The 72,089-nt window shown below is 38.1% G+C and overlaps 1 protein-coding gene and 1 long non-coding RNA gene across 5 annotated transcripts; one reads left to right on the top strand and one right to left on the bottom strand.

Annotated features, from left to right (window-relative positions):
• Nucleotides 1-34,641: 34,641 nt before the first annotated feature.
• LOC105464419 (uncharacterized) lies at nt 34,642-51,500 on the bottom strand. 2 transcript variants are annotated; one of them, XR_976820.2, is made up of 3 exons: nt 51,388-51,500; nt 51,103-51,233; nt 34,642-35,186 (listed from the first exon to the last, which is right to left on the bottom strand). It is a non-coding gene; the product is annotated as an uncharacterized lncRNA (long non-coding RNA). The 2 variants fall into 2 exon arrangements; XR_011618367.1 differs by lacking the exon at nt 34,642-35,186 and adding an exon at nt 42,450-42,715.
• Nucleotides 51,501-53,600: 2,100 nt separating this feature from the next.
• On the top strand, nt 53,601-70,609 carry LOC105464424 (T-box transcription factor 22). 3 transcript variants are annotated; one of them, XM_011712321.2, is made up of 9 exons: nt 53,601-53,765; nt 61,207-61,383; nt 61,989-62,172; nt 62,994-63,095; nt 64,536-64,710; nt 65,656-65,820; nt 66,199-66,263; nt 66,811-66,896; nt 69,349-69,959. In XM_011712321.2, exons 2-9 carry the CDS (start codon nt 61,209-61,211, stop codon nt 69,957-69,959), a joined length of 1,563 nt encoding a protein of 520 aa, XP_011710623.1. In that variant the 5' UTR covers nt 53,601-53,765; nt 61,207-61,208. The 3 variants fall into 3 exon arrangements, with proteins under 3 accessions (XP_011710623.1, XP_011710633.1, XP_070944475.1); XM_011712331.2 differs by having other exon boundaries at nt 53,602-53,765; nt 61,992-62,172; nt 69,349-70,609; XM_071088374.1 differs by lacking the exon at nt 53,601-53,765 and having other exon boundaries at nt 61,248-62,235; nt 69,349-70,609.
• The last annotated feature ends 1,480 nt before the right edge of the window (nt 70,610-72,089 follow it).

The following is a 72,089-nucleotide window of genomic DNA, read 5'->3' as shown; positions in this document are numbered from 1 at the left end:
CTTTAAGCAAATACAACTGGTAGCCAGAGAGTGGTTACAGCAGGCCTTGGGAGAGACCCAGTACAGTGCTGTCTTCAGGTCTGAACAAGTGTAGTCCTAAGGATGGTGGACATGGTGGTGTTTGTGTCACTTTACCTGCAACTTTCAGTGGCTTGAAACAGAGAAGAAGACTCTTTTTGTTTGGGAGAAAGGAAGGGAAGAGTATAAGAGTTTCTGCCTGGTAATCCAGAAAATTCTTTAAAAACTTCTCCAAAATGACCAAGGTAGTACCTCTATGAATCTGCAAGAACCACAGCATTATGGGATTGTGGTCTCCCTTAAACCAGATACAGCTTAGATCACAACACCCAAGTATTTTCAAATATCTGGAATGCCTTCCCAAGAAGAACTGGTACAAACAAGCCCAGATTATAAAGACTACAATGAATACCAAATTCTTCAGTGCCTGGACATAGATGAACATCTAAAAGTATCAAGATAATCTATAAAAACGTGCCCTCACCACATAAAATAAATAAGACATGATGAACTAATTCTGGACAGAGAGAAATATGTGGCCTTTCAGACAGATAATTCAAAATAGCTGTTTTGGGGAAACTAAAAAAATCAAGATAACACACAAAAAATAGAATTCAGAATCCTATCAGATAAATTTAACAAAGAGATTGAAACAATTAAACAGAATCCAACAGAAATTCTAGGGGTTAAAATTGGAACTGACATTCTGAAGAATGAATCAGTCTTTTAATGGCAGAATTGATCAAGCAGAAGTTAAAATAGTGAGCTTGAAGACAATCTATTTGAAAAAAAAAAAAAAACAGAGGAGACAAAAGAAAAAAAGAGAATAAAAAATAAAGAAGTAGGTTGGGTGCGGTGGCTCATGCCTGTAATCCCAGCACTTTGGGAGGCTGTGGAGCATGGATCACCTGAGGTCAGGAGTTGGAGACCGGCCTGGTCAACATGATGAAACCCTGTCTCTACTAAAAATACAAAAATTAGCTGAGCATGGTGGCAGGTGTCTGTAATCCCAGCTACTTGGGAGGCTGAGGCATTAGAATCATTTGAACCTGGGAGTTGAAGGTTGCAGTGTGCCAAGATCACGTCATTGCACCCCAGCCTGGGCAACAAGAGCAAGACTCCATCTCAAAAAAAAAAAAAAAAAAAAAAAAAAAAAAAAAAGCATTCCTACAGGATCTAGAAAATAGTCTCCAAAGGGCAAATCTAAGAATTATTGGCCTTAAAGAGAAGATATAGTAACACAAAGTGGTAGAACATTTATTCAAAGGGATAATAACAGAAAAATTCCCAAACCTAGAGAAAGATATCAATATCCAAGTAGAAGAAGGTGATATAGCTTCAAGCAGATTTAACCTGAAGGCGACTATCTTAAGACATTTAATAATCAAACTCCCAAAGGTCAAGGATAACGAAAGGATCCTAAAAGCAGCAAGGCAAAAAAAATAAGTAACATACAATAAAGCTCCAACACATCTGGCAGCAGATTTTCCAGCAAAAACCTTGCAGGCCAGGAAAGTGAGGCATGATATATTTAAAGTGCTGAAAACAACTTCTACCCTAGAAGAGTCCAGCAAGAACATCCTTCAAACATGAAGGAGAAATAAAGCCTTTCCCAGAAAAACAGAAGCTGATAAATTTTATCAACATTACCTGTGTCCTAGGATAAATACTAAAGGGAGTACTTTTTTCAATCAGAAAGAAAAGGACATCAATGAGCAATAAAAAATCATCTGAGAATATCTACAGCTGGACTTGGGTAAGATGGCTGACTAGATGCTGCCAGGTGGAACAGCTGCCACCGAGGGACCAGGATGACTGGTTCACTCTTAACAGATCTTCAGAGTGAAGAAACTGAGAGTGGATGGAGGAAAGACACAGAAGCTGGGCTGAAGGGAGAGGAAGGTTGGAACAAGTACATTGAACAGCAAGGAGCAACCCACTCTCACCATGGGCCTCTGAAATTTCAGCAGGTGATCTTTTAACCACCACAAACACTTGAATTGGCAAGGACAGCTGCTAAGAGAAGTGGTAGGAGCAGAAAACCAGCTGACAGGTTTGGTGAAGGAGTATCTGTAGTGGAGCAGAGCCAGGCATGCCCAAACCCCTAGGTTCCACTTAATCCCAGAGAAGACTTTAACCCTAGGGGAACTAAAAAACCTGAAGTCTGCAGAGTAGTCTTACCCATCAGATGGGGCTAGTCTGAACTGAGGATCCCTTAATCTTCTGGCTTGTCCTGGGACCCCATCCTGGCTGTTCCTGCTTACTGTGCAGTCTTGGTTGCCCTGGGGCCCACATCGTAACTTCTGCATTGGTAGACTGTGTCTGACTTATGGAGAGCTCCAGCAGGGTAGCCCTATGGCCATGTGTCAGCTTACCCACTCCGTTTACCCACTGCTGCTTCCCTGGGGCCCATTGCTTTGTGGGTATGCATGTGCATGGGAAATTTACCTTCCCTGCCCCACCAGTGTACCTGTGTGCATGCACCCTGCCCACCACTGCTGCTGGCAGGAGAGCACTTTGCCTTTTTCCCCCACCATACTGCCATTGCAGTCAGAGTTTTGGTGGGAACAGAGCCCACCATCCTTGCCCTCACAAGTGTCCTGCCCTTGTGCCAACACTGCTGCTGGAGTGAAACTAGGCACATTGAAAAGTGAACCCTTCCCCACCCTAACCAGCTATCCCCACTTGTATGAACGTGCACAGACAGCAAACTCAGCCTTGTGATTGCCAGTGCCCCACCCCCATGCTAACACCACCACAAGACTGACCACATGCAAAGTTGTCAACAGAGGTCCTCCAGCCCCTCGAACAGTTCTGCCTCTTTCACTGTTGTGAAAGTTTGCAGGGAGGCATGACCCTCATACCCATTAACACCCTGCCTCAGCTAACAAGTATCCAACCTGCTATGCTGCTGCTGCTGCCACTGCTGATGACATGTATAAGTGGGGATAGATCCCACTGCCACTATATGAAATGGCTTAAGTGGTACCACCTACTGGAGTGAAAACACAAACAGTCTGGGAGCACCTCAGCCTCCACCAACATAGTAGGTTTCTAACATCCAGGAGTCAGACAAAAAAGTTGGGGTCTGATAAGAACCTCTGAGAATTAGAGCACACAGTCCAGGAGTTGGAAGCTGAACCTTGACACCCCAAAATTTTGCAGAATTAAAGCCAGTCAATTGAACCCACCTTATACTATAATTTAACACTCAGGGGCATCAAATAGGACAACAGAAAAAAAAAATCTAAATGACAGCAACTTCAGAGACTGAAGGAACATCAGCACACAAAGATGAGAAAATAAACAGCTCAAGTACTCTGACACCACAAAAAGCTAGAGTGCCTTCATTTCTCCAAACAGCTGCACTAGCTCTCCAGCAAGAATTCTGAACTAGGCTCAGATGGTTGAAATGACAGAAATAAAATTCAGTATATGGATAAAAGTAAAGATTATTTAGATGTAAGAGTACATTGAAAGCCAATCCAAGGAGGTTTAAGAAACATAACAAAACAATAGAGGAGATGACAGACAAAATGGCCAGTATAGAAAAGAACATAACTGACATAATAGAGATGAAAAATACACTATAAGAATTTCAGAAATCAATCACAAGTATTAACATAAGAATAATCCAAGTTGAGAAAAGAATTTCAAAGCTTGAAGATTGGCTTTCTGAAATAAGAAAATCAGACCATAACAGAGAAAAGAAGAATAAAAAGGAATAAAAAAAAAACCCTCCTAGAAACATGGTATTATGTAAAGATACCAAATCTATGACTCGTTGGTGTTCCTAAAACAGGGAGAATGAAAGCAATTTTAAAACATATTTCAGGATATCATCCATGAGAAATTCCCCAGCCTAGATAGAGAGGCCAACATTTAATTCAGAAAATGCAGTGAGCCCCAGTAAGATACTTCACAAGAAGATTATCCTCAAGATAAATAATCAGATTCTTCAAGGTAAAATTCAAAGAAAAAAAAATGTTAAAGGCAACTGGAAAGAAAAAGTAGGTAATCTATAAGGAGAAGCCCATCAGACCAACATAAGAACTTTCAGTGGAAACCCTACAAGCCAGAAGAGATTGAGGGCCAATATTCAACATTGTTAATGAAAAGAAATTGGTAAAACAAAGCCTCATAAACTAAGAAAAAAATAAGATCCTTTTCAGACAAGCAAATGCTGAGGGAAATTGTTACCACCAGGTCTGCCTTACAAGATCTTCTGAAGGAAGTACTAAATATGGGGGGGAAAGGTCTGTTACCAGCCACTACAGAAACACACTTAAGTACAGAGACTAGTGTCACTGTAAAGCAACTACACAAACGAGCCTGCATAATAATCAGTTAAGATCACCATGACAAGATCAAATCTACACATTTCAGTATTAACCTTAATGTCAATGGGCTAAATGCCTCATTTTAAAAGCACAGAGAGGCAAGCTGGATAAAAGACCAAGACTCATTGGTCTTCTGTCTTTAAGATACCAATCTCACATACGATGACACCCATAGGCTGAAAATAAAAATACAAAAAATGAGAAAAAATTAATGAGCAAATGGAAAACAGATTAAAAGCAGACTTTGCAATTCTAATTTCAAACAAAATAGACTTTAAGCCAACAAATATCATAGAAGACCAAGAATTTATTACATAATGTAAAAAGTTCAATTAAACAAAAAGACCTAACTATCCTAAATATATATGCACTTTACACAGGAACACCCAAATTTATAAAACAAGTTCTTAGAGATGTTCAAAGAGACTTACAGTTCTGCACAATAACAATGGGAGACTTCAACACCTGACAGTATTAGATGATTGTGGCAAAAAAAAAAAAAAAAAAAAAAAGATTTTCAGAACCTAAATTCAGCATTCAGCACTGGATCAAATAGAACTGACAGACATCTACAGATTATATATTATAATATATATTATAGATTATATATTATGTTTTATATTATATTAATATATATTTATATATACAATTATATATATGAGTGTGTATATATATGCATATATACTTTTTTCTCATTGTCACATAGCACATATTCTAAAATCAACACTTAATCAGACATAAAACACCTCTCAGAAAATGCAAAAGAACTGAAATCAAAGCAACCATTCTCTCGGACCACAGTGCAATAAAAATAGAATTCAAGAATAAGAAAATAGCTGAAAACCACACAATTACATGGAAATTGAATAATCTGATTCTCAATGACCTTTGGGTAAATAATAAAATTAAAGGAGAAATCAATAATTTAATTGAAACTAATGAGAACAAAGATACAACAAACCAGAAACTCTGAGACATAGCTAAGGCAGCGTTATAAGATACATTTTAATTTTTTTCCAAGATGTCAAATTGCAGGCAATGTTAGTGTGCCCTTCCCATTTGGAAAGACAGAATAGTGTGCAGAGATTCACACTGTAAACATGTTTCCAAGAATCAACGCGGGAACTTAAGAAAATTTAAAATATCTACAGACTCTTTGAAAGAGGTGGCAGTCTGCAGCCTGCTTTGTGAGATAAGTAAAAAACAACAACAACAAATGGTGGTGGCCCGGCTGACAGGGCGGAGCAAGATGGCCGAATAGGAGCAGCTCCAGTCTCCAACTCCCAGCGCGAGCGACACAGAAGACCGGTGATTTCTGCATTTTCAACTCAGGTACTGGGTTCATCTCACTGGGGAGTGCCGGATTATCGGTGCTGGTCAGCTGCTGCAGCCCGACCAGCGAGAGCTGAAGCAGGGCGAGGCATTGCCTCACCTGGGAAGCGCAAGGGGGAAGGGAGTCCCTTTTCCTAGCCAGGGGAACTGAGACACACAACACCTGGAAAATCGGGTAACTCCCACCCCAATACTGCGCTTTAAGCAACAGGCACACCAGGAGATCATATCCCACACCTGGCCGGGAGGGTCCCACACCCACGGAGACTCCCTCATTGCTAGCGCAGCAGTCTGTGATCTACCGGCAAGGCAGCAGCGAGGCTGGGGGAGGGGCGCCCGCCATTGCTGAGGCTTAAGTAGGTAAACAAAGCTGCTGGGAAGCTGGAACTGGGTGGAGCTCACAGCAGCTCAAGGAAACCTGCCTGTCTCTGTAGACTCCACCTCTGGGGACCGGGCACAGTAAACTAAACAAACGCAGCAGACACCTCTGCAGACGCAAAGAACTCTGTCTGACAGCTTTGAAGAGAGCAGTGGATCTCCCAGCACGGAGGTTGAGATCTGAGAAGGGACAGACTCCCTGCTCAAGTGGGTCCCTGACCCCTGAGTAGCCTAACTGGGAGACATCCCCCACTAGGGGCAGTCTGACACCCCACACCTCACAGGGAGGAGTACACCCCTGAAAGGAAGCTTCCAAAGCAAGAATCAGACAGGTACACTCGCTGTTCAGAAATATTCTATCTTCTGCAGCCTCTGCTGCTGATACCCAGGCAAACAGGGTCTGGAGTGGACCTCAAGCAATCTCCAACAGACCTACAGCTGAGGGTCCTGACTGTTAGAAGGAAAACTATCAAACAGGAAGGACACCTACACCAAAACCCCATCAGTACATCACCATCATCAAAGACCAGAGGCAGATAAAACCACAAAGATGGGGAAAAAGCAGGGCAGAAAAGCTGGAAATTCAAAAAATAAGAGCGCATCTCCCCCGGCAAAGGAGCGCAGCTCATCGCCAGCAATGGATCAAAGCTGGACGGAGAATGACTTTGACGAGATGAGAGAAGAAGGCTTCAGTCCATCAAATTTCTCAGAGCTAAAGGAGGAATTAAGTACCCAGCGCAAAGAAACTAAAAATCTTGAAAAAAAAGTGGAAGAATTGATGGCTAGAGTAATTAATGCAGAGAAGGTCCTAAACGAAATGAAAGAGATGAAAACCATGACACGAGAAATACGTGACAAATGCACAAGCTTCAGTAACCGACTCGATCAACTGGAAGAAAGAGTATCAGCGATGGAGGATCAAATGAATGAAATGAAGCGAGAAGAGAAACCAAAAGAAAAAAGAAGAAAAAGAAATGAACAAAGCCTGCAAGAAGTATGGGATTATGTAAAAAGACCAAATCTACGTCTGATTGGGGTGCCTGAAAGTGAGGGGGAAAATGGAACCAAGTTGGAAAACACTCTTCAGGATATCATCCAGGAGAACTTCCCCAACCTAGTAGGGCAGGCCAACATTCAAATCCAGGAAATACAGAGAATGCCACAAAGATACTCCTCGAGAAGAGCAACTCCAAGACACATCATTGCCAGATTCACCAAAGTTGAAATGAAGGAAAAAATCTTAAGGGCAGCCAGAGAGAAAGGTCGGGTTACCCACAAAGGGAAGCCCATCAGACTAACAGCAGATCTCTCAGCAGAAACTCTCCAAGCCAGAAGAGAGTGGGGGCCAATATTCAACATTCTTAAAGAAAAGAATTTTAAACCCAGAATTTCATATCCAGCCAAACTAAGTTTCATAAGTGAAGGAGAAATAAAATCCTTTACAGATAAGCAAATGCTTAGAGATTTTGTCACCACTAGGCCTGCCTTACAAGAGACCCTGAAGGAAGCACTCAACATGGAAAGGAACAACCGGTACCAGCCATTGCAAAAACATGCCAAAATGTAAAGACCATCGAGGCTAGGAAGAAACTGCATCAACTAACGAGCAAAATAACCAGTTAATATCATAATGGCAGGATCAAGTTCACACATAACAATCTTAACCTTAAATGTAAATGGACTAAATGCTCCAATCAAAAGACACAGACTGGCAAACTGGATAAAGAGTCAAGACCCATCAGTCTGCTGTATTCAGGAGACCCATCTCACACGCAGAGACATACATAGGCTCAAAATAAAGGGATGGAGGAAGATTTACCAAGCAAATGGAGAACAAAAAAAAGCAGGGGTTGCAATACTAGTCTCTGATAAAACAGACTTTAAACCATCAAAGATCAAAAGAGACAAAGAAGGCCATTACATAATGGTAAAGGGATCAATTCAACAGGAAGAGCTAACTATCCTAAATATATATGCACCCAATACAGGAGCACCCAGATTCATCAAGCAAGTCCTTAGAGACTTACAAAGAGACTTAGACTCCCATACAATAATAATGGGAGACTTCAACACTCCACTGTCAACATTAGACAGATCAACGAGACAGAAAGTTAACAAGGATATCCAGGAATTGAACTCATCTCTGCAGCAAGCAGACCTAATAGACATCTATAGAACTCTCTACCCCAAATCAACAGAATATACATTCTTCTCCGCACCACATCATACTTACTCCAAAATTGACCACGTAATTGGAAGTAAAGCACTCCTCAGCAAATGTACAAGAACAGAAATTATAACAAACTGTCTCTCAGACCACAGTGCAATCAAACTAGAACTCAGGACTAAGAAACTCAATCCAAACCGCTCAACTACATGGAAACTGAACAACCTGCTCCTGAATGACTACTGGGAACATAACGAAATGAAGGCAGAAATAAAGATGTTCTTTGAAACCAATGAGTACAAAGATACAACATACCAGAATCTCTGGGACACATTTAAACCAGTGTGTAGAGGGAAATTTATAGCACTAAATGCCCACAAGAGAAAGCAGGAAAGATCTAAAATTGACACTCTAACATCGCAATTAAAAGAACTAGAGAAGCAAGAGCAAACACATTCGAAAGCTAGCAGAAGGCAAGAAATAACTAAGATCAGAGCAGAACTGAAGGAGATAGAGACACAAAAAACCCTCCAAAAAATCAATGAATCCAGGAGTTGGTTTTTTGAAAAGATCAACAAAATTGACAGACCACTAGCCAGACTAATAAAGAAGAAAAGAGAGAAGAATCAAATCGACGCAATTAAAAATGATAAAGGGGATATCACCACCGACCCCACAGAAATACAAACTACCATCAGAGAATACTATAAACACCTCTATGCAAATAAACTGGAAAATCTAGAAGAAATGGATAATTTCCTGGACACTTACACTCTTCCAAGACTAAACCAGGAAGAAGTTGAATCCCTGAATAGACCAATAGCAGGCTCTGAAATTGAGGCAACAATTAATAGTCTACCAACCAAAAAAAGTCCAGGACCAGATGGATTCACAGCTGAATTCTACCAGAGGTACAAGGAGGAGTTGGTACCATTCCTTCTGAAACTATTCCAATCAATAGAAAAAGAGGGAATCCTCCCTAACTCATTTTATGAGGCCAACATCATCCTGATACCAAAGCCTGGCAGAGACACAACAAAAAAAGAGAATTTTAGACCAATATCCCTGATGAACATCGATGCAAAAATCCTCAATAAAATACTGGCAAACCGGATTCAGCAACACATCAAAAAGCTTATCCACCATGATCAAGTGGGCTTCATCCCTGGGATGCAAGGCTGGTTCAACATTCGCAAATCAATAAACATAATCCAGCATATAAACAGAACCAAAGACAGGAACCACATGATTATCTCAACAGATGCAGAAAAGGCTTTTGACAAAATTCAACAGCCCTTCATGCTAAAAACGCTCAAGAAATTCGGTATTGATGGAACGTACCTCAAAATAATAAGAGCTATTTATGACAAACCCACAGCCAATATCATACTGAATGGGCAAAAACTGGAAAAATTCCCTTTGAAAACTGGCACAAGACAGGGATGCCCTCTCTCACCACTCCTATTCAACATAGTGTTGGAAGTTCTGGCTAGGGCAATCAGGCAAGAGAAAGAAATCAAGGGTATTCAGTTAGGAAAAGAAGAAGTCAAATTGTCCCTGTTTGCAGATGACATGATTGTATATTTAGAAAACCCCATCATCTCAGCCCAAAATCTCCTTAAGCTGATAAGCAACTTCAGCAAAGTCTCAGGATACAAAATTAATGTGCAAAAATCACAAGCATTCTTATACACCAGTAACAGACAAACAGAGAGCCAAATCAGGAATGAACTTCCATTCACAATTGCTTCAAAGAGAATAAAATACCTAGGAATCCAACTGACAAGGGATGTAAAGGACCTCTTCAAGGAGAACTACAAACCACTGCTCAGTGAAATCAAAGAGGACACAAACAAATGGAAGAACATACCATGCTCATGGATAGGAAGAATCAATATCGTGAAAATGGCCATACTGCCCAAAGTAATTTATAGATTCAATGCCATCCCCATCAAGCTACCAATGAGTTTCTTCACAGAATTGGAAAAAACTGCGTTAAAGTTCATATGGAACCAAAAAAGAGCCTGCATCTCCAAGACAATCCTAAGTCAAAAGGACAAAGCTGGAGGCATCATGCTACCTGACTTCAAACTATACTACAAGGCTACAGTAACCAAAACAGCATGGTACTGGTACCAAAACAGAGATATAGACCAATGGAACAGAACAGAGTCCTCAGAAATAATACCACACATCTACAGCCATCTGATCTTTGACAAACCTGAGAGAAACAAGAAATGGGGAAAGGATTCCCTATTTAATAAATGGTGCTGGGAAAATTGGCTAGCCATAAGTAGAAAGCTGAAACTGGATCCTTTCCTTACTCCTTATACGAAAATTAATTCAAGATGGATTAGAGACTTAAATGTTAGACCTAATACCATAAAAATCCTAGAGGAAAACCTAGGTAGTACCATTCAGGACATAGGCATGGGCAAAGACTTCATGTCTAAAACACCAAAAGCAACGGCAGCAAAAGCCAAAATTGACAAATGGGATCTCATTAAACTAAAGAGCTTCTGCGCAGCAAAAGAAACTACCATCAGAGTGAACAGGCAACCTACAGAATGGGAGAAAATTTTTGCAATCTACTCATCTGACAAAGGGCTAATATCCAGAACCTACAAAGAACTCAAACAAATTTACAAGAAAAAAACAAACAACCCCATCAAAAAGTGGGCAAAGGATATGAACAGACAGTTCTCAAAAGAAGACATTCAGACAGCCAACAGACACATGAAAAAATGCTCATCATCACTGGCCATCAGAGAAATGCAAATCAAAACCACAATGAGATACCATCTCACACCAGTTAGAATGGCAATCATTAAAAAGTCAGGAAACAACAGGTGCTGGAGAGGATGTGGAGAAATAGGAACACTTTTACACTGTTGGTGGGATTTTAAACTAGTTCAACCATTATGGAAAACGGTATGGCGATTCCTCAAGGATCTAGAACTAGATGTACCATATGACCCAGCCATCCCATTACTGGGTATATACCCAAAGGATTATAAATTATGCTGCTATAAAGACACATGCACACGTATGTTTATTGCGGCACTATTCACAATAGCAAAGACTTGGAATCAACCCAAATGTCCATCAGTGACAGATTGGATTAAGAAAATGTGGCACATATACACCATGGAATACTATGCAGCCATCAAAAAGGATGAGTTTGAGTCCTTTGTAGGGACTTGGATGCAGCTGGAATCCATCATTCTTAGCAAACTGTCACAAGAACAGAAAACCAAACACCGCATGTTCTCACTCATAGGTGGGAACTGAGCAATGAGATCACTCGGACTCAGGAAGGGGAACATCACACACCGGGGCCTATCATGGGGAGGGGGGAGGGGGGAGGGATTGCACTGGGAGTTATACCTGATGTAAATGACGAGTTGATGGGTGCAGCACAGCAACATGGCACAAGTATACATATGTAACAAACCTGCACGTTATGCACATGTACCCTACAACTTAAAGTATAATAATAATAAATAAATTAAAAAAAAAAAAAAAAAAAAAAAAAAAACAAATGGTGGTAAGTCCTCAGAGTGTGAGATGGGGAGATACTGCCTTCAGAATGCACATCCCCACCAGGGAATCTGAAAATCCAGACCAGAGGAGAAAGCCTTAAACCTTCCCAGAACTGGAACTGATATAGTGAGTGGCGAGAAATATAAAAGTAGAAGCAGAAGTGGGAAGTGCTTTACAGGTATTCCCAGTCTAAAACCGTTAGTAAATATATCTCACAGGGAATCTCAGGAAAGTCACCCAACTAGCTCAGGGAGGGGTCAGAGGGTTATCAGGGGAACTCACCCCCAATATTTCAATGTGGGTTCTTCCTATTTTCCATAAGTGTTGGCCACCTGAGAAATAAAGAGAAAGAGTACAAAGAGAGGAATTTTACAGCTGGGCCACTGGGGGTGACATCACATATCGGGAGGACCATGATGCCCACCTGAGCCTCAAACCAGAAAGTTTTTTATTAAGAGTTTCAAAAGGGGAGGGGGTGTAAAAACAGGGAATAGATCACATGCTTCAAAGGGCAAAATGGAGGACTACTGATAAGGGTCCAACAAAGATCACAAGGCAAAGGGCAAAAGCAGAACTACTGATAAGGGTCTGTTCAGTGGTGCCTTTATTGTCTTGATAAACATCTTAACAGAAAACAGGGTTCGAGAGCAGAGAACTGGTCTGACCACAAATTTACCAGGGCAGAGTTTTTTCCCCACCCTAGTAAGCCTGAGGGTACTGCAGGAGACCAGGGCGTATCTCAGTTCTTATCTCAATCACATAAGACAGACACTCCCAGAGCAGCTGTTTATAGGCCTCCCCCCCAGGAATGCATTCCTTTTCCAGGGTATTAATATTAATATTCCTTGCTAGGAAAAGAATTTAGCAATATCTTCCCTACTTGCATGTCCGTTTATAGGCTCTCTGCAAGAAGAAAAATAAGGCTCTTTTTGCCCGACCCCACAGGCAGTCAGACCTTATGGTTGTCTTCCCTTGTTCCCTAAAAATCACTGTTATTCTGTTCTTTTTCAAGGTGCACTGATTTCATATTATTCAAACACACATGTTTTACAATCAATTTGTACAATTAACACAATTATCTCAGTGGTCCTGAGGTGATGTACATCCTCAGCTTATGAAAATAGCAGGATTAAGAGATTAAAGTAAAGACAGGCATAAGAAATTATAAAAGTCTTATTTTGGAACTGATAAATGTCCATGAAATCTTCACAATTTATGTTCCTCTGCTGCGGCTCCAGCCAGTCCCTCCTTTTAGAGTCCCTGACTTCCTGCAACAGAGGGTGAAAAAAATATTCCAACTAAATTTTGTAATATAATCTCAAGGAAATGAACTCTCTTGTCCTGTATCCAAGGGGCAAGTGAGAAGAGTGCTGCAGGCATGAGTGCAAGAGCTCAGCACCTGGCCTGGTGGGAAGATAGAGAGAGGTGTGGGCTGAAAGGTGTGGTTTCTATCTCTGCAGGGAAAGCTTATGGCCTGGGGAAGGTTTGAGTTCTGTGTGCAGACAGCCTGGGTATAAATCTGCTGCTGGTAGCGGAACACTGCTAGAGCAAGATCAGCCTTTCCAGCTGCACGAGTGCTGAGTGAGGTTTACTGACACTTGCTACTCCCTACTCCTGTGAAAAACTCTTCTGTGAAGCAGAGGAAGTTATACTCCCTTCTGAACCATTACCTCAGTGTCCCCAAAACCACCCTCAACACTCACAGGGGTCATAACTTGCACTGCTCAAAGAAAGTAATAGTTCAGGCCTGTCTGATCCTGCCCTTCTGGGCTGAATTCCTCCACCCAACCTGATAGCTTAAGATGAAGGACATACATTTTGGGGAGCTTTATAGCCCAACTCACGACCTGAGAAAGAAGATTACTTTTCCTGGGCAACTTAAGGCAAGCTCAAATCATACATCTACTACCTCAGCTGATGCTCTCTTGCAAGCACCACCTCCTAGCTGGAGGCCAACAAACACAATCTACTATAGCATCTCCAGAATAACAGTGTCGTCAAGAAGGAGAAAATGGCTGTGTGAATTCAGCTATCACCACTTCCTACAACAACTTGGCTAGCCAGAGGTACTAATTCTGTCCATGTGACAAGTTTACTACAATTATAACAAGCATTCAAGAAATCCAGTACACTAAGCCTATCTACAACCAAGGAATCACAGTCTACATCAATCCCCTGCCTCTGTCAGAGCTAGTGCTACTGCCCACTGTTGGGAGACTTGAAAACAGGTCACAGAACTGGATTGCTTACAGACATTCTCCATGTGGCAACACCACTAGGTGGCTAGAACCAGAAGAGCAATAGCAGTCACTGGGGTCTGGCTCTCAGGAACTCCTACTCTTAGGGAAAGGGGAAGAACGCCACATCAAGGAAAAATCCTGTGGTACAAAAGAATCTGGACAGCATGCCTCCGGTCCCAGATCTTTCTGCTGGTGGGAAGTTTCTTACAGCAGAGAAACAATTGCAGTGCTTGATGCAGCAAGGAAATCCTGCGACTCTACCAAAACAGTCAAGCAGCCTTCATGCTAGTGAAGAAACTTTGAGAAGGGGTAATTGTTTCCCCCTTGTCCACCACTGCAGACACTGCTTTGGTTTATTCCATGGGAACTCAGCATAAATGCACCTATAGACAACCTTCCTGAAAGAAATCTGGGTGATTGTATATCTGTTGGAGAAGCACTCTCTGGATTCAGGCTTGCATGAGAGGCAGAGTCAAAATTCCTCTCTACTCAGAACATCAACATTCCTATAGACATAAAAAGGTTCGTGACTGAAGTAAATAGCTGGAACACTGGGACAGGAGTGAAGCTGGGAGGTGGATGGCTTTTCTGCTTGCCTGGCTGGGGAATTGCAGTTGTTCCCGCCTTTCACTATGAGAAAACTCAGTGTGTCTTATTGAGAGAACCCTCAGCCATATTTATCAATAATGGGACTTTTGTTCACCATTGGGTATTGCACCTACACACATGCTTTAGATATGACTGATTTCTACTCACTAATACCACCCCTACTGGCCTGAAGCCTGAAACATCCACTCAGTAAATAAAATGCTAGGGAAATATTAAACAAAAATAAAGTTCATACAACAAGGGAATGAGATAAGCTTTAAGAGATCCTTGCCATTTGAACACCATAGGAGACAGTGAAATTGCCAATACACCAAGTAGATAACTACTACAACCAGCATCTGTGAAATTTCACACATAAACACTCGCTGTAACTAAGGAATTTTTCTTTACTTCTAAAAGCACCAAGAATCAAATTAGGCTATAATAAACTAAAAACATTAAAGTCACATCCTTAAGATGGGAATAATTTTTTTAAGTCAAATTAAAAATAAACTCAAGAAAAATTTGAAGAAATAGTATACCCAAATGAGAAGAAAATAATGTAATTCTGGTAATATGACAAAACAGTGTTCTTTAACACCTTCAAAAGATCACACTAGTTCCCCAGCATTGGATCCAAACCAAGATGAAATATTTGAAATACCAGATAAATAATTCAGAAGGCTGATTATTAAGCTACTCAAGGAGATACCAGAGAAAGGTAAAAATCCACATTTAAATAAATTGCTAAAAAATCAGAATATGGGTCGGTCGTGGTGGCTCATGCCTGTAATCCCAGCATTTTGGGAGGCTGAGGCAGGTGGATCACGAGGTCAGATCGAGAGCATCCTGGGTAACACGATGAAATCCCATCTCTACTAAAAAAAAAATATAAAAAATTAGCCGGGCATGGTGGTGGGGACCTGTAGTCACAGCTACTTGGGAGGCTGAGGCAGGAGAATGGCGTGAACCTGCGAGGTGGAGCTTGCAGTGAGCCAAGATCGCACCACTGCACTCCAGCCTGGGCAACACTGAGACCCCGTCTCAAAAAAAAAAAAAAAAAAAAAAAAAAAAAAGTATAAAATTTCAATAATATACTAGAAATCATAGAAGAATTTCAGAACTCAAAGACAAAGCTTTCAAATTTACCCAAAGATAGAGAAAAAGAATTTTAAGAATGAGCAAAGTCTCCAAGAAAAATGGAGAAAAATAATGTGAAATCATGATTATGTGAAACAACCAAACTCAAGTATAATCAGTGATCCTGAGAAACAAGAGGAGGCTAAAAGTTCAGAAAACTTGTTTGATGGAATAAATAAGGAAACTCTCCCTGGCCTCACTAGAGATTTAGGTATTCAATACAAGAAGCACAAAGAAATCCTAGAAAATGCATTGCAAAAAGATAATCACCAAGGCACATAGTCATCAGGTTACCTAAAGTCAACTCAAAGAAAAGAATACTAAGCATGATGAGACAAAAGCATACGGGTAACATACAAAGGAAAACCTATCAGATGAACAACAGGCTTCTCAGCAGAAACCATACAAACTAGAAGGGATTAGGGACGTACCTTTAGTCACCTTAGAAAAAATAATTGTGAGCCAAAAAGCTTGTATCCCACAAAACTAAGCTTCATAAATGAAGGAGACATAAAGTTCTTTTCAGACAAACAAATGCTGACAGAATTTGCCACTACCAAATCGGCACTACAAAAAAAAAAAAAAAATGCTAAAAGGAGTTCTAAATCTCAAAATGAAAGCTTGATATGCACCAAAATAAAACCTTTTGGAAGCACAAAACTCACAGGGCCTATAAAACAATAATACAAACAAAAAAAAGTAGATAACAAATGGTATAATGAATAGAACACTCTTGGGTTACATCTCAATATTAACATTTAATATAAATGGCATAAATGCTTCACTTGAAAGACACAAAATGGCAGAATGAATAAAAGACCACCAACCAAATATCTTCTGTCTTCAGTAGACTCAACACAAAAAGATTTATATAAACTCAAGTTAAAGAAGTGTAAAAAGATATTCTACATAACTGGAAATCAGAAGTGAACAGGAGTAGCTATTCTTATATCAGACAAAACAGACTTCAAAGCAGCAACAGTTAAAGAAAATAAAGGACATTAACATTGATAAAAAGAACTGTCCAACAAGAACATATTACAATCTCAAATTTATGTGCATCTAACACTGCCGAATCTAGATGTACAAAACAATTAGTGCTAGACCTAAGAGATGAGACAGGCAGTAACATAAAAATAGTGGGGGACTTTAACACTTCACTGACAGTACTAGACAGATAATTAAGACCAAAATGCAACAAAGAAATAATAAAATTAAATGATACACTAGGAAAAAAAGTAGACTTAAGAGATATTTATGGAACATTTTTCCCAACAATGGCAGAATATGCATTTTTCTCATCAGCACATTGAATACTTTCCAATATAGACAATATGTTAAAGTCTCAATTAATATAAGAAAATCAAAATTATATCAAATATCTTCTCAGACCACAGTGGAATAAAACTGCAAATAAACTCCAAAAGGAATTTTCAAAATTATACGAATACACAGAAATTAAATAACCTGCTCTTAAATGATCTTTAGATTAACAATGAAATCAAGATGGAAGCTAAAGAATTTTTTGAAATTAATGATAGCAGAGACACAAGTTATCAAAACCTCTGGTTTACAGAAAGTAAGCAGTGTTAAAAGGAAAGTTTATAGCATTAAATACCTATATCTAAGAGTCTGAAAAAAGTGCAAATTGACAACCTAATGTCACACTTCAAGGACCTAGAGCAACAAGAACACACTAAACCCAAACACAACAGAAAAAAAATAACAAAGATCAGAGAAGAACTAAATAAATAAAATTGAGCCAAAAATGTATACAAAAAATAAATGAAACAGAAAGCTAGTTATTTGAGAAGATAAACAAAGTTGAGAGACCATTAGTGAGATTAATCAAGAAGAGAAAAAATACAAAGAAACTAAATTAGAAATGAAACTGGAGATACTACAACATATGCCAAAGAAATACAAAGGATCATTCCGAGCTACTGTGAACAGGGCCGGGTGCGGTGGTTCACACCTGTAATCCCAGCACTTTGGGAGGCCGAGGGTGACAGATCACAAGGTCAGGGGACAGAGACATTCCTGCCTAACACGGTGAAATCCTGTCTCTACTGAAAACACAAAAAATTAGCCGGCAGTGGTGGTGGGTGCCTGTAGTCTCAGTTACTTGGGAGGCTGAGGCAGGAGAATGGTGTGAACCCAGGAGGTGGAGCTTGCAGTGAGCCAAGATCACACCACTGTACTCCAGCCTGGGTGACAGCAGAGTGAGACTCCATCATAAAAAAAAAAAAAAAAAAAAAAAAAAAAAACAAAGCTACTGTGTGAACACCTTTATGTGTACAAACTAGAAAATCTAGAGAAAATGAATAAATTACTAAAAACATACAACCTTCCAGATTAAATCAGGAATAAATATATACCCTGAACAGACAAATAATGAGCAGTGAGACTGAATCAGCATTAAAAAAGTTGCTGGGATTGCATACCAGAAGCAGCTAAGGTGTGTGGTTTTCATGTAGAGGAACAAAAGGGGTGAGTAAATATAGCACTTTCAACTGAAATATCGAAACACTTGCATCAGGACTAATCAATGAAACAACTCAACCAACGGAGAATGTACAAAAGCAAGACAGTAAAGTGGCCCACCTGGGAGTGGCATGGAGCCAGAGGAATCTCCCCCACCCAGGGAAGCAGTGACTGAATGTGCTACCCTGGGAAACCATGCCTCTCCCATGAATCTTTGCAACCCTTGAGTCAGATGATCCCCTTGTGAACTCACTTGACTAGGGCCTTCATTCTGACACACAGAGTTATGTGGAGTCTTGGCAGAGCAGCTGCACAGGCATGTGCCACAGAGGCCCAGGAGCTTTACACACTCTGGCTCTGGGCTTCCTGGGACAAGTGACTGCAACTCCAGCAAGACAAGAGGTTGGACTTCCATATACAACCTTAGGAAAGAGGCTGAATCCCTGGGGCTGAGCAGCGACTGTCTGTGGGCTCCACTTTCATAGCACCTCAAAGGATAAGATGCACTGGCTTGGAATTCCAGTCAACCACCACCAACAGAGTCACCCCTAACTGGGACAGAGTTCCTGTGGGGAAGGGGCAGGCCACCATCTTTGCTGCTTGGATGACTCAGCCATTCCAGTCTGTGGGCTTTGGAGAATCCAAACTGACCCAGGGAAGAAGGAATCCCCCAACCCAACACAGCTGCTCAACCAAAACATGGCCATGCAACTTCTTTAAGCAGATCTACAAACCCATTCCTCCTCACTGGGTGGAATCTCTCATCTGGGGCCTCCAGCCACCCCTGCTGGTATGCTTCAGCTGACAGAAATTTGAATTCTTTCTGAAACAGAGTTCCTGAGTGGAGGGTTGGGCCACCATCTTTGCTGTTTGGATGATTCAGCTGTTTTAGCCTGTAAGCTTTGGAGAGTCCAAACAGACAGGGTGTGGAAGGGACCCCCCAGCACAGCACAGTTGCTCTACCAAAATGTGGCCAGACTGCTTCTTTAAGTGAGTCCCCAATCTGTTCCTCCTAACTGGAAGGGACCTCTCAACTGAGGCCTCAAACTACCACTGCCGGTGTTCTCTGACCAACAGAGATTTCAAAACTTTCTGGTAAAGAGCCCCCAGAACGAGGCATGCACCACCACCTTTGCTGTTTGAGCACCTTAGCTGTTGCAGCCTCCAGGCTTTAGAAAGCCCAAGCCAACCACGGGCGGAAGCAATATCCCAGCACAGAATAGCTGCTCTATAAAAATGTGGCCAGACTGCTTCTATAAGCAGGCCTCCAATCCTGTGATTCCTGACTGGGTGATACTTGCAAACTGAGGTCTCCAGTCAGCTCCTACAGGTGCGTTTGGACCAGCAAAGGTCTATAACTCTCTGGGATAGAGGCCCCAGAGGAAGGAGTGGCTACCAGCTTTGCTGTTTTGCAGTTTTCACTGGTGATGCTTCCCAGTGGTACAGGAAAATCTAAGGTGACCGGGAATTGGAGTGGATCCCCAGCAAACCACAGCAGCCCTACAGAAAAGTCACCAGACTGTTAAAAAAAAAATGCATTCACAGATCAGCAACCTAAAATATCTGAAGTCCACTAAATTGATAAATAATCAGTGCAAGAACACTGAAGACTCAAAAAGCCAGAGGGTCCTCTCTCCTCCAAATGGCTACATCACCTCTCCAGCTGAGGCTGAGATGGCTGAAATGACAGAAGTAGAATTTAGAATATGAATTAAACACAGACTTTACTGAGCTAAAATAGCATGTTGTAACCAAATACAAGGAAGCTAAAAATCACGATAAAGCATCCAGGAGCTGACAGACAAAATAACCAGTATAGAGAAGAAGGTAACCTATCTGATAGAGCTAAAAAAGACACTACAGAAATTTCATAATGCAATCACAAGTATTAATAGCAGAATAGGCCAAGTAGAGGAAAAAATCTCAGAGCTTGAAGACTGTCTTTCTGAAATAAGACAGGCAGACAAAAATAGAGAAAAAAGGATGAAATGAACAAACTTCCAAAAAATATGGGGTTATGTAAAGAGACCAAATCTATTACTGATTGGTGTACCTGAAGGAGATGGGGAGAAAAGGACCAATTTGGAAAACACGTTTCAAGATATCATCCATGAGAACTTCCCCCAACCTAGATAAACAGGCCAACATTCAAATTCAGAAAATGCAGAGAACCCTAGTAAGGTACTCCATGAGAAGATCATCAGCAAGCCACATAATCATCAGATTCTCCTAGGTTTAAACAAAATAAAAATGTTAAGGGCATCTATAGAAGAGGAAAAACCATCTCACGGACAGCAGTGCAATCAAACTAGAACTCGAGACTGTGAAATTTACTCAAAACCGTACAATTACATAGAAATTAAATAATCTGTTCTGGAATAATTTTTGAATAAACAATGAAATTAAGGTTGAAATCAATAAACTTTTTAAAAACAATAAGAAGAAAGATACAACATAGCAGAATCTCTGGGACACAGATAACTCAGTGTTAACAGTGAAAATTATACCACTAAATGCCTATATCAAAAAATTAGAAAGATCCCATATTGACAACTCAACATCATTATTTAAAGAACAGGAGAATCAAGAGCAAACTAATCCCAAAGCTAGCAAAAGAGAAGAAATACCCCAAATCAGAGCTGAACTGAAGGAGAGAGAGACATGAAAAACCATAAAAAAAAAAAACATGCAAAAGATTAACAAATCCTGGATCTGATGTTTCAAAAAAAAAAAAAAAGATAGAACACTAGCTACACTAACAACGAATAAAAGAGAGAAGATCCAAATAAAAACAGTAAGAAATGATAAAAAGGAGATATTATCACTGACCCCACAGAAATACAAAGAACCATCAGAGAATATTCTGTACACCTCTCTGCATATAAACTAGAAAATACAGAAGAAATGGATGAATTCCTGGAAACATACATCTTTCCAAGACTGAACCAGAAAGAAATTGAATCCCTGAACACACTGATAATGAGTTCTAAAATCAAGGCAGTAATAAATAGACTACTAATCAAAAAAAAAAAAAATGACTAGGACCAGAATGATTCACAACTCAATTTTAGCAGATGTACAAAAAAGAGGTGGTACCATTCCTACTGAAACTATTCTAAAAAATGGAAAATTAGAAACTCCTCCCTAACTCATTCTATGAAGCCAGAGTCATTCTGATACCGAAACATTGCAGAGATACAAAACAAACAAACAAACAAAAAACTTTAAGGAACATTGTTGCAAAAACTTTCAGCAAGATACTGGCAAACTGATTGCAGCAGCCAATCAAATACCTTATCCACCAGCATCCAATAGGCTTCATCCTTGGGATGCAAGCTTGGTTCAATATATCCAAATCAATAAACGTGATTCATCACATAAACAAAACTAAAGACAAAAACTACACAATTATTTCAATAAATGCAGAACAGACTTTTGATAAAATTCAACATTGCTTCGTGTTAAAAAAACTCTCAATAAACTAGGTATTGAAGGAACACATCTCAAAATAATAAGAGCCATATATGACAAATCCACAGCCAACATCATATTGAATGGACAAATGCTAGAAGCATTCTTTTTGAAAATCAGCAAAAGAGAAAGATGCCCTCTCTCACCACTTCTATTAAACATAGTATGGAATTTCTGCCCAGAGAAACAAGGTAAAAACAAGAAATAAATAGCATTCAAATAGAAAGATAAGTCAAACTATTCATATTTGCAGATAGCATGGTTCTATATCTAGAACACCTCATTGTCTCAGCCCAGAAGCTTCTTAAGCTGATAGGCAACTCCAACAAAGTTTCAGGATACAAAATCAAGTGTGAAAATCACTAGTATCCCTATACGCTGGGAATATTCAAGCCAAAAGACAAATCACAAATGAATTTCCATTTACAATTGCCATAAAACAAATAAAATACCTAGGAATACAACTCACCAAGGAGGTGAAATATCTCTACAATGAGAACTACAAACAATTGCTCAAAAAAAAAATCATAGATAACATGAACAAATGGAAAAACATTCCATGCTCATGGATAGGAGGACTCAATATCTTGAAAATGGCCATACTGCCCAAAGCAATTTATAGATTCAATTCTATTACAATTAAATGACCATTAGCATTCTTCACAGAAGTAGAAAAAACTATTTTAAAATTTATATGGAACCAAAAACGAGCCTCGATAGCCAAGGCAATCCTAAGCAAATAGAACGAAGCTGGAGGCATCATGCTGCCCACATTCAAACTACACTACTGTGCTGCAGTAACCAAATTAGCATGGTACTGCTACAGGAAAAGACACATAGAACAATAGAACAAAATATAGAGCCCAGATATAAGACCACATACCTACAACTATCTGATCATCAACAAAGCAGAGAAAAGCCAGCAATGGGGAAAATATTTTCTTTTCAATAAATGGTGCAGGGAGAATGGGCTAGTCATATGCCGAAGATTAAAGCTGGATCCCTTACTTACATCATATACAAAAATTAACTCAAGAGGATGAAAGACTTAAATGTGCAGCCCGAAATTACAAGGACCCTAGAAGACAACCAAGGCAGTACCATTCAGGATATAGGCACAGGCAAATATTTCATGATGAAGACGCCAAAAGCAATTGCAACAAAAGCAAAAATTGAAAATCAACAAATGAAATCTAATTAAACTAAAGAGATTATGCATGACAAAAGAAACTATCAAGAGAGTAAATGAACATCCTACAGAATGGGATAAATATTTGCAAGATGTGCAACTGACAGAGGTCTAATATCTAGCATTTATACATAACTAAAACAAATTTAAAAGAAAAAAACAAGCAACCTCATTAAAAAGTGGGAAAAGAATGTTAACAGACATTTCTTTTTTAATAATAGCCATTCTGACTGGTGTGAGATGGTATCTCATTTTGGTTTTGATTTGAATTTCTCTGATGATCAGTGATGTTGAGCTTATTTCAGATGCAGGTGTTGGCATGTATGTTTATGTGATGAATCGCATTTATTGATTTGTGTATGTTGAACCAAACTTGCACCCTGATGATGAAGACGATTTGATCGTGGTGGATAAGCAATCCTAAGCATAAATAACAAATTGGAAAGCATCACATTAACTGACTTGAAATTATACTAAGCATCACACTACCTGATTTTGAAATATATTATAAGGTCATAGTAACCATAACTGCATGGTACTGGTATAAAAACAGGCATATAGACCAATGGATAAGAGTAGAAAACACAGAAATAAAGGCAAATACAGCAAACTGATCTTCACCAATGCAAACAAAATATAAAGTGGGAAAGGACACCCTATTCAACAAGTGATGATGGGATAATTGGGAGGCCACATGTAGAAGAATGAAACTGAATTCTCATATCTCACCTTATAAAAAAGAACTCAGGATGAATAAAATAGTTAAATCTAAGACATGAAATCATGACAATTCTAGAAAATAACACTGGAAAAAGTCTTCTGGACATTGGCTTAGGCAAAAAATTTTTGACTAAGACCCCAAAAGGAAACACAATGAAAACAACAGTAAATAAGTGTAATATAATTAAACTAAAAACTCTGCACAGTAAAAGAAATAATCAGCGGAGTACAAAGACAACCCAAAGAGTGGGAGAAAATATTCACAATATAGGCATTCAACCAAGGACTAATATCCAGAATCTACAAGAAACTCGAACAAATAAGGAAGAAAAAATAAATAATCTTACTAAAAGTAGGCAAAGGACTTGAATAGACATTTCTCAAAAGAAGATATACAAACAGCCAATAAACATGAAAACATGCACAACATTACTAATCAGAAGGAAAGTGTAAATTAAAACCATAATGAAATACCACCTTACTACTGCAAAAAATGGCCATATTTAAAAAGTCAAAGGACAATTGAATTTGGCATAAGTGTAGTGCAAAGGGAACACTTTTATACTGTTGGTGGAAATGTGAATTAGTAAAACCACTATAAAAAACACTATGGAGATTCCTTAAAAAATAAAGGGAGATCTCCCATGTGATTCAGCAATTCCACTGCTATATATCTACCCAAAAGAAAATAAGTCATTATATAAAAAATTCACATGAACACCTTTGTTTATACCAGTACAATTTGCAATTGCAAAGATATAGAGCCAACTTAAGTACACATTGACCAATGAGTGAATAAAGAAAATGTGGTATGTATATACCATGGAACAGTACTCAGTCACATGAGCTTAATTGTTTCTTTTTTAGCAACTTGGATGGAACTGGAGACCATCATCTTAAATGAAGTAACTCAGGAATGGAAAATCAAATACTGTATATTCTGACTTCTAAGTGAGAGCTAAGTTATGAGGATGCAAAAACATACTGAGTGATGTAATGAACATTTGGTACTTGGGAGAAAGATTACGAGAGAGGTGAGAAATGAAAGACTACATATCGGGTATGGAGTGCACTGCCCACGTAACAAATGCACTAAAATATCTTAATTTAACACTAAAGAACTCATTTATGAAACAGGAAAACACCTGTACCCCAAAACTATTGATATTAAAAAAGAGAAAATTTTATAGCTCTAAATTCCCACATCAAAAAGTTAGAACTATCTCAATTTCAAAAACCTAATATCACAATCCAAAGAACAAAAGAACTAAGAGAAACATGACCCCAAAGCTAGTTGAAGACAAGAAATAACCAAAATCAGAGGTAAAGTGATGGAAATTTAGACAGAAAAATACATTCAAAAGATCAATAAATCCAGAAGTTGGATTTTTGAAAAGATAAAATAAAACCAATGCACCACTAGCTAGACTAAAAGGAGACAAGATAGAAGATTCAAAGAAACACAATTAGAAATAACAAAGGGAATATAATCACTGACCCCACAGAAATACAAATAACTATCAGAGTATTATTGGCCCCTCTGTATTAGTCTGTTCTTGTACAGCTATCAAGAAATATGTGAGACTTGGTAATTTATAAAGAAAATAGGTTTAATTGGCTTATGGTTCCACAGGTTTTACAGGCAACATCATACTGGCATCTTGTCAGCTTCTGGGGAGGCCTAAGAAAACTTACAGTTATGGCAGAAGGCAAATGGAAAGCAGGCATCTTACATGGCACGAGCAGGAGAAAGAGAGAGAGAGAGAGAGAGACTGAGGCAGGAGGTTCTACAAATTTTAAACAACTATATATCTCAAGAATTGACCAACTCCTATAAAAACAGAAACAAGAGTGTGTTGCTAAACAATTCATTACACACCTGCCCCATTATTCTATCACCTCCCACCAGGGTCCACCTCCAACATTGGGGATTACAATTGAACATGAGATTTGAGTGGGGCCACTGAAACCCATACCAACCCTTATACATACAAACTATATCTGAACCATAGCAACCCTCATGTACACAAACTAGAAAATCTAGAAGAATTAGATAAATTCCTGAAAACATACACCCTTCTAAGACTGAACCAGAAAGAAATTGAATCTCTGAACAGCACAATAATGAACTCCAAAATGGATTCAGTAATAAATAGCTTACCAATCTAAAAAGGTCCGGAACAAGATGAATTCACAGCTGAATTCTACCAGATGAACAAAGGAGAGCTGGTACCATCCCTACTAAAATGCTGCTATAAAATTGAGAGGGAGGAGTTTCTCCCTAACTGAATCTATGAGGCCAGCATCATTCAGAAACCAAAACCTTGCAGAGAAACAGCAATAATAACAGAAACTTTAGGCCAATATGCTTAATGAACATCTATGCAAAAATCTTCAAGAAAATTCTGGCTAACTGAATCCAGCAGCATATCAAAAAGCTGATTCACCACAAGCAAGTAGGCTTTATCCCTTGGATGCAAGTTTGGTTCAACATATGCAAAATAGTAAATGTGATTATTCACATAAACAGGACTAAACACAAAGCCATATGATTAGATAATAATCACAATAAACAAAGACAAATCTTTTGATAAAATTCAACACCTCTTCTTCTTAAAAACTCTCAATAAACTAGATATTGAAGAAACACACCTCAAAATAATAACAGCCATCTATGACAAATCTACAGCCAACATCAAACTGAATGGGCAAAAGCCAGAAGCACTCCCATGGAAAAACTGCACAAGACAAGGATGCCCTCTCCCGCTACTCCTATTCAACATAGTACTGGAAGTTCTGGTCAGAGCAATCAGGCAGAAGAAATAAAGAGCATCCAAATAGGAAATTCGGAAAGCCAGACTATCTCTGTTTCCAGATGACAAGATTCTACATCTAAAAAAACCCATAGTCTCAGCCAAAAAGATCAATAATCTGATAAACCACTTCAGTTAAGTCCCAAGGCACAAAATCAATGTACAAAAATTACTAGCATTCTTATACACCAAAAACGGTGAAGCTGAGAGCCAAATCAGGAATGCAATTTATTCACAATTACCACAAAAAAAAAAAAAAAAAAAAAAAAAAAAAAGCCTAGGAATACAGCTAAACAGGGAGCTAAGGATCTCTACAGTAAGAACTGGAAAGCACTTTTCAAAGAAATAAAAGATGACACAAACAAATGAAAAATTATTCCATGCTCATAGATATGTAGAATCAATATTATTAAAATGGCCCTACTGCCCAAAGCAATTTATAGATTTGATGCTTTTTTTTTTTTTTTTTTTTTGAGACGGAGTCTCGCTCTGTCGCCCAGGCTGGAGTGCAGTGGCCGGATCTCAGCTCACTGCAAGCTCCGCCTCCCGGGTTTATGCCATTCTCCTGCCTCAGCCTCCCGAGTAGCTGGGACTACAGGCAGATTTGATGCTTTTTTAATTAAATTATCAATGAAATTCTTCACAGAACTAAAAAAAATTAAATTAATGTGAAAACAAAAAGAGCCACAATAGCCAAGGCAATCATAATACAAAATAACTAGATTTGAAGCATCATGCTAGCTGACTTCAAACAATACTACAGGGCTACAGTAACAAAAACAGCATGGTACTGGCACAAAAACAGACACATAGAAAAATAGAACAGAATATAGAGTCCAGAAATAAGGCCACACACCTAGAATCATCTGCTTTTTGACAAAGCTGATGAAAACAAGCAGTGGGGAAGACTTTCTAGTCAATAAATGGTGTTTGAGTAACTGGCTAGCCATATTCAGAAGATTAAAACTGGACTCCTTCCTTACACCGTATACAAAAATTAACTCAAGATGGATTAAAGACTTATATGTACAACCAAGAACTATAAAAACCAGTTAAGACAACCTAGGCAATACAGTTGTGAATATAGAAATGGGCAAAAATTTCATGATGAAGACACCAAAAGTGATTGCAATAAAAGCAAAATTAAAACAGAGATTACACACACCACCACAAAGAAACTATCAATATACTAAACAGGTAACCTACAGAATGGGAGAAAATGTTTGCTAACTATGCATCTGAGAAAGTTCTAATATCCAGCATCTATAATAAAACTTAAACAAATTTCCAAGAAAAAAATTAAAAAGTGGGCTAAAGTCATAAACAAACACTTTTGAAAAGAAGACATACATACAGCCCAGAGGCATATGAAAAATAAGTTCAATGTCACTGATTAGTAGAGAAATGCAAATCAAAACCACAATGAGATACAATCTCACACTTGCCAGAATGGCCATTATTAAAAAGTAAAAAAATAACAAATGCTGGCAAATTGTCAGAGACAAAGGAACTCTTATACTTGATTTGTGGGTGTGTAAATTAGTCCAGCCTTTGTAGACAGCAGTGTTGTAGTTCCTCAAAGAAAGAAAAACAGAACTACCATTCAACCAAAAAATTCTATTACTTAGTATATACTCAAAGGAATATAAGTAATTCTGTCACAAAAACAAATGCATGTGTGTGTTCATTGCAGCACTGTTCACTGTAGCAAAGAGATGGAATAAACCTAAATGCCCATCAATGGTGGACTAGGAAAATAAAATGTGATATACATAAATCATGAAATATTATGCAGTCATAAAAAAATGGGATAATATCTTTTGCAGGGACATGAATGGAGCTGGAGTCTATAATCCTTAGGAAACTAATGTAAGAACAGAAAACCAAATACCCTGTGTTCTCACAAGTGTGAGCTAAATGATGAGACTACATGGACACATAGAGGGAAATAAGAGACACTGGGGATAACCAGAGGGTAGAGGTGGGAACTGGGAGAGAATCAGGAAAAATAAGTAATGAGTACTAGGCTTAATATCTGTGCGATTAAAAAAAAAAACAGTACAACAAACCGTCATGACACAGGTTTACCTATTGCACAAACTTGTGCATGTATACCGGAACATAGGAAAAAAGTTTCAAAAAGAAAATCAACTGAATGAACAAAACTCACTGGCAATAGTAAGGACACAGAAAAACACAAAACACTGTAACACTGTAACTGTGGTGTGCAAACTAATCTTAAGTAGAAAAACTAAACAACTAACCCATGAAGAATAATGACTTACAACAACTTTTCAAGATATAAATGTTACAATAAGATATAAATAGTAAAACAAAAAATTAAAAAGTTGGGGGACAAAATTAAGACTTACAGTCTTTATTAGTTTTCTTTTTACTAGCTTGCTTTTTGTGTGTGCAAACAGGGTTAAGGTGTTATCATCTTTAAATAATGGAGTATAATATTATATTTGGAAGCCTCATGGTAATCTAAAAAAAAAAGCATGTGATGAATAAAAAAAAAATAACAAGCAAGAAACTAAACCATACCACCAGAGAGAATCGCCTTCACTAAAAGGAAGACAGGAACAAAAGAAAGTAGAAAGAGAAGACCACAAAACAATCAGAAGTTTATCCTAACTTATCAATAATAAATGGACTAAATTGATAGAGTAGCATGGCTGAATGAATATATAAAAAAGACACAATGACCTTTTGCCTATAAGAAATATACTTCTCCAATAAAGACACACATAGGTGGAAAATAAAGGAATGAACAAACATGTGCCATACCAATAGAAAACGAAAGACAGGCAGAGCATCTATACACATATAAGACAAAATAGATGTCAAAACTCATTAAGAAGAGACAAAGAAGGTCACTATATAGTGATAAAAGAGTTCATTCACCAAAAGGATACAAAAATATTAAGTAAGTTTACACTCAGCATTGGAGCGTTCAGATACATAAAGCAAACATTATTAGAGTTAAGAGAGATAAGCATGAATACAATAACAGCTGGGTAATTCAACACCCCACTTTCAGCATTGAACAGATCTTCCAGGCAGAAAATCAACAAGAAAACATCAGCCATTATCTGTACTATAGATCTAATGAATCTCATGAATATTTACAGAATATTTCATCCAATGGCTGCAGAATATACCTTCTTTTCTTTGGCACATGGCTTATTCTCAAGGATAGGCCACATGTTAGGTCATAAAGCAAGTGTTATAACATTCAAAAAAATTGAAATAATATGAAGCATCTTCTCTGACCACAACGGAATAAAACTAGAAATCAAAAAGAAGATGAATTTTAGAAACTATACAAACACATGGAAATCAAACAATACACTCCTGAATGACCAGTGGTCTATGAAGAAATTAAAAATAAAATTAAAAATTGTCTTCAAATTAAATAGAGACATAACATACCAAAATTTATGGGATGTAGCAAAAGCAGTACAAAGTGAAAAGTTAATAACTCTAAGTACATACATCAAAAAAAGAGAAAAGCTTCAAATAAACAAGCCAACAATGTATCTAAAAGAACTAGAAAAATAAGAGCAAACCAAACCAAAAATTAGTAGAAAAAAAGAAATATTAAAGACCACAGCATAAATAAATAAAACTGAAAAGAAGAAAACAATACAAAAACCAATGAAACAAAAAGTAGTTTTTTTGAAAAGTTAAACAAGATTGAAATACCTTTAGTAAGAATAACTAAAGAGAGAAGACCAAAATAAAATCAGAGCTTAAAAAGGAGACATTACTACTGATACTGCAGAAATCAAAAGGATCAATAGAGGCTACTATGAGCAACTATATGCCAATAAATGGAAAAATCTAGAAGAAATTAACAAATTCCTAGACACGTGCAACCTACCAAGATTGAACTAGAAATTTTGTATAAATTTTTGTATTATGTAAGGTATGGGTCCAACTTTATTATTTTGCATGTGGATATCCAGTTGTCTCAGCCCAATTTGTTGAAGAAACTATAATTTTTCATTGTACGGTCTTGACACTCCTGTTGAAAATCAATTCACCACAGTTGTATGGATTTCTTTCTGCATTCCTAATTCCATTCCATTGACCTGTATGTCTATGCTTATGTCACTATCATTTTTCTATTACTATAGCTTAATAGTAACTTTTGAAATTTGAATGTGTGTGTCCTCCAACATTGTTCTTTTTCATCATAGTTTTGAATATTTCAGGTCTTTTGTAAGTAAATATAAATTTTATGGTTTTTGTTTTGTTTTTCTACTTTTCATTTGTACAAACTCATGGGACACATGTGCAATTTTGCTACATGCATAAATTGCACAGTAGTCTAGTAAGGAATTCTAAGTTATCCATCACCCAAATAGTGTACATTGTAGCCATTAGCCAATTTCTCATTATTCTCTCCCTACCACCCTCTCACCCTTCTGAGTCTCCTTTATTTATTATTCTGCTCTCTATGTCCACATGAACACATTTTATTTTTCTATTTAAAAAAGAGGCTGCAAACTTTTTATAGGGATTGAATTAAATCTGTAGGTTTCTTTGTAGAGTATTGCTATACACCAAATATAAAATTCTACTTCTCTTAAATGATTGATGTACCCCCAGTTCCTTGGCCAAGTCCATTCCAAAGTTAACCTGAAAATCTAGCTTAGACCCTCCTGAAAATCTAGTTCAGGGAGGGTCACACATACCTTATGCCCTCCTCTGGAATTCCAGCAAAGCTGACCAATTTTAACATCTAAACAGAGATTTTAAGACTGACAAAGCAGACACTTTTTAGCAATGAGACAACAAATTTCAACCTGGCTTTAATATAGTGTCTCATGAAAGATAGAAGGTTATGAAAGAAATTGAAATATTTTACCCCAAAATATATTTCTTTGATAGGTACTACAGTGGCCCTGTAAAGTTGTCTCTTTTTGGGAAAATCTACATTCTGTAGAGACTTCTCTTCCTTTTCCCTGATTCAGAAGAGGATTAACTAAAGGTCTGGCAACTTTGTAGATCTCATAAGAGTTCTGAAGCTTGGTTTCTGAAGTCTTCATCTGCATGATAAAACCTTGGTCTTCAAAACCTCTAATTTTTTTTTTTTTCAGATACAAGAATGTTCATCACTGCTTTATTTTTGTTATTCAAACATACAAGAAGAAAATAAATGAAACATCACAAGCATGAAAATATCTAAGTAAACTATACAGAATCATTAAACGTTGAACATGAAGACTAGAGACTTAGATGTTGGCTAAAATGTTAGGTGTAAAAGGAAAATTAAAAGGGTTCTGTAATTATTAGAAATGTATAAATGCAATCAGTCTGGAAAAATATACTTGAATGTTTTAAAGGGCTTCTTTGGAGTAAAGACTAAAACGCATTGCTTTATCAGTTTTACTTTTCTGAATCTTCAGTAATGACATATTACTTTTAAAATTATAAAAATTTTATCTCAGTGTTTGAAATAATTACTGGTAAATCATGTATGAAATATGGCATAAGAACATGACTATAAAGAGAAATAATGGTATTAATACTCATAATTGTATTATACTGGCATTGAAATAGAAAAGTCAGATACATTTAATATGTAGCGTTTCTGATTTTTTTTAAATTATACTTTAAGTTCTAGGGTACATGTGAACAATGTGCAGGTTTGTTACATATGTATACGTGAGCCATATTGGTGTGCTGCACCCATTAACTCGTCATTTACATTAGGTATATCTCCTAATGCTATCCCTCCCCCCTACCCCCTCCCCACAATAGGACCCGGTGTGTGATGTTCCCCTTCCTGTGTCCAAGTGATCTCATTTTTCAATTCCTACCTATGAGTGAGAACATGCAGTATTTGGTTTTCTGTTCTTGTGATAGTTTGCTGAGAATGATGGTTTCCAGCTGCATCCATGTCCCTACAAAGTACATGAACTCATCCTTTTTAATGGCTGCATAGTATTCCATGATGTATATGAAAAAATGCTCATCGTCACTTGCCATCAGAGAAATGCAAATCAAAACCGCAATGAGGTACCATCTCACACCACTTAGAATGATAATCATTAAAAAATCAGGAAACAATAGGTGCTGGAGAGGATGTAGAGAAATAGGAACACTTTTACACTGTTGGTGGGACTGTAAACTAGTTCAACTATTGTGGGAAACAGTGTGGCGATTCCTCAAGGATCTAGAACTAGAAATACCATTTGACCCAGCCATCCCATTACTGGGTATATACACAACCTCTAATCTTAATCCAGACATTTCTTTCAACTCTTTCATCCAGTTTCTAATCATAAAAAATTTGAATCTACCTATGGCCTGGAAGGCTCCCTCTCACCCCTACTTCAAGTTGTCCCCCCTTTCTATACCAAACCAATGTACATCTTACATGTGTTGATTGATGTCTTATGTCTCCCTAAAATGTATAAACTCAAGCTGTAGCCCAATCACCATGGGGAAATATTCTCAGGACCTTCTGTGGCTGTGCCATGGGTCATAGCTTTATATTTGGCTCAAAATAAATCTCTTCAACTATTTCACAATGTTTGACCCCTTCCGTCGACATTGCCATTATAAAAGTATAGTCTTTTAGTACACAAACATAGGGTATCTGTTAATTAATTTAGGTCAAATATAATTTCTTCCACAAAGTTTTCCAACATTCTGTGCATAAGTCTAACAACTCCTTCAAGTACTTCTAAGCATTTTACTGTTTTGAACCTTATTGTAATAAAATTGTTTTCTTCACTTTTTCTTTTGAATGATCATTGTGACTAATAAGAAAACTAGTTTTTGCATGTTGATTTTGTACCTTAAAATTTTTCTGAATTCATTTATGTATTCTAATTTTTGCAAGTTGTTTGACACTTTTTAGATACAGAATCATGCTATCTGCAAATAGAGATTGTTTTACTTCTTTTTTTTTTTTTCTATTTGGATGCTTTTTGTCTCTTATTCTTGCCTAATGTTACTTCCAATATTATGTTAAATATATGGTGAAACATAGCATCCTTGTCTTCTTCCTGATCTTAAGGGGAAAGATTTCTGTTCTAATAATTAATGTAATAATTATTACATTAATAATTAATAATTATTGTAATAATTAATAAGTAATAATTAATGTAATGTCACTTTTTTCTTTTATATATGCCCTTTTTCATATTGAGAAAGTGTCCTTCTGGTCCTAGTTTGTTGAGTTTTATTATGAAAAAAAGGTTTTATTTTGTCAAATGCTTTTTATTCTGCAATTGAGATGATTATGTGCTTTTTTTCCTTTACTCTATTAAGGTAGCATATTGCATTCATTGATTTTTATAAGCTGAACCACTCTTGCACTCATGGGATAAATCCCAGTTGTTGATAGCATATAATCCTTCTAATATGCTGCCTCATTTAGTTTGCTCGTATTTGTTGAAAATATTGCAACTGTACTAATAAGGGCTATTGCTCTGCAGTTTTCTTTTCTTGTAATGTTTTTCTGTCCCTTTGGCATCAGTATAATATTGGCCTAGTGGAATCAGATGGGATGTGTTGCCCTCTCTTTTATTCTTTTGGAAGAACTTTTAGTTACTATTTTTAATTGCCTTTTAAGTGAATCATACAATTTACTAGTGAAGCCATCTAGTTCTGATGTTTTTTAAAGGTTATTTTTATTTTAATTAAAAGGACCTGGATTAAAACTCTTCCCTTGTTACAAGACTTTTAGATTTTTTTTTTAATAGTATTGGTAGTTTCTGTGTTTTCAATACTCTGTCAATTTCATGTAGGTTATATAAATGTTGGTGTAAAATTGTTTATAATATTCTAAGTATATTTATTTCTTTAAGGGAGATAGTACAATTTCTGCATTCATTTCTCATTTAAGGAGTTTGAGTCTTTTTTTCTAAGTAAGTCTTGCTAAATGTTTATTTTGATAATATTTTTTAAAGGACTAATATTAGATTACATTGATTTTGTTTAATGCTTTTTCTAGTTTCCAATAATTTTATCTTTAATCTTTATTATTTTTTTCCTTCTGCTAGCTTAAAATAATTAAAAACATATCTCAGAAAGGCATTTTTCTACCCATGTTTACTGCAGCATTATTCACATTAGCAAAGAGGTAGAAACAAACTGAATGTCCATCAATGGATAAATTAATAAAGAAACTGTATTAATATTATGTACACACAGTAAAATGTTATACAGGTTTAAAAAATAAGAAAATTCTGTCACATACAATTCTGCAACATGGATTTTGAGGACATTATGCTAACTGAAATAAGCCTGTCACAAAAAGACGAATGCCACATAGTTCCACTTATGTGAGGTATCTTAAGTAGACAAATTCATTGAAGCAGATGGTAGAATGGTGCTTGCCAGGGACTGGGAGAAGGGGGAATTAGTTGCAGTTTGATTGGTAGAAAATTTCAGTCATATGAGGTGAAAAAGTTCTAGCAATCTGCTGTACAACAGTGCACAGATAGTAACGATAATATACAATTAATATTTGTAAAGAAGGTATACACCACATCGTGTGTATTATCAGAATTTAAAAAATTAATGCTCAATACATAAATATATAAATAAATATTCAGTCATATTAGTATAGATTTTTCTCACCCATCCAAAATTTCAAATCAGCCAAGCAGAAAGCATCATGTTGGAAAAAGGAGTGATATAATATAAATGTCTCAAATTCATAATTATTTTGACTAAATTATTCAGTTAACCAAAAAATTCAGTCCAAAGAAAGGGCGTATATATTGATTCAGTCTTGACCTGTAGATAAATAATAAAACAGTAAAATAATAATAATAGTTAATATTTTCTGCAATTACTAAATATCAAGTAAAGCTATAGCATTAAATGTTCTACAGACATTTAGATTTAGTTTGATACTATTTTTTACTGCCTTAGTGTAAAATCAGAGTATTTGTTTGAGATCACTTTATGTGGTAAAAATTACATAGCATGCAGTGCACAATTTTGACTTTTGTATTTTTTTAAATTTTTTGACCCTTTTTAAGAAAGCTTATTAGCATTTAGTGTATCACATTGTTGTGCAACAATTACCACCACCACCTACAAAATATTTTCATCTTCCCAAGCTGAAACTCCATATTCATAAAATATCTCCCCATTCTACACTTCCCTCAAGACCTAGATATCCCCAATGTATGAATTTGACTACATTACATACCTCTTCTATTTTGTAGTGTATGTCAGAATTTTGTTGCTTTTTAAGGCTGGATAATACTGCATCATGTGTATGTACCAAATTTAGTTTATCTGTTCATACTTGATGAATACTTGGGTTGCTTCCACATTTTGTCTATTGTAAATAATGATGCTATGAATGTATGTGAACTAATATCTGTTCAGGTAACTGCTTTCAATTATTTTTGGTATATAACTAGAAAAGGAATTGCTAGTAATTCTATGTAGGCTTTTTTTTTGGTTCCATATGAATTTTAAGATTGTTTTCTAGTACGGTGAATAATGATGATGGTATTTTGATGGGAATTACATTAAATTTATAGATTATTTTGGCAGTATCTTCATAGTTACAATATTATTGATCTTACCTATCCATAAGCGTGGGATGCTTTTTCACTTGTTTGTGTCATCTATGATTCTTTCAGCAGTGTTTTGTAGTTTTCCTTGTAGACGTCTTTCACTTCCTTGTTTAGATATATTCTTAAGTATTTTATTTTATTTTTTGCAGCTGTTGTAAAAGGGGTTGAGTGCTTGATTTGAGTCTCATATATAATTATATATTATGTGAGTCTCAGATATATTTATAATATATGTGAGATGGTTTGGCTGTCTCTCCACCCAAATCTCATCTTAAATTGTAACTCCCATAATTCTCATATGTTGTGGAGGGACTCAGTGGAAGATAAATGGATCATGTGGGTGATTCCACTCAAACGGTTCTCATGGTAGTGAATAAGTCTGAAGAGATCTGATGGTTTTATAAGGGGTTCTTCCTTTAACTGGGCTCTCATTGTCTCTTGTCTGTCACCAGGTAAGACATGCCTTTTGCCTTCTGCCATAATTATAAGGCCTCCTTAGCCACGTGGAACTGTGAGTCCATTAAACCTCTTTCTCTTTTTTTTTTCTTTCTTTTTTTTTATTATTATTATACTTTAAGTTCTAGGGTACATGTGCATAACGTGCAGGTTTGTTACATATGTATGCCTGTGCCATGTTGCTGTGCTGCACCCATCAACTCATCAGCACCCATCAACTCGTCACTGACATCAGGTATAACTCCCAATGCAATCCCTCCCCCCTCCCCCCTCCCCATGATAGGCCCCAATGTGTGATGTTCCCCTTTCTGAGTCCAAGTGATCTCATTGTTCAGTTCCCACCTATGAGTGAGAACATGCGATGTTTGGTTTTCTGTTCTTGTGATAGTTTGCTAAGAATGATGGTTTCCAGCTGCATCCATGTCCCTACAAAGGACACAAACTCATCATTTTGGATGGCTGCATAGTATTCCATGGTGTATATGTGCCACATTTTCTTAATCCAGTCTGTCACTGATGGACATTTGGGTTGATTCCAAGTCTTTGCTATTGTGAATAGTGCCGCAATAAACATACGTGTGCATGTGTCTTTATAGCAGCATGATTTATAATCCTTTGGGTGTATACCCAGTAATGGGATGGCTGGGTCATATGGTACATCTAGTTCTAGATCTTTGAGGAATCTCCATACTGTTTTCCATAATGGTTGAACTAGTTTACAATCCCACCAACAGTGTAAAAGTGTTCCTATTTCTCCACATCCTCTCCAGCACCTGTTGTTTCCTGACTTTTTAATGATTGCCATTCTAACTGGTGTGAGATGGTATCTCATTGTGGTTTTGATTTGCATTTCTCTGATGGCCAGTGATGATGAGCATTTTTTCATGTGTCTGTTGGCTGTTTGAATGTCTTCTTTGGAGAAATGTCTGTTCATATCCTTTGCCCACTTTTTGATGGGGTTGTTTGTTTTTTTCTTGTAAATTTGTTTGAGTTCTTTGTAGGTTCTGGATATTAGCCCTTTGTCAGATGAGTAGATGGCAAAACTTTTCTCCCATTCTGTAGGTTGCCTGTTCACTCTGATGGTAGTTTTTTTTCCTGTGCAGAAGCTCTTTAGTTTAATGAGATCCCATTTGTCAATTTTGGCTTTTGCTGCTGTTGCTTTTGGTGTTTTAGACATGAAGTCTTTGCCCATGACTATTTCCTGAATGGTACTACCTAGGTTTTCCTCTAGGGTTTTTATGGCATTAGGTCTAACATTTAAGTCTCTAATCCATCTTGAATTAATTTTCATATAAGGAGTAAGGAAAGGATCCAGTTTCAGCTTTCTACTTATGGCTAGCCAATTTTCCCAGCACCATTTATTAAATAGGGAATCCTTTCCCCATTTCTTGTTTCTCTCAGGTTTGTCAAAGATCAGATGGCTGTAGATGTGTGGTATTATTTCTGAGGAGTCTGTTCTGTTCCATTGGTCTATATCTCTGTTTTGGTACCAGTACCATGCTGTTTTGGTTACTGTAGCCTTGTAGTATAGTTTGAAGTCAGGTAGCCTGATGCCTCCAGCTTTGTTCTTTTGACTTAGGATTGTCTTGGAGATGCGGGCTCTTTTTTGGTTCCATATGAACTTTAAAGCAGTTTTTTCCAATTCTGTGAAGAAACTCATTGGTAGCTTGATGGGGATGGCATTGAATCTATAAATAACCTTGGGCAGTATGGCCATTTTCACGATATTGATTCTTCCTATCCATGAGCATGGTATGTTCTTCCATTTGTTTGTGTCCTCTTTTATTTCACTGAGCAGTGGTTTGTAGTTCTCCTTGAAGAGGTCCTTTACATCCCTTGTCAGTTGGATTCCTAGGTATTTTATTCTCTTTGAAGCAATTGTGAATGGAAGTTCATTCATGATTTGGCTCTCTGTTTGTCTGTTACTGGTGTATAAGAATGCTTGTGATTTTGGCACATTAATTTTGTATCCTGAGACTTTGCTGAAGTTGCTTATCAGCTTAAGGAGATTTTGGGCTGAGACAATGGGATTTTCTAAATTTACAATCATGTCATCTGCAAAGAGGGACAATTTGACTTCTTCTTTTCCTAACTGAATACCCTTGATTTCTTTCTCTTGCCTGATTGCCCTAGCCAGAACTTCCAACACTATGTTGAATAGGAGTGGTGAGAGAGGGCATCCCTGTCTTGTGCCAGTTTTCAAAGGGAATTTTTTCAGTTTTTGCCCATTCAGTATGATATTGGCTGTGGGTTTGTCATTAATAGCCCTTATTATTTTGAGGTACGTTCCATCAATACCGAATTTCTTGAGCGTTTTTAACATGAAGGGCTGTTGAATTTTGTCAAAAGCCTTTTCTGCATCTATTGAGATAATCATGTGGTTCTTGTCTTTGGTTCTGTTTATATGCTGGATTATGTTTATTGATTTGCGAATGTTGAACCAGCCTTGCATCCCAGGGATGAAGCCCACATGATCATGGTGGATAAGCTTTTTGATGTGCTGCTGAATCCGGTTTGCCAGTGTTTTATTGAGGATTTTTGCATCGATGTTCATCAGGGATATTGGTCTAAAATTCTCTTTTTTAGTTGTGTCTCTGCCAGGCTTTGGTATCAGGATGATGTTGGCCTCATCAAATGAGTTAGGGAGGATTCCCTCTTTTTCTATTGATTGGAATAGTTTCAGAAGGAATGGTACCAACTCCTCCTTGTACCTCTGGTAGAATTCAGCTGTGAATCCATCTGGCCCTGGACTTTTTTTCATTGGTAGGCTATTAATTATTGCCTCAATTTCAGAGCCTGCTATTGGTCTATTCAGGGATTCAACTTCTTCCTGGTTTAGTCTTGGAAGAGTGTAAGTGTCCAGGAAATTATCCATTTCTTCTAGATTTTCTAGTTTATTTGGGTAGAGGTTTTTATAGTATTCTCTGATGGTAGTTTGTATTTCTGTGGGGTCGGTGGTGATATCCCCTTTATCATTTTTTATTGTGTCTATTTTATTCTTCTCTCTTTTCTTCTTTATTAGTCTTGCTAGCGGTCTGTCAATTTTGTTGATCTTTTCAAAAAACCAACTCCTGGATTCATTGATTTTTTGGAGTGTTTTTTGTGTCTCTATCTCCTTCAGTTCTGCTCTGATCTTAGTTATTTCTTGCCTTCTGCTAGCTTTCGAATGTGTTTGCTCTTGCTTCTCTAGTTCTTTTAATTGTGATGTTAGAGTGTAAATTTTAGATCTTTCCAGCTTTCTCTTGTGGGCATTTAGTGCTATAAATTTCCCTCTACACACTGCTTTAATGTGTCCCAGAGATTCTGGTATGTTGTATCTTTGTACTCATTGGTTTCAAAAAACATGTTTATTTCTGCCTTCATTCCGTTATGTACCCAGTAGTCATTCAGGAGCAGGTTGTTCAGTTTCCATGTAGTTGAGCAGTTTGGATTGAGTTTCTTAGTCCTGAGTTCTAGTTTGATTGCACTGTGGTCTGAGAGACAGTTTGTTATAATTTCTGTTCTTGTACATTTGCTGAGGAGTGCTTTACTTCCAATTATGTGGTCAATTTTGAAATAAGTGTGATGTGGTGCTGAGAAGAATGTATGTTCTGTTGATTTGGGGTGGAGAGTTCTATAGAGGTCTATTAGGTCTGCTTGCTGCAGAGATGAGTTCAATTCCTGGATATCCTTGTTAACTTTCTGTCTCGTTGATCTGTCTAATGTTGACAGTGGAGTGTTGAAGTCTCCCATTATTATTGTATGGGAGTCTAAGTCTCTTTGTAAGTCTCTAAGGACTTGCTTGATGAATCTGGGTGCTCCTGTATTGGGTGCATATATATTTAGGATAGTTAGCTCTTCCTGTTGAATTGATCCCTTTACCATTATGTAATGGCCTTCTTTGTCTCTTTTGATCTTTGATGGTTTAAAGTCTGTTTTATCAGAAACTAGTATTGCAACCCCTGCTTTTTTTTGTTCTCCATTTGCTTGGTAGATCTTCCTCCATCCCTTTATTTTGAGCCTATATATGTCTCTGCATGTGAGATGGGTCTCCTGAATACAGCAGACTGATGGGTCTTGACTCTTTATCCAGTTTGCCAGTCTGTGTCTTTTAATTGGAGCATTTAGTCCATTTACATTTAAGGTTAAGATTGTTATGTGTGAACTTGATCCTGCCATTATGATATTAACTGGTTATTTTGCTCGTTAGTTGATGCAGTTTCTTCCTAGCCTCAATGGTCTTTACATTTTGGCATGTTTCTGCAATGGCTGGTACCGGTTGTTCCTTTCCATGTTTAGTGCTTCCTTCAGGGTCTCTTGTAAGGCAGGCCTGGTGGTGACAAAATCTCTAAGCATTTGCTTATCTGTAAAGGATTTTATTTCTCCTTCACTTATGAAACTTAGTTTGGCTGGATATGAAATTCTGGGTTTAAAATTCTTTTCTTTAAGAATATTGAATATTGGCCCCCACTCTCTTCTGGCTTGGAGAGTTTCTGCTGAGAGATCTGCTGTTAGTCTGATGGGCTTCCCTTTGTGGATAACCCGACCTTTCTCTCTGGCTGCCCTTAAGATTTTTTCCTTCATTTCAACTTTGGTGAATCTGGCAATTATGTGTCTTGCAGTTGCTCTTCTCGAGGAGTATCTTTGTGGCATTCTCTGTATTTCCTGGATTTGAATGTTGGTCTGCCCTACTAGGTTGGGGAAGTTCTCCTGGATGATATCCTGAAGAGTGTTTCCCAACTTAGTTCCATTTTCCCCCTCACTTTCAGGCATCCCAATCAGACGTAGATTTGGTCTTTTTACATAATCCCATACTTCTTGCAGGCTTTGTTCATTTCTTTTTCTTCTTTTTTCTTTAGATTTCTCTTCTTGCTTCATTTCATTCATTTGATCCTCAATCGCTGATACTCTTTCTTCCACTTGATCGAGTTGGTTACTGAAGCTTGTGCATTTGTCACGTATTTCTCGTGTCATGGTTTTCATCTCTTTCATTTCATTTATGACCTTCTCTGCATTAATTACTCTAGCTATCAATTCTTCCACTCTTTTTTCAAGATTTTTAGTCTTTGCGCTCGGTATGTAATTCTTCCTTTAGGTCTGAGAAGTTTGATGGACTGAAGCCTTCTTCTCTCATCTCGTCAAAGTCATTCTCCGTCCAGCTTTGATCCGTTGCTGGCGATGAGCTGCGCTCCTTTGCAGGGGGAGATGCGCTCTTATTTTTTGAATTTCCAGCTGTTCTGCCCTGCTTTTTCCCCATCTTTGTGGTTTTATCTGCCTCTGGTCTTTGTTGATGGTGACGTACTGATGGGGTTTTGGTGTGGGTGTCCTTCCTGTTTGTTAGTTTTCCTTCTATGAGTCAGGACCCTCAGCTGTAGGTCTGTTGGAGATTGCTTGAGGTCCACTCCAGACCCTGTTTGCCTGGGTATCAGCAGCAGAGGCTGCAGAAGATAGAATATTGCTGAACAGCGAGTGTACCTGTCTGATTCTTACTTTGGAAGCTTCCTCTCAGGGGTGTACTCCACCCTGTGAGGTGTGGGGTGTCAGATTGCCCTTAGTGGAGGACGTCTCCCAGTTAGGCTACTCAGGCGTCAGGGACCCACTTGAGCAGGCCCTCTGTCCCTTCTCAGATCTCAACCTCCGTGTTGGGAGATCCACTGCTCTCTTCAAAGCTGTCAGACAGAGTCATTTGCGTCTGCAGAGGTTTCTGCTGCTTTTTTCTTGTTGTTGTTGTTGTTGCTGTTTAGCTATGCCCTGTCCCCAGAGGTGGAGTCTACTGAGACAGGCAGGTTTCCTTGAGCTGCTGTGAGCTCCACCCAGTTCGAGCTTCTCAGCAGCTTTGTTTACCTACTTAAGACTCAGCAATGGTGGGCGCCCCTCCCCAGCCTCAGTGCTGCCTTGTGGTTAGATCGCAGACTGCTGTGCTAGCAGTGAGGGAGGCTCCGTGGGCGTGGTACCCTCCTGGCCAGGTTTGGGATATAATCTCCTGGTGTGTCCTGCTTAAAACGCAGTATTGGGGTGGGAGTTACCCGATTTTCCAGGTGTTGTGTGTCTCAGTTCCCCTGGCTAGGAAAAGGGATTCCTTTCCCCCTTGTGCTTCCCAGGTGAGGCGATGCCTCACCCTGCTTCAGCTCTCGCTGGTCGGGCTGCAGCAGTTGACCAGCACAGATTGTCTGGCACTCCCTAGTGAGATGAACCCAGTACCTCCGTTGAAAATGCAGAAATCACCGGTCTTCTGTGTCGTTCGCGCTGGGAGTTGGAGACTGGAGCTGTTCCTATTTGGCCATCTTGCTCCGCCCCCTATTTTAATGGTTTGATTTAATAACAGGCAATAATTGAATCTAAACAGTCAAAACTATCTTTGATGAAGCAACTTAAGCGTGTGACTATAAAGGACAGAATAATAAACCCTTTGTATTTTAGTGAATTATGATCAGATCCTTCAATATAGAAATCTTATTGCTATTATGTCACTTTGTCAATGCAAGTATAATATTGCTTCTAGATTATTTCTACTATGCCTAATATCATAAATTACACTAAATTTTTTCTCCTTAATTGATAATGATACATATTAAAATATGCTTCAAACTTCAATTTACAGAAGGATATTTGTAATGGATTTTGTCTCAAGTAATTAATGGACACAATATTAAAGTAAAATTGTATTTTTGTAAGTTAAACTTGCTTTTTAGTTCAAGATATATAAGATAATATCACAAAATATGAGACCTGGACTATTACTTCATACTTCTATGACTTTTCTATTTCAACTTTGCATTTTGTTCTATAAATTCTCAGCAATATGTATTTTCAAATATCCTCATAATCAGTTATTTCAGTACATTTACATGGCAACCTATTTACATGGAATATATTTATTGGCATTTGAATACTTTGTTGAAATCATAGTATTCTGAAACTTTAGCTTTACTGCTAACGTTGATTTTTGATGAATTTCAAAACTGTTGAGTTATCTAATGACAATAACTCTCTTATGAACACGATCTTTATCCAGGGTGCACTATAGTGTACTTTGTATCCAAAAAAATGCATCCTTTACGAAGTGGAATTCACTATCCAGGTGGACAGTTGGACCACATCGGGGTACATTACTGTGGGAGGAAGGAGAATTTTGATCATTGAGACTGAACTAATTCCCCTATGTTTATATAATACTGGAAAAATGCAGGATCTCACTGTTTATTACGGTAAATGAAAAACACTCAAGCAGTCAAGCTTCAGGGAATTCAATTTATCTACATACTTCAAAGGCTAAATCAACTATGATGAGTTCTAAAACTATGGAGCAAAAAATGACAAAATATTGTTATAATAAATGCCTTTTATAATATATTTTAAAAGATCCACTGGTAGAAAAAAATATTCTAAGCTTCAAATGATGTTCCAGTAATTTATTGATCTGGTTATATAAAGATTTGCTTTGGAAATACTAAAGTGTGAAGTGAATATTGCCAATTCATATCTATATGACAGTTATTCACTAATATGAAAAACAAAACAAAACTATCCTATACCTAATTATGTGAAATGGAAAATGTGCAAAGAGAAACCAGAGGTTAAAGAACCCAGACTTCAGTCCAAATCCAAAGCACAGAAGAAAACAAATGTTTGTATGATTTTCTTTCAAAGAAAAGTGAAAAGCAGTGGAAGTAGCTGACTCTGATTAGAAGAAAAGCTATTTAGGCAAAAATGTGTCATCTTTCTATGTTACACAAATTATTAAAAATAACTGTATATCTGTGTCCTGTTGTAAAATTGATAAACCAAAAATGCCCTCGTGTATTCTGAAATTCTTTACAGCACGCCAAATGAAAATAAAATTCCAGTATGTAGTGTCAAGTAATTAAGGTGTCTTCAGAGTCCAAAGTAATACAATTTAATCCTTTTTAACTTTTACTAGTGACATATGAATGCAATACACTTGTATAAAATACTCTTTTACCATATATCCACTTGAGATATGATCTTCCTAATTCTTAAATGTATGTTTTAGTTTTCTCCCTGTCAGCAATTTCAAAATAATGGCTGAGGGCTGAATATTACCTATCACAGAAATATAGCACTTTTTTATTCATTTGCAACTAGTAATAAGAGTAATCCCTAGTCACTACATTTATCAGATTAATCAGAACTTATCAAAATAATTTCATCATTCTGCTATGCCTCTTATTATCTTGAAAGTGAGAAATGACCAGTTGAGCAGTGAAAAAAACTGTAGTTGAATCATTGACAATCCAAGAGGATGGTCAAAGGGAGCAAATAAAAATAATATGGCATGGTGATGGAGAGAAGGAGCAGTTTTTAAAAACCTGTACATGAATGCTCATAATAGTTATTTGTGATCGTCAGAACCTGAAAACAACCCAGTGTCCTTCAACAGGTAAGTGATTAAACAAAATGTGTACAAAAAGGAATAAACTGTTGATACACATCATAACTGGATAAATCTCCAGGGAAATATGCTGAATAAAAAATCCAATCCCAAAGATTATATTGTGTAAATTTCATTTATGGAGGTGGGATGGAGGGAAGTGAGTATAGTTATAAAAAGGAAGCATAAAGAATCTTTGTGGTGATTGAACTGTTCTGTATCTTGACTATGGTGGTGAACACAAAAATCTACATGTGTGATAAAATTGCATAGAACTAAATATATACATGGGCTTGCACATACAAATGGATATATGCAAAACTGGTGAAAGATGAACAAAATTTTTGGTTCATATTAACGTCAATATCTTGATTGTGCTATTGTACATGCTTTTGCAAGATATTACCATGGGAGAAACTGGATAAAGAGTACACAGGATCTTTTATTATTTCTTCCAACTGCTTGTAAATCTAAAATTATTCCAAAATAAGTTTTTTAAATGTATGGGAAAGGAAAGCAAAGTGCGTGATTCAGTGTTTTTTAATTATACTGTCTGATCTGTCTGATTTTACCTCTCATTTCTAATCAAAGTATAAAAGTATCAGAAATTAAAGTATTGCACTTTAGCTTTTAACCAAGGTGAGATTACACTATTAGATAACAGCTGTAAAAAAATCTAAACTTGAATTTGAAAAAAAATTTAATTATTTGAAGTGGTTTCACATCAGAAATTTTCTTGAAAATATTGGATGTAAGTCAATGAGCACTGTTGTTATTGTTAATGAATGTTCAATGGAAGTTAGCAAGATGCTGGCCATGAATTATCGCATTCTTAGAGAAAATCTGTGAGATAAGTGTTGCTCTTATCCACATTTTATAGATGGAAAAATTGAGGCTCTGAAAAGCTGAGTAATTCATTCAAAGTTATCAGGTAATAAGTGGCAGATTCAAAACTGTGACCTAGGTCTCTCTGACTCTGCATCTGGTTCTCTTAACTACTATACTTTAACGTCACTTCTATGCTTTACTCACTGGAAGACTTTCTAAGGAAAACCATTGTTCTTTTTTATAATTAAGTATGTAAAGTATAAAAATATAATGACACAGTAAGGGAAAAAGATAATTTTTTCAGATGTTCGCCAATTTTGTGTTCTATCTTATAAATATTCAAATATGGATTGGGTTAGTGACAATACATTTTATAATAGAAAATCTGTTAGCATCAAATTCATAACTATAACACTGAAGAAAGCCAAAAGCTTTTAAGATAATCAGATGAAAATATAAAAGATAATAATATCAGTTACCAAATTAAATACAGGTGATGTTTCAAAATGAACTATTACCTGAAAGCAAGACACCAGCTTTTTGTTATTGCAAGAATGAAACAGTTAGTAGAACCACAAAAAAATTCAATTGCCTCTCAGCTGAGTTTAGTTATGCTGTAGTCCCTAGTTTGGAATTAATCTTTGAGCTTTAGAAAAATTAATACATAATGAGAATATTGCTTACATTCACAAGTATAAAAATAAGATGCTTCCTTTAAAGGCATATAAATCAGTTTCTAATAAACTTATTTAATATTGGGCTTTATTTCTTTTGTTTACTGACCAGAGAGTACCACATAACTTAAAAGTAATTTATTGGAATTCAGTTAGATCACAAAATGTGATAATGATCTGAGCCAATCTATAACAAACATTCCCCCAATTCAACAGAAAATGTCATCCAACATACCATATAAAGCTACATCCACTTCAAAAATGTTTCTAATTATATTATTCCAATCGTCTTTTTCTGTTCATTTCATTTTTCATCACAGAAAATTAAAATGATTTGGTTTATCTTTTTCTGAGTTTTTGAAACATGTTGTAATAAAGAAATAAAACACTATTTGATATGCTTTAAAATAATATGTCATCTAATTAGAGATAAAGTTATCTCAGCTGGGTTCTATCAGTACCAATAAAAAGAGAAAAATCAATTTATAAATAAAATATAGAAAATTTCATAGATTTTCCTACTATTAAATTTCTAATTTAATGCCACTACTATAATGACAGCCACATTTACTATATGTGATTTAATTTTATCATTGGGGAGGGGGAATCTCATTAATTTAGAAACCATAAATAAAGATGGACATTGCAATTATATAATTAAAACCTTCCTCACTTGTTTTATTTTCATGCTGAACACAATTACAAAATTAAAGCCATATAAATAATTACAGTGAAGCTACAGCAACTCACCAAACAATAGGAAACTAGGAATTAGAAGAAGATCAACTGGAGATTCATCTGGTTATAGTGTGTATCAATAGTTTATTCCTTTTTATTGTGGTACATATGTACCAAATTTGTTTAATCACTTACCTGTTGAAGGACAGCGGTTTGTTTTCTGTTTCTAGCAATTATAAATAACTATTATCAAATCAGGCACTAAAAAAGTGTACAGAAAGATTATTTAGTAATAGTATAATTAACATTATCATCAAATACCTCCTGTTATTTAAGAAAATCTTTATACTTCAATCAGAGATCACTACATGCACTTTAATAAGCCTTTTGAAGTATGACTTTTTAAATCTTTTCTTAGGTTCAGGGGTACATGTGCAGATTTGTTATATAAGTAAATTGCATGTCACAGGGGTTGGTGTATAGATTATTTCATCACGCAGGTAATAGTCAAAATATTCAATAGGTAGTTTTTTCAATAACCTCCTTCTGCTCATCCTCCATTCTCTGGTAGGCCCTGGTGTCTGTTATTCCCTTCTTTGTGTCCATGTGAACTCATTGTGTAGCTCCCACTTATAATTGGGAACATGCTGTGTTTGGTTTTTCTGTCCCTGCATTAGTTCACTTAGGATAATGACCTCCAGCTCCATTCATGTTACCGCAAAAGACGTGATCTCATTCCTTTTTATGGCTGCATAGTATTCTGTCATGTATATGTATCACATTTTCTTTATCTAGTCTACTGTTGGTGGGCATTTAGGTTCACTCCATGTCTTTGCTATTGTAAATAGTGCTGTGATGAACATATGAATGCATGTGCCTTTATAGTAGAACAATTTATATTCCTTTGGATATACACCCAATAATGAGATTGCTGGGTTGAATGGTAATTCTGTTTTGAGTTCTTTGAGAAATCGCCGCACTACTATCCACAGTGGCAGAACTAATTTACATTCCCATGAGTAGTGTATAAGCATTCCCTTCCTTCCACAACCTTGCCTTGCCAGCATCTGTTATTTTTTGACTTTTTAACAATAAGCATTCCTACTGTTGTGAGATGGTATCTCATTGTGGTTTTGATTTGTATTCCTCTAATGATTAATGATGTTCAGCATTTTTTTTTATGTTTGTTAACTGCATTTATGTCTTCTTTTGAAAAGTGGTTGTTCATGTCCTTTGCCCACTTTTTAATGGTGTGGTTTGTCTTTTCTTTGTTGATTCATTTAAGTTCCGTATAGATTCTGGATATTAGACCTTTGTCAGATGCATAGTTTGTGGATATATTTTCCCGTTCTGTAGGTTATCTGTTTACTCTGTTGATATTTACTTTTGTTGTGCAGAAGCTCGTCAGTTTAATTAGGTCCCACTTGTCAAGTTTTGTTTTTGTTGCAATTGCTTTTGGCATCTTCATAATGAAATCTTTGCCAGGTCTTATATCAGAATGATATTTCTTAGGTTATCTCCCCAGGTTTTTATAGTTTTAGTTTCTACATTTAAGTCTTTAATTCACCTTGAGTTGATTTTTGCATATGGTGTAAGGAAAGTGTCCAGTTTCAATCTTCTGCCTATGGCTAGCCATATGGTACCATTTATTAAATAAGGAGTTCTTTTCTTATTGCTTGTTTTTGTGGGCATTGTAAAAGATCAGATGGTTGTAAGTGTGTGGCATTATTTCTGGGCTCTCTATTCTGTTACATTGGTCTATGTATCTGTTTTTGTAGCAATACCATGCTATTTGGTTACTATAGCCTTGTATTATAGTTTGAATTTGGGTAACATGATGCCTTCAACTTTGTTCTTTTGTTCTTTGTTCATGATCTTTGTTCAATTGCCTTGGCCATTCAAGCTCTATTTTGGTTCCATATGATTTTAAAATAGTTTTTTTTTTTTTCTAATTATGCGAAGAATGTCATTGGTAGTTTGACAGGAATAGGATTGAATCTGTAGATTGCTTGGGGAAGTATGGCCATTTTAACAATATTGATCCTTCCTATTTTGTGTCAACTCAGATTTCTTTGAAAAGTGTTTTGTAACTCTTGTTGTAAAGATATTTCACATCGCTGGTTAGCTGTATTCCTAGGTATTTTATTCTTTTTGTGGATACTGGAAATGTGATTGCATTCTTGATTCAGCTGTCAGCTTGGATGTTGTCAGTGTATAAAAGTGCTACTGATTTTTGTACATTTATTTTGTGTCCTGAAACTTTGCTGAATTCGTTCATCAGATAAGGGAGCTTTTGGGCCAAGCCCATGAGGTTTTCTAGGTAAAGAATCATATTGTCTGCATATAGTTTGACTTCCTCTCTCCCTATTAGGATGTCTTTTATTTCTTTCTCTTGTGAAGTATGGCTAATTTTCTTATACTTAAACCTATTCTCCATTTTAAAGTTTTCTGAATTTTCTATCCCCATGTCTCCCTGATTTGTCCCAATAAAGGTTCCTTCACTTGAGTAACAAGGTCTATTTGTTTTTCTTTTGATAAGTTCATTTTGTGGCAATAATCCTTGTGACCAAATTTTGCTCAGTCAATTAGATGTGCTGTTCAATCTACTTCAGTTGTTGGGATGACCCTAAGCAATAAATCAGTCATTTTTCAATGCATATTTTTCATTAAATAAACGTGGCTTTAAAATATTAAAAATAAGTTCACCAATGTGAAATATAGACTTGCATCATTGTGTTAAAAGTTTTAATTGAACATTTGAATACAGGGTTGTATTTAAGATTTTCTAGAGAATAAAGCCTAAATTTCATCAAAACATAATTATTGTAACTGGTTCAATAGATTATTCTTAGGCTAACATATATGCCTAAATTCATTAAAATAATAATTGTTTGCAAGTTAATATTCAAAGTTATCACATTGGGCTCCCTAGGTGACGATGTGCTAATTGCTCCTGGAATTGGCCACTTATGTTTTTTTAAACAGAGGTAAGTGGTAAATCTGGACACAGTTAAGCAATTATGCTAAGTAAGAGAGAGAATGCTGTCTGAAATTCTAGCCAATAATTATCCATTAATCATATCCAATATTATTTTTTCTATGAATGGTAAAAAATGAACCGCCTAAATTCTCCCAATTTAAAAATATCAGTGGCATTTTGTTTCATTCCGGCAAGGGGAATAACATCTGAAACTTCTTGGCTTCTCACAAAATAGTGTTTTTAATAAATCGATGGCGCCATGGATCATGGTCTTTCAAAGGTCATGCTGGTCCAGGAAGATAGTAGGAAGCTGAGTCACAGGTCGGATGATATAACTGGGTAACAGCGATTCAGAGGAGCACCAGAAAATGGCACTTTTGCTTTGACTTTCTAAAGTGTTTGTAAAACGGCCTGTTTGACCCAGACAGAGCTTTACTATCACAGGAAAGGGATTTTGGAGTCCCTGATGAGTGCAGCAACCTCACCCCAAACTTCTGAACACATCTTGGAGCCCAGAGCAGTCATTCGCGACCTAAATTACTAAGTCAAGATTCAAGCTCTACAGTAGCAAAGGTCCTGTGAGGTACGCTTGGCTGGAAGAAAGCTAGGTTACTGGCTGTGCGCAGAAGGCGCCCGCCCCGCGAACTGCTGGGAAGTTCAGGTTTCCTCCAGGAGCAGCACCAAGGAGACAAAGGATCATGCAAAATAGGATAGCTTATGCTGGCTCCAAGCAGCAGGGTTTTTGCCCCTGGGCCCTCTGATAATCACCGCGGGGACTTGGGGCAGGAGCAGGCTATTGGAATGATGGCAAACGGTTTAAAAATTCCTTACTTGGTGATCCCTGAGCAGTGGTCTTGTAGAGTCACCACAGAGCTGGAGATTGGCAGCTGGCTCCACCATTAATGTACTCTCTTAAATCTCGATTACTTGACGCGGATAATGGGAGAATGAAGTTACCTACCTCATTTGTTGTGGCTGCTGTGAGGTTTAAGAGTTAACATGTAGCAGCATGAGGATTAAGAGTTAACATGTAGCCAGGTAGCAAGCTTAAAAAAAGAAAGAAAGAAAGAAAGAAAAGAAAAGGAAGGAAGGAAGGAAGAAAAGGTAGTGGTTATTGTTGGAGGCCCCGCACCTGTGAGTGGTGTCGCCCCAGAACTCTGTCAAAATCTCCTGAATCTTGAGAAGCCAAGCCTTTTTTCTCTTCTATTGGACTGCTTCCTCGGGTACGACTTTGTAGGAGCCGCCGGGAATTGAGTGCACCTGCTAAGGTCATGAGAAAAGATGAGCCTCTTTGGAATGACAAATTTGCCCCCAGAAGACCGCCACTGCTGCATCTACCCAGGCAGTATACATCTAGCACTTCACATGTAATCATGTTGAATTTAGTTTTTGGTAACACTTGTCCGTGGCTAACTACCTGGTTCTGCGGAGCGTTAGAGCCTGGTCTCTCAAAAGCCCTCACCCCGAAGGCCAGAAGTGAAGTATTTCCCGACTGCCACGGCCCTGAAACGGAGCACTACAGAGCTCACAGAGGAGAGTGGAGAAAGGAAGAAAGACACTGTTTCCTGAGTTGCCTGGATAGGATTGTTTATGACGTAGCCACAAGCCTCTTCTGTTACAGCAGGCTGAGATCTTGCCACCTCAGGATTATGCTGGCACTTGCACTTAGCCTCCTTCCGGCATATACACACAGAGCAACACAAAAAGGACACTCCCTCCCGTCCTGAGTTTGGAAATGATGTTTTGTGATGAGAGTCTAGTCCTGGTGGCTCACTCCCCGCTGCCTATTGCTCACCAGCACGGAAAACTCTCTTTCATTCATAAATAATTGCCTTGCACATTACTGTAGAAGAAAAATAGCTAACAAATTCCTTTGTTTTGCTTGGGAAGTTACCAAATTTGGTTAGTAATTGCCTGCCTGATCAAAAGCCATTTCCTTCGTGGTTAACCAAACATCAACTTGACTCTGGCCCGTTTTAAATATCACCAAAAGTGAATAGCCCCAATTACAACAGGAAACACATTTCCCGACATTAAACGAGGAACAGAAACAGATTTGTCATGTTTCAAAATGCACGTAGTTCTATGGATGGGCTCACATGCTGTTCTTATTTGCAACCTTCTCTCCCTAAACACACACACAGGAGCGCGAAGACACAAACACATTCTTCTTTCAGGGGGTGTAGAAGGATTCTTGGAAAATCCTGTCTCTGAGTTATCTTCAAAAATGGCTGAAACTCATTACCGTGACATTTTTTAGCTTAAAAATCAAGATAAAGTAAAGGGGAAAGTAAAAAATAAAATAATAAAATAAAATAAAATGTAATCATTATTTTACTTTTCTTGAGAGAAGGGAAAATATTTGCCAGGAAAAATACTTTATAGAGACTGTAGTCCTCTTCAGACATTTAAAACTTTCACATGAAATAGTAAAATAAAATAAAATAAAATAAAATAAGATAAAATAAAAAATAATCCCTTGGGTTTAGGTGTGGTTGACTGTGAGTTGGAAATCTCGGGAACACCGGAATGCATTTATAAACCCATCAGAAATATCACCCTCACTATTTGGCATTCAATGTTGATAAGAAATGTGTGGTCCTCCTTGGCCTCTGGTTTTTCAGGCAGGGTTATAACAGGCATTATCTGCTTCAGGGGTTTTATTTGGGGAATTCCCTGGGTCCTTCCTAGTTATCCATGACACTGTGGTGTGGTAGCCCAATGAGGGGTTTAGCTGGGATTTCCTGCATTACTTGAAAGGTATGGTACCCTCTGCAATGGAGAAAATAAATTTAAAAGCTATAGAATTCATCCAGTTAAACCACACTAATCTGGAACCTGTCTTCTCTTCTCTGAGAGCCTCTTCACTAGAGGATAAAATAAGCATTGATTTTTCAAGGACCTATGGATCACTTATTGCTAGTAAAGTCTTCTGGCTTAGGGCCTTAAGCCCCTTTCGATTCTCTCTGAGTTACCCTGGAGAAATAAACCAACAAGTAAAAATCAAACATGTTCTATTTTGCAGCAGAAAAGTGTGTCAGCCAAGGCATTTCTGGAATTCGCTGTGCATTAAATTGTGTGTGTGTGTGTGTGTGTGTGTGTGTGTTGGATCTTTCCTTTCAGAGGCGTAAAGTTTTGTTTATGTGGCGCTTGTGGACTGAGAGAGGGATCCTGGCCACTGAGAGCCTCTACACTGCCTGGGAATCACTGCCTGAGGCTGAATGGGTCCCTTAGTGGATGACTCCAGAGCTGAGCCCCTTGGGTGGAGCTTCTGAGCTGCTGTTGTTGATTGAGGATTGAAAAGCGTTTTCCAACTGCAAGTGCTCCTGCTGGGCATGGAAATGAGCTGACTAGACTTGTAAAGTCAATCCACTTCTGGTTCAAAGGCATTTTTCTCCAAGTGCATTATCCTGTAGCTCAGAGCAGGATGCAACCAGGTATGGTTACAACAGGGAGGCTGAGGTAGGATGTGTGGTGCCTGCAGCCTTGAAGCTCTGAAAGCTGAAATCACAGACTGTCTTTGTGACTTCATGGCCAACCTTGAGTAAAAGCATGTCTTCTGTGGGAGAAGTTGCTGGAGTCCAACCCCGGAAGTAGCAAGTACCTCTCCCACAGCTGAGGGCCAGAACACCACGTTCTCTTGTGCTCTGGCTCTAGTCCACTCTTCTCTGGGCTCTTGAGAAGAGCGGCTGCAGGCATATGCAGAGTGAATGAGCTCTGACTGAGACTTGACTTCAGAATCACTGGGCTGGCCTGGCCTCTTGACGCAGCAACACACTGCTTCTTGCCTTCCAGGTAAATACCTCTGCCTTACTGACCGTGTTATAGGTTTTAGGGGGACATTGGCACAGGGATTCTCCTCAGCCTCTGCCTCTCCTGTTAACTATCACTAACCAAGTCCCTAACATTAGGAAAGTCCAAGTGATAATTGTCAGTTTCATCTTTCATCAGCTGGGGTTTTGTGACAGAGATCTTGCCATCACTACCTCTCGGGGGACTGAAAGTAGAATGTTAGTGCTCCTTAAAATTAATGAAGGCTAGACTTGTCCAGTAGGTTGAGACTATGCTGTAATACCCAAAGAATCCAGCAATAGTCCCTCTCCTAGGTAGCAATGTTGCCAGAAGGCTCCCAGGCCCAGGATACTATGCATTAGGGCTCACAGATATTGTTTAGAGAGCTAGGGAGCAAGGTGGAGGGATGAGAGTGCCTCCTGGAAGGTGAGGACTGAAGCCAACATGGTAGCCACTGAGCTGAGTGGCAGGTGTCTAACACTGAAAAGTGGCCCTAGCCAAGGGCTCTAAGCAGTGGTACTTTCTACCGAGGCTCTTCCCCAAGGAGCTCTAGATCACAGAGGCAGAAGGATTATTGGATCCTCTTTGCACTCACTTGATTTCAGGAGGAGGTCTGAAGTCCCAAAGCATGGGCATTGGGGTGAGAGAGGGAACATCAAAGTGTGCCAAAAGAAATTGTTTTATTTTACTTATTCCTGATTTTTCTCACCAGAGCTTGAGTTCATATACTGCATTGTAACACAAACACACAAGCACGCATACCACACACACATGCCCCTTCAAACTAGAGAAGGCAGACTACAGAAAGCACCTGGCTATGAAAGGCATGTCAGGGAGTTTGCTGTAGGGTGGTATGGTTGCTTTGCTTCAGTTATCCCCATGGATACCTTATTGTCTTCTGTGATTTCTCTTTTGTATTTTTTTAAAATTTGTCTTTATTTCTTAATTATTAAAGCCTTCGCTTTTGCCCCTTGGAGCATAGATGAGGATTTACTAACTCTACAAACATTTATTTCATGAAGGAGCAGTTTTTTGTCTAGTAATGTTAATGTGGGGACCCTGGGAAGGGAGACAGTTTATGAAAGAAGGCATAGATTGGCTTCAAGCACAGGCAGTATAAGTGTTTGCCTATATTTGGTGTTTTGATAGACTTAGGGAAAATCCCTCAGCCTACTACCAAATCCTTCTGACTGTCAGTACATCTGTGGTTGTTAGGCATTGAAAAGCCCTGATTAAATACAGATAATTATGAGAATATGGAAAGAAGCCTTTAGTACCTTATTCACATGCCCTAGGAATGATGGGGTAGGGTGCCAAGGTAAGAAGAGGAAAATACATTGTAAATAACCAGGAGTAATTAAATAGTGAAAAGATTAGCATGAGATTTGGTGGGCCCAATGGAGTTCAGGATGATTTATTTCTTAACAGAAGGATCTGCTTCTGTTGGGCTCATGGCTGCCCAAATTAGGCAGAGCCAGATAATGACTCACTGATCTGAGGACTGCATGGTGAGAAAGCGTGTGTAGGGGAAGAGGGTGTAAAGCAAGCATTTTTCTGGTTTTAGGAAGATAAAATCATTCTTCATAAACAGTATTTTTTTTTCAAAACTTCATTGATGCAATAAACTTGGCATATCCTCGTTCAAGTGATCTGAGCCAGTGATATTTTGCTACATGTCTGAATTATCTATTTTAAAATATCACACTGGCACCTGCAGTCATTTTTCAAATCCTAGCCCACTTTCTTTGGGGCTGATGCACATAGCATATTTGGAGGTAACTCTGACTCATCCTCATTTTTAAAAAGGCAGCATGAGGCCAGCAGCAGTTCAAGTCTGTAATCCCAGCACTTTGGAAGGTCAAGGCAGGAGGATCACCCTAGGTCAGGAGTTCAAGACCAGCCTGGCCAACATGGTGAAACCCTGTCTCTACTAAAAATATGAAAATTAGTCGGGCGTGGTGACATGTGCCTGTAATCCCAGCTACTTAGGAGGCTGAGGCAGCAGAATCACCTGAACCCGGGAGGCAGAGGTTGCAGTGAGCCGAGATCATGCCATTGCACTCCAGCCTGGGCAACAGAGTGAGACTCTGTCTCTGTCTCAAAAAACAAACAAACAAAAAAGGCAGCATGAAAAAAAAAAAAGAGAGAGAGAAAAGGAAACAGGAAAGAGGAAACATGGGGTGGAGTAAGTAAAAGAAATGTATAAGACATAATACCCAAGTATACCCAAGTTAAAATGACCTAACCTAAAATTCACATACCACAAACTCAACCCATGAAAAAATATGATGTCCAGCAATCCTGATTGAGCCTTCAGTTAATATATGACTGTGCAAGTTCCAATGGAGCACCAGAGAGGAGAGGTAACATAGAAAAGGACTGGGTTTGACTCTAGTTTGGTGTTGTTGTTGTGTGTGTGTGTGTGTTTCTTTAATTTTGTTTGTTATGCTTTGTAGAGACAGGATCTTCTATGTTGCTCAGGATGGTCTCAAACTCCTGGACTCAAGCTATCCTTTTCCCTCAGCCTCCCAAAGCACTGGGATTACAAGTGTGAACCCATATACCTGGCCTTAAGTTCAATGTTTTAATGGAGAGTGTTTGAGGACTAAAAGAGAAAGGATGCATTTACAATTATTTATTATTTTCACTGCTCCAGGAAGTCAAAGGCAGCTGAAAGGTGACCATACAATGCCTCTTCTGGCAATTACTAGAATCACTATAGGGTAGTTAACATTTGGACTTTCAAAAAGGTTTTATCTTTTTCATTTATTCATTTATCCTGCTCAAAATTAGCCAACTACAAAACTGTCCCCATAATTCTGGTGACAAATTTCCTAGGAAATTTTTAAAAATTCTATCGACCTTAAGTTATTAATCCAGTGAAGAAATAAGAAAATGTAGTTGTATGCTTTCGATATACTTCTGTTAGAATGAGAAATACAATGAACTGAAGCCTAATGTTGTAATTATTATCATAGGAAGGCCTTCACCATTTGATAGCAATATGAACACACGATTAAATTCAACAGAATACATTTTCCGGTAGCTAAAGTTTTTGCAAGCATAAGCATTTCGCTTCCAGTCCTCCCCATGAGAAGAACACAGTGAACACAGATAAGAATGTGTATCTCTACTTTTTCTTCCCCTACTCTACCGAGGAGCAAGAGTAACAAAGTTTGACGCGCATGACTCAATGACTAGATGAATAAAAGCACAGTCTTCTTGAGAGATTATATTGAATTAAGCCAACCAGAAGTTGAGGGATTCAGTGTGAGAATTACTTCAATATTGAATAGGCCACGTCCCTCAATTTCCTGAAGTAAGAACACACCTATGAGTTAGGGTCTTGTCATTAACATATTTTATCTAATCATATAAGAAAATACACTTGCATTGCATTGACAAATACCAAAGATATATTTCCAAGGATAAAATTGATAAAAACAGGTCATGTATTCTAGAAGACATGTTTCCTATGGATTTTTGAAATTCAAATGCAATCTTCTGGTTTAATTGACTAATTTTATTTATTAAAATAGTATTTGAATTTCTTTAAGAATGTTGGCTTCCCTAAAGACTTTCAAACTTTTGAATCTGCTTTAGGATTTAACCAAAAGTTAGTGGTTCCAATGTTGATCCCAAAGTTTTCCTCTTCGAGTGTTTTGCCTCAAAGAATTCATAGCTGTATAGTTGATAGAAAGATTAGCACATTCTTGAAATTAACTCCCATCATCTCTTTAATTTTGAAAACATCTGTGAGTGCTTATTATGTTCCAGGCTTTGTCCTAAGCGGTTTGCATGTTTTTTTCTTTTTTTACTAAACCCTCAGATATATACACACACTTACAGAAACATACTGTATGATAAAAGTGTTAGAAATCATAGCTTTAAATGGTTAAAACAAAGAACTGAATGCAAAAAAAAAAAAAAAGACTTGTGTAAGGTCATTCAGATAGAAAGTAGAGTCAGAATTTGAATCAGGTCAGTCTGAATCCAAAGTCTGTCTTCTTATATGGTGTACTGCTTGAGCCTTATTCCTATTTATTATCATAGCCTGAAGAATTCATGTAGAAAGTAAAATTTAGTCAATAGCATATAATTTTCCTATTCTTATAACCAGTAGTATTGACAAAGGAGAAAGAAGAGGAAAGCAAGAAAGAAAACAAGAAAAAGAAGGTGATCTTCCAAATTTTTATCAAGATGAGTGTATTTGTCAAGATTCTTTTGTCTACAAGTAATGGAAACCCAGCTGAAGCTCACTTAAGCAAACAAAGATAATTTTTTTCTTCATGTAACTTAGCTAGCGCAGGCAAAGTTGAATTCAGGTACTCAAATGATGTTGCGGGGAAGCTGATTACATTTCCTGACTCTGCTTTCATTAGAGTGTTCATTAGAGTGTTCATTCAAAGGAGGTCTTTCCCAAATAATGGCAAAAAAAAAAAAAAAAAAAGGCCATGAGTAGCTTATTTCAGATTCATGTTCTACAAGCTTGGAACTATGCCAAAATATCTTAATCACGGGGAGTGGACAATTCAAAACCAACATTTTACTGTAAGGATTTTCCTATTATCAAACTTAAAAAACATATTCTTCTTTCTATTGTGGGCACCTGTGGGTCTCAGAAATCTCCACATGCTTTGCTGCCCCTCCATTGTTGAAGAGTCTCTTATAAAGGTTTATGGGTGTTCATGGATGAAATATAGAGTTGCCCCAAAGATACTTCCAGGTGTGGAGAATGAATTGCTGGCATTAGTATATGCGCCTCAGGCCCCCAATACCTGACAACCCAGTGCTTCAGCAGCTGACCAGATTGCAAAGTTAGTTATGAGATAATGCAATATTTTCCCCCTCAGATATGAGTTAACAGGAACTAACTATACTTTAGTCTAGTACATACAAGGGAGAGCTTAGCTACATATCTCCCAGTGATGTCAACAGATATATACAGAAATGGGAATGGAAAAAGTTCAGATTAAAAAATAAAAAATTCTGGATGACTAAATTACATGCATGTAATAAATATTAAGAAAGAAGTTTCTTCTGAGAAAGAAACTTACACCCAAGATATGCTATTTTCTCAATTTCAAAATATCACATCATATGTTAGGTAGTCTAAAATACTAGCACAGACATTGCAACAAACATCTTTTGCCTTATTTTTACAAAAATCTATTTTAAAAAAAGATACCAAGCAAAGTTGTCCCTTTCTATACAAGGTAATGTCCTGCCTTTTAACAATAAAGTGAGCTAAAGTTAAAGGCAAGAAAATGCGTGTATTAGGAGATACTAACACAAATATTACATGGTAAATTGCACTCCAAAATTAACAAATAAACTCGACTTTTCTGTTTTTGAGTTGTGTATTTTAGCTAAGAGCATGCAATAAATAAAATATAGATAGATAGATAGATAGATAGATAGATAGATAGATAGATAGATAGATAGGTAGATAGACAGATAGATTGATAGATAGATACATAGATAGATAATAGATAGATATATCTTCTGAGTAAGAGGAAATGAACACTCTCCCTCCACTTTAATGGGTGCAAAAAGAAACAAATGCTCTTAAGAGATGTGGCAAAGATCACATGCAGATGTGGCTGTTTTCCAGCCCAAGTTCCCTATAGGAAAGTGGCCTTGCCCTGTGAGGTTCACTTTGCCTGTCTAGGATAGGAACAGTGTCTTTCTCAGTTCTGCATGGTGAGCAGTGGATAACTAATGATTGAGCCAAACCCTTCAGCGGCATCCAAGCTGTAACTAACCCTTGGCCATACTGACATTTTTGGAGTGTTTAAAGTCATACCCAGTTGCCTGAAGATCTCCTCCCTATGGCTGAATATCCCCCTGCCACCACCACTACCACTGCCATCACAGTGGCAGGGCACATTTGTACCTAAGTAGCTGAAATTAAAAGGACACACAGGTCTTTTACTCCCAGATTCCAGTATTGGCATATATTATAAGTTATTTCAAGTTGCATCTTATTTTAAATGAACTTGGATCGGCTTTACATGCCCTTTTTACCAATGTGTCAGAGGTGAATAATATAATTTTTCTGGAAAAATGCAAATGCCATTAGTTAAGATGCAACCTGCAAAAGAATCCAGGGGCACTTGATTTCTTATTTCTGATGAAAAGTATGTGACCAAGTCATCTGCACACAGGCAGATATCTCATATCTGCACACATAAACGTGTTCTTCGGACGTCATAGACAAGTCTCTTCCCAAAAAAAAAAGAAAAAAGAAAAAAGAAAAAGAAACTTGTATATTCAGTTTAAGGAAAAGTAAAATCCAGCCCAAGAATATATTCCAGGAGACACTGGAATCAATCACTTAATCCAAACATTTTGAGTTATGCACATTCTTGGGAGCAAAGGCCCTTTTGTTGCCCTGCTGGTGGCCCTGGAGTTTTTAGACTATGTTTGCTGATTAAGTCCTGTGAGAAAAAAACAAAGGCTATGTATAGGAATATTGGGCTCTAGCAGAGGCAGGGCTTGAAGATCCAAGTTTTCTCTGATGCTTGACAGTGGCAACTGGAAGACTCCTGCCTATCCTCACTTCAGTACCAGAAGAGAGAGGATAAACTGGCACAACTGCTGCTCACCTAGTTTGAGACTCCACCTGCAGAGCCAACTGGCCCCAAAAGCTTGTGCTCCTTTCTGTTTCCCAGTGCCTTCACTGGAGAGCAAAAGACCCTGATACATCTCTCTGGATCTGCTTAAAGTGGCCCCTCGTGGGCAATTATTTCGCATGTCTTTGAGTTTTATGATTTAATATAAAATCGTAACCTGTGTCTCCCTTTTCTCCTCTCTCTACCTCCCTATCTATAGCTTTTTTTCCAACAAGCCCCTAAACCCCCCTCCCTGTTAGACTATGAAGTGTCACTCACTGTGTTTTTTATGCTTCCAATAGTTTCCAAAACAAACAGTGGAGGCAGTGACCGGCTGGGTATTCACTGGATGCAACAGTAACTCCCAATCCCAGCAACCTGAGCCGCCATTGGCGGCAGGTCTGCTCCCTAAAAGGCGGGCACTTGCCAATTTCTGTGCTCTGCCAGGTCCTGGAATCGGGGATTTGAGGACTAATGGTCTGCACATGTCCACTGGGAGGAAGGGAGACTAGACTTTGAAGGACATATATACTAGTTTGATCTTCCTCTCCTTTTCTTTCGTCTATTCAAACAAAAACTATATATGTATATATAAAAATTACACACACACACACACACACACATACACATACACACAAAATTGATTTATTTGAATACAGATCCAGAAATTGTTTTTCAGATTTGGGTTTTGGGTTTTGGGTTTGGTTTTTTGTTTTTCCTGCTTTCCCTCCTTCCTTTACCCTCTGTGCCCTCCGCCTGTGTCTCCCCCTCCCTCCCTAACCCAGTTCAGGTTGAAACTTTGCTGCAAAGAATCCCTTCACCCCCTCCAGGGATGGCTCTGAGCTCTCGGGCGCGTGCCTTCTCCGTGGAAGCCTTGGTGGGGAGACCCAGCAAAAGAAAATTCCAGGACCCAATACAGGAGGAGCAGCCTGAGCTGCAGGAGAAAAAGGGCGGAGAGGAAGAGGAGGAGAGAAGGAGCAGCGCTGCAGGGAAGAGCGAGCCGCTTGGTAAGTACTCCCATTGCCCTGAGCCGGTTGCCTGAGCTTACTGGTTCCGCATCTCTCCGCCTGGCTCGCGTCCCGACGCAGCCAGAGCCACATTAGGAGCCGCGGGACACCTCGACCACCTGGTGAAGGGGAAGTTTCAGCGCCTCCGAATCCTTCCCGGAATACAGCAGTTTCTTTGCGGTAAAGGGGAGGGTCCCTACATGATTGTGAAGTGAGTCTCTCCTACATCCTCCTCCTACCTTCGCGGGAAGCTCTCAGAGCCAGCGGGTGGCTGTTGTATCCCGGGATGGGAAGCAGGGCGAGTTCCCAAATCCCGAGGGCATCCAGTCTCGGTTACCAACGTCTCCAAGAGAGTGAGGATTGGCAAATCTGACGAAAAAAAAAAAAAAGGCGGGCGGGTGGGGGGTGGTAGCGGGGCTGCACCTTTCACGGCCCCTCTTTCTCCATTAAGCGGACGCAGAGGGTGTTATGCGGAGCTTGGGGAATCTGTCGCCAAAGTTCCTAGGGAAGGTACAAGGCCTGTCTGCTCCAAGATAGGCACCAGCGAGAAGTGGGCATGTGAACTGTGACGCTGTCTTAAACCCTGAGCGCGTTTCTGTGTCCAGCAGAAAAACAACCTAAGACAGAGTCCTCGACAACTGCTTCCTCTGGCTGCGGCAGCGACAGCGGCGATGGCAACAGCTCTGAAAGTCTGGAAGAGAAAGATATTCAAATGGAGCTTCAAGGATCTGAACTGTGGAAGAGATTCCATGACATCGGGACTGAGATGATCATTACTAAAGCGGGCAGGTTCGGTTCTGCCCAAGCTGTTCACACGGGTCGCACACATTAGGCACTTAATTTACTGCTCTGGTAAGATGAGGAGTCTCCAGTTTCATGCTCTGGTACTCCTCTGTTCCTTTTCCCCAACTCCCTGACATACAGTAGAAAGCCATAGCCCCTCAATTGATAGGGCTCAGACTTACCTGGCCCCATGTAAGTGGCTCATTCTTCCTTTCCTGTACACTATGACTCCAATAACTCACTTCCCCGTCTCCTGCCTGTGTAGTATAAGACAAAAATCAGACTTTGGTCTTAGACTGTGGCCAGACCTCTCAGTTAAGGCCTCTAAGATAACCATGGACAATATTCCATGTCACAGTTCCTCGCGCCCGCCAGACCTGGCCCAGGTTATTTTGAGGTGAGCCATTCCCATAGCCACCTTTTGGCATGGGACAGCCACTTCACTGCAGCTGGTTATTTTGTGAGTCTTACAAATTTCAGCCTTCCACAAATCTGCTTCACAGGAAGTACCCTTGAAAAGGAGGTTGGGACACAGCTTTTTCTCTCATACTTTCTCTTCTATAGCTTTTTATTATGGTTGGGGAGGGACATGAACAAAGCCTTGTGATAATAAAATTCTGCTCCACTTAGAAATTCCATACTTGTTCAGTCAAGTATACAACCAACCATCTTTTCTCATTTGCAAATGCTATTCCTTGCTATTTTGAAATGGGAAGGGTATTGTGAATCCCTTCACTTTTTACTGGAGTCAGCATTTGTCCAGAGCCACTCCCTCTTCCAAACATTTCTAAAAGCTCTTGGGTCAGTCCTTATTTTCTTTCTTACAGGCGGATGTTCCCCTCTGTTCGGGTCAAAGTGAAAGGGTTGGATCCAGGGAAGCAGTACTATGTGGCCATCGATGTGGTGCCAGTGGATTCCAAACGCTATAGGTAATGGGCCCCATAGGATGGTACTCCATGCCCAGGCTAGGGCCAGGGATTTGAACCTTCAGACCTGCAACCTAACAGCGCAACTTTGAAAACTCTAGCATGGGGAGTGGTGGTGAGCGATTGCTCTCCTGTGGGCTTTGGGAGTTGAATTTTCTTTTTCAAACTGGGTTTCCCAGTGAAAGAAGAGAAAGCTTCTTCCTCTCTTCTGCCCCCATCCCCTCTTGGAATGCAGTGAATTTAGGGCACTAATCAGAGCTTCAAATGTACCCCAAGCTTCTCCCTACCCACTGCTCTGGCCTTGGTTGTGTAAACTGCAGAGGGTGTGGGCTCTGGTGGCCAGAAGGGAAGGGGATTGAAGGAATTGTGGGAGAAATCCCCCAGGCTCCATGGGAGCCTGGGTTTCTGGGGACACACTGGGCTCTGAGCTGTGCTGCTTTGGCAGCAGGAGCCCAGAAGGATGATCAATTTGCCACTCAAGGTCAGTCAAGCAGTTCCTGTGTCTAGGCCTGTCTTTTGGTCCATCTTTAATCTTTCCCCTGAAGCAATGTCTGGGTCTTAGAGAGTACAAGTATCATTTTCCCTTTATTTAAGTCCTCAACCTACAGCAGGCTGAAAGTGGCCCAATTGTTCTAAAGCCAAAAAGCCCTTGTGGGATATATCCCAGACACACCAGCTTGCCAACACTTTGACTCAGGGGCTTGGGGTCTAGTTCACGGTTGGAGGGGTGGGGAGGTGACAGCTGTTTACACTAGGGCTGTGAGCATTTGACACAGAGGCGGGTCCCTGGTCCTCCAAGGAGACAGCCCACCTCAAAACCAGAGCTAGCTTTGAAAGCAAGGAGAAGGCTCAGCTCAGAGGACTGCTGGGGCTGCAGTATGAAAACAGCAGAAAAAGCTGTTTGCTTCTCAAGTTGCAGCTGGCATGGGAATAGGCGCAAAACTGGGAAGTTGAGATTGGAAATAGTGTGAAAATCGGCCAGAGGCTGTGCAGGACTGTGTTCCTAAGAGTTTTCTTGATGTGAAGCCTTATTGGCAAAAGGGCTTCCACGAGGACAGGTGACAGTAGGCTAGTCAGAAATACTTTTCAGCCCTCCACTTCTTCCCAGACTCTTCACACCCAAAGCTAGTGGATTTTTCCATTGTCTCTGTGAGATAAAATGGGTTAGATCAATTTCTGTGGTGGTTTCTGTGAGAAAATACAAACCAGACTTAGAAATCTCATGACATTTTACTTGCCCTGCACTTCATTGCATTTTGATGACATATGCTTATTTACAGTTTATTTTTTGCCCCTGAATGCTTGTTAGAAATTAAGTTGAATCTTCTGCTTACTTGCCCTTGAGATCACTGGGCTAATCTGGAGCAAAATCCTCAGGAACAGAACACAACAGCTCCCAGCTTTGGCCTGCTGCACCTAGTGCCACAGCATGTGTTTTTTCAGGTATGTGTATCACAGCTCACAGTGGATGGTAGCCGGGAATACGGATCATCTGTGCATCATTCCTAGATTCTATGTTCACCCGGACTCACCCTGCTCAGGAGAGACCTGGATGCGGCAGATCATCAGCTTTGATCGCATGAAACTCACCAACAATGAGATGGATGACAAAGGCCATGTACGTGAGCAAAATCCTTTACCCTGAGTAGGGAGGTGCCAAGGCTCCTGCCCACTGGCCACCCTGGAGAGGCCAAGGAAGCTTTTTGCAGATGTACATGTTGTGTTTTTTAGGAACTGTCCAAGCCCTGCACCTGTAAGTAAAGTAGCCAACCTAGGGCTCCTGAAACGTTTGTTTGGCATCTGAGAGTGCTGGCAACTGGGGATGGCGAATATAGGGAGTTTGAGGACAGAAAGAGACCTGTTTAAGCCAGAATGCCTGGTCTGGGAGAGTAGGAGGGAACCATTCAGGGAGTTCTCAGGCACCATAGCCTCCTGGGCAATCACTGTGATCTCTGATTGCCTTCCTATAGTCCACGCAGTTGGATGGGCACCCAGTGTATTGTATGGTGTGGTGGAAGGATACAAGTGGGGGAATGTCAGACTGCAGCCTGGAAACCTCCCCAACAACCAACCCTCATAGGTACTATTGATCTTGCACATTGTAACTAGGTGCATCCCTGCTTCTGCCCTCCCCAGTCTGGCACTGTGCCGGCTACAAAAGGAAAGACGGAAGCTCCCAAGATTAGGAGGTAGGGTATGCCAGAAGGTTACCCACCATGTCCAAGCCCATCAGTTACTGCCATGAGAACCTGTAGCAGGCTAGCAGATCGCAGTGCCACTTCCACACCAGATGGTCGCCAATGTTTGAAGCAGGAAAAGGCCTCAATCTGGAAATGGAATCACTGCTGACAGGTGCCGCTGAGGTGCCTTTCTCTGGAAATGTTTTTAGCTCGGAGCGCATCCCTCGGAGTGCCTCTGTTGGAGGCCAAATGGCATAACAAAATAGTTACCTAAGCCTCATCATTGCCTTTTAGTGTGCACTGGTGGAGGTGGTCAGGAGAGAGAACTAGGGTTGGGGACTGGAAGCCAGTTTTTCTAACAGCATTGGTCATTTCTCCTCCAGATTATTCTGCAATCCATGCATAAGTACAAACCCCGAGTGCACGTGATAGAGCAAGACAGCAGTGTTGACTTGTCCCAGCTTCAGTCCTTGCCCACTGAAGGGGTTAAAACATTCTCCTTTAAAGAAACTGAGTTCACCACAGTAACGGCTTACCAAAACCAACAGGTAAAGCTGGTCATGTCTCAGGCAAATGGAAATGGCTCCAGAGGGACCTTGGGATAGAGGCTAACTGCAATCAGATGCATTTTCCACAATTCTAAATAAAAATCATAGTTTTATTGAATTGTCATCCATGCAAGTTTGATAATGAATTGTGTAAATCTTATGTGAGAAGGCAACTCCAGAATGTAATTTATAAAAGTAATCATTTATAAATAGGAGCTAACCATTCTAAATATGACTTGCAATATGGTTACATTTATTTAAATTGTCATATTACATGTTGCAACATCTTTTCTGGTGGTTGTAACCACTATAAGCAACGGTGACAGTGTTCTCACTGAAAGCAATGACATTATCTTTCTCTCTCTATTGAATCCATAGATTACGAAACTAAAAATAGAAAGAAATCCTTTTGCTAAAGGATTTAGAGATACTGGAAGAAACAGGTAAGCAGCATAGCAATGACATCTAATATTGATGTAGCTAGCTATTTTCACAAGTTTTTATTTTTATTTTTATTTTTTTTTTTTCTGAGATGGAGTCTTACTCTGCTGTCCAGGCTGGAGTGCAATGGCGCAATCTTGGCTCACTGCAACCTCCGCCTCCAGGGTTCAAGTGATTCACTTGCCTCAGCCTCCCAAGTAGCTGGGATTACAGGCGTGAGCCACCACGCCCGGCCCCCCACAAGTTTTAAGGATAAGAAAACTGGCTCAGAGACTCAAACGCTCTAAATTTTGTAATTAGTAGGTGGTAGAAAAGGAACCCAGATGTTTTGTGTCTAAAACATTACTTCCTCCCACTCCTTTGCTACTCAGTATTAAGATCTTGCTTATTTTAGAATTCTAGGTTTAACTGAATTTTATTCAGAAGTCTAGCTGTATAAAAGAGAAATATTTAAAATAGTTACATCTAAAAGACATAGCCAAATAACTCAAAATCATTATGTTCAGAAATTGCATTCTGGGGATGCTGAAAGTTGACTCTCTTTTTTAGGGGTGTATTGGATGGGCTTTTAGAGACCTACCCATGGAGGCCTTCTTTCACTCTCGATTTTAAAACGTTTGGCGCAGACACACAAAGTAAGAAAACTTGGAACATTTGTTTTATTTTTACATATTAATTAAATAACAACATCCAGAACACTTGTACCAAATACTATACAAAGGGATATGTACATGCAAGAAAATGTGTACTTACAGGTAAGTGGGTGTACCTCTGCCTGAATGATGAGGTAAGAGGCATAAAGGGAGAGAAGCTGGCATAAAGGAAGAGAATAGAAATGTGGTAATTGTGGACTTATTGAGATATGTTAGTAAGTTATCTTACACCCTGTGATTTTCAGATTTCATCTGGATTCTTCAGCCTCTCACTATCTCACGTTCTTTAGGATATGCCTGTGGTGCATTTGTAGCCTGATTTGCAGATATGTTACTATTGAAATGAATAGTTTATCTTTTATGAGGACCTTTCAGTACACGTTAAAATAACTTTCATTAAATTCATCACTTAGCTCTAATTTTCCTCTTTTTTGTCCATGGGGAAAGTAAATGTTAAAAATAATACTAAGTCTTCACAATTTAATTGCCACAAGCATTTAAAAATATTTGCAAGATATTTATTCTCAGATGGTACATTACATGACAAAGTAATAACAATTAAATAATGCAGACTTTCTGGTGGAAGAATACCTTAATTTGCTCTGATAGTTAATAATAAACAGAATAATTTTTACTTGAAAATGACATGGATTATTTTTATCCCTTTATCTTTACTCCATCGGAGTTGCTTGACTTTGACCATTAAAACCAAGCAAAATCAACATTATAGTTAGGTTGAGTTTTACATGATGCCATAACGACTAACTGAAAAGGGAAGAAGTGAAGTCTAATCATTTGGTGAAATATTTCACTGGATGATTGTCTCGATATGGTTTAGGGAATCGCATGAAAAATATATAAACACTTATTTTACAGTGTCGATTTAACCAGTAGCATCTAGGAAGCATACTTTTAAAATATCCAAGTCAAAACAAATGCGCATTAATAAAGAAAAAGTTAAAGATGATCATGAAATGTTAAAGTACACAGTTTTCTTAATTATTTAAGATATCCAAAATGCTCTCAAATTGCAAATGAGTTACTAGTCTCTTAAATAACTTTTAAATGCTTTATTATAAAATATATTTGCAATCTTGTTGATGAAGGTTTAGGATATGTCTACATACACAAAAATAGTTAAGAAAACAGCAACACTAAAAAAAGAAACAACTTGGTCAAATCCAGCCAATAACCAATTGTTTGAATTCAGACATTTACAAAAATAAGGTTTAGAGTTTCCTGGACCTTGTAATTATCCCTAGTTTTAGTAGAGCTAGGCAAACATAAAAGATCACCAAACATCATTGATATGAATACTTACATTCATCTTTATGTTTCTTAACTTGCAAAATTGTTTCCAACTCTTAAGATACAATGCAGTATGGAAATTGCCCCATTCATTGTTTTGTATTAGAAAAAAAGCTAAGGCTTTTAAATATATTGCTTTCATTTATACAAGACTATTTTCATGTACACTGATTTTTAAATCAGTGGTCAGAGGAATTTTTTAAATCATTATAACTTTGGTCAGAGGAATTTTTTAAATCAGTATACCTTTGGTCAGAAGAATTAAAAAAATCAGTGTACATGAAATCTATGCATTCTATCTATAAATTAAATCTACATAATCCAAAACAACCAATCAATTTGTTAATCTTAAGTACTTATTTTAGTAATTTTTTTAAGATTACTAAAAATTATTTATTATGTAAATATTTTAATTTTTAAAATAATAAAACTAGTTTGTGTTGGTAAGATATAATTGACTCCGAGTCATAATTGGATTTCTTTGTAATTCTTTGGACAAATGTGATTCAAGTGCCTAGCACAATATTTGAGCAAATGAATGCTTAATACATGACACATAGTAGTAGTGCTAAAAGTAATAGTGGTAGTAGTATAAATCAGTGGTCCCCAATCTTTTTGGTACCAGGGGCCAAGACAATTTTTCCACGAACAGTGGGAGTTGGGAGGCGATGGTTTCAGAATGAAACTGTTCCACCTCAGATCATCAGGCATTACATTATCATTAAAGAGCAATCAACCTAGATCCCTCACATGCACAGTTCACAATAGAGTGTGCGCTCCTATGAGAATCTAATGCTGCCACTGATCTGACAGGAGGCAGAGCTCAGGCAGTAAGGTAATGCTCACTGGCCTGCTGATCATCTCCTGCTGTCCAGCCAGATTCATAACAGGCCACAGACCTGTTCCAGTGGGTAGCCCAGGCATTAGGGATAGCTGGTATAGATACTACATTGAACTTTGGTCAGAGGAATAAGCAGGTCCTGTCTCAAAGAAGCTAAAAGAACTGTGAACTCACAAGGAAAGTTAATCTAAGGATTAAGCAGGGATAGTGATGGGTATGATTACTAATATAGCAGGAACATCAAATGTCAAATTCATTATTCATTGACTGAATTGTCATTCACAGGTGGAAGCAGTGGCTCATCTCCAGTGACCTCTAGTGGAGGGGCCCCCTCTCCTTTGAACTTACTTTCTCCACCTTGCTTTTCACCTATGTTTCATTTACCTACAAGTTCCCTTGGAATGCCCTGTCCAGAGGCATACCTGCACAATGTCAACCTGCCTCTTTGCTGCAAGATTTGTCCAACTAATTTTTGGCAACAGCAACCTCTTGTTTTACCGGCTCCTGAAAGACTAGCAAGCAGCAACAGTTCTCAGTCTTTAGCCCCACTCATGATGGAAGTGCCTATGTTATCTTCCCTGGGGGTCACCAATTCAAAAAGTGGTTCATCTGAAGACTCCGGTGATCAGTATCTACAAGCACCTGATTCTACCAGTCAAATGTTGTATGGATTACAGGCACCTGGAAATATTTTGCTGCCAAACTCCATCACCCAAGAAGCACTTAGTTGCTCCTTTCATCCTTCCTATGGCTTTTATAGATACAATTTCTCTATGCCGTCTAGACTGATAAATGGTTCCAACCATCTTAAAGTGAATGACGACAGTCAAGTTTCTTTTAGAGAAGGCAAATGTAATCATATTCATTGGTATCCAGCAATTAACCATTACCTTTAGTAAAACAATAGCATTTCTAGAACAATTACATGAAAACAAATATTTTCTTTATTTGTAGCCAAAGAAATTTCAACAGTTATTGGTCTTGAAAAGCATCATTACAATAAGTATTTCTTTGTTATGCATTTAAAGATTTAAAGTGCCTTATCAATATTCACGAAGAGCTGTTTATAATGTCAAGTGCAACGTATAGGAATCTCTGATTACAGTGGCCTTGAGCTTCAAAATGAGCTATGCAATAAATATTATTTGATGATACTCCACCACTGAAAATTGATGCTAAGCGATGGGATTTTCAATTATAGTGAAGCTAGTTCACCATGATAACTGCATTTTACACATTGACAATGACAAAAAGAAGATGGATGTAACTCATGCAAGCAGTGAAGCAATTTCAGTTTTAACAATGAAGATTGGCTGTAGTGTCATTATCTAGTAGTTGTAGAAAAAAATTTAATTATTTGTTTGCCTTAGGCCTTTATACTTTGCTGTTGAAGAAACTGCTAATCTCAATTTAAGATACAAATAAGGACACAAACTTTCAAGTATTATATTTTATTTATCTTTGTAGCCTAAAGACCATTTGATCTAGAAGGAACACAAAGATCAAATGAAAAGTAAAACACTCTAATAAATTTGCTTTTATTTTCTTTTATTTTTGGATAAATCCTAGATAAAACTTGTTCACGTATTCCTTTAACACATCTGGTATTTTACACAATATTAGAAAAACATATTATTATAGTTCTCTAAGAAGATAAAGACATTATGATTATAAGAGGGAAAATATATTTGAATCCATAAATATGAAAATATCATTATTCTGGTATGATTTAACTCCACTCTTGTATGTCAATCATAGTGAATTAAGCTAAACAAAAGTGGAATAATATTTGAGTTTATGAAGTTGAAAAGATTCCTTTCACCAGGCCCTAAATTTCTGAAAATAATTATGAGGTATAACCTATACATAGCCAGCATATCTTTAAGATGAATCAGATACTGAGTTTATGCTAGTAACTCTAGACATTTTATTAAGCCAAGCCCTTTAATATCACAATGGAATTACTTGACTTTTGACAAACTAAGCAAACTGCTAACTGATTTTTCTGATTTTTCCAACACATATAAAGAAGAGCATATCAATTATTTTGCTTAAAATGATTATTTCATCCCAAATATGCCTTATAAATGTGCCTTCCTATATATGTATTAAAACTATGTGCCATTCACTCCTGGGAGTAGGGATAGGATGCCACATGATTGCATTCAAATTAAGTATTCTAGTCAAGATGAAGTATTATTTGCGATCTAATGTAATTAGATACTGTTGCAAAAGTCTTTAAGGAATAAAATGTATACCACCCAGGTTTATTAAACCAGAAATTAAAATAAGAAAAGACATTTTATTTTTGACTACTCCCAAACAGGAAAGCTAAAGGCTGACTTTAATTAGTAAAATGGATTGTTACTTTTTAAGCAGAAACCCTTATATCAGATTATAAATGAAACATTCGGAGGTCTACATGGCAGAACCTCAGTAATTGACAAGAAAAAGTATTTAACTGAAAAATCAAAGAAATATCTGGGTTACTTTTTAGTGACTATTTAAAAGAAGGGATTAATTTTGGAGCTTCTCCAGAATACATATACCCAATGCTGTATGTGTCAGATAATATGACTATATGTTACTCATATAAACTAGTAATATGTGATTACATTGGTAATGGTGATTAACATAAAGGGGCAAACGTTTAAATACAAGAAGGAAACATTTATGTTGTTACATTAAATAATATTCATAAATTGTCATTTTGAACTTTTAATTGAAGAAGTAAACAAGGAAAAACCTTCACAGATAATTAGACTTGGAAGAAACCTGAAGAGATTCAGTAAGCAATCCCCTGCTTCTGAGCAAGTGACTCATTTGCAGAAATCTTCTAACAGCTCTAATTCATGCACAGTAAATATTTAGTGTCTTCAACTATTTTCTGTTTAATAAATTCTTACTCCTCAATGGATGGTGCAAAACTCGAGTAACTGGGTAAATTGATGCTATGGTTATGAAATGAAAAACAAAATGATATGTAATTCTATCATTTTCACCTGCATCAACTTAACGTTAGACTT

The sequence above is a fragment of the Macaca nemestrina genome, chromosome X (assembly GCF_043159975.1).
Source record: "Macaca nemestrina isolate mMacNem1 chromosome X, mMacNem.hap1, whole genome shotgun sequence".
NCBI classification, from domain to species: domain Eukaryota; kingdom Metazoa; phylum Chordata; class Mammalia; order Primates; family Cercopithecidae; genus Macaca; species Macaca nemestrina.
The sequence above is the reverse complement of the archived record's forward strand: the minus strand, read 5'-3'. Positions and strand labels throughout refer to the sequence as shown.

Excerpts from the sequence above, each read along its gene's own strand:
- LOC105464424 (XM_011712321.2), top strand. The coding sequence starts at position 61,209 with ATGGCTCTGAGCTCTCGGGCGCGTGCCTTCTCCGTGGAAGCCTTGGTG. Across the intron at positions 63,096-64,535 it reads GTGGATTCCAAACGCTATAG|GTATGTGTATCACAGCTCAC; the intron begins GTAATGGGCCCC and ends GTGTTTTTTCAG. Across the intron at positions 66,897-69,348 it reads GTTTGGCGCAGACACACAAA|GTGGAAGCAGTGGCTCATCT; the intron begins GTAAGAAAACTT and ends TGTCATTCACAG.